The sequence below is a fragment of the Octopus sinensis genome, linkage group LG4 (assembly GCF_006345805.1).
Source record: "Octopus sinensis linkage group LG4, ASM634580v1, whole genome shotgun sequence".
NCBI lineage: Eukaryota > Metazoa > Mollusca > Cephalopoda > Octopoda > Octopodidae > Octopus > Octopus sinensis.
In genome coordinates, this window is record NC_043000.1 from 131213622 (window position 1) to 131285710 (window position 72089).

The following is a 72089-nucleotide window of genomic DNA, read 5'->3' on the forward strand; positions in this document are numbered from 1 at the left end:
AAATCAAAAGAGGAAAGCGCTACTCATATAGTAAGTGAATGTAGCATGCTGGCACAGAAAGACTGTAAGAAAAGACATGACAACCTTGGGTAAGTAATCCACTGGGAGTTAGGTAGATAGTTAGGATTTGAACATGCCAATTTATGGTAGGAATATGAACCTGGTAAAGTACTAGAAAGTAAGAAATACAAGATGTTATGGGACTTTAACATTCAGACTGACAGAGTAATAGAAGTCAGAAGGCCTGATTTAGTAGTAGTAGATAAAGAGAATAGAAAGTGCCGAATAATTGACTTTACAGTAGCAAATGATTAAAAAATCAATATGAGAGGTATAGAAAAAATAGCAAAGTATCAGGACCTAGCCATTGAATTACAGAGACTAAGGAAAGTGCGGGTAAAATGTATTCCAGTAGGTGCATTGGGAACTATCCCTAAAGATCTGAACAGATGTGTAGAGGAAATAGGTATAAAACCCAGTTTAGTTCAGCTCCAGAAAACAGTGTTATTAGGGATAGCTAGGATACTTAGGAGGGTTCTTGGCATCTAAGTTTACTTGTTGCCCGATGTTAGGATTTTTTTCTTTTCCAACAGTCTAATCTGTTGTGTTTATATGAAAATGGTAATAATTATATTAATAGGCAACTCGACGTGAAGAAAATTTTAACTGGACCCCACCTGCAAGGTCATGAGCTGTTTATCTTGATATGAGATCACCATATCGCGGACATATGGTTGTTATGCATATGCCTGGTATACCCTTATCAGACGGGTAGTTATGATGTGTATATTGGACTTCGTATATTTGTACCCCAGTGTCACTTTGATGGTATGCGCTGCTCACTCACCAGTGTACATTGTTTTGTCTTTGTATAAAAAATGGGTTACAACATTTATTCTGCTCAATATCACAGGGGTGGGAAAGCATCATAGCCATATAGTGAGAAGAATTCTTTGGGAGTTTGGATAATTCATCTCTGGAAACATGGGTGTTTCGTTCAACATCCTTAAACAAACCTTATTCAGGGAACTTTTGAATGGGTATATTGGGCTTCGTATATTTTACCGCAGTGTCCCTTCTATGGCATGCACTGCTCTCTCGCTCAATAATAATAATAATCCTTTCTACTATAGGTACAAGGCCTGAAATTTTGGGGAGGGATATAGTCGATTAGAGCAACTCCAGTACGCAACTGTTACTTAGCTTATCGACCCCGAAAGGATGAAATGTAAAGTCAACCTCGGTGGAATTTGAACTCAGAACTTAGCGACGGGCAAAATCCAGCTAAACATTTTATCCGGCACGCTAACGATTCAGCCAGCTAACCGCTTAAATAATAATAATAATAATAATAATAATAATAATAATAATAATAATAATAATAATAATAATAATAATAATAATAATCATAATAACTAGCTGGACCCGTGAAAAATTCAAGGAAAACATAAAAAATGTAAGCATCTGTAAACAGTGTACTGGTGCCATGAGAAATGTTTGTATATTATGACCGTCTGTCTTTACGTTCTGAGTTCAAATTCTGCAGAGATCGGCTTTGCCTTCCGTCCTTTCGGATCGATACATTAAGTATCAATTGTGTACTGGGGTAGATCTAATCAACTGGCCCCCTCACCACAAAAAATTCAGACCTAGAAAAGGATATTATGACAGTTATAGAATATAGAAAGTAATGTAACACCAATGACTATATAATCCAACCAAAATATCTCAGTTACACAAACGTAAACGGAATTACTATTTAACCTTAAAATACATCGTACATATTCAAAGAACCTTAATGTACAAATTGATATGCAAAAGAACGAAATAATATATGGATTTATGAATGAAAATTTGGTAATTGCGTTTATTTCCACCACATGACACTTATTATTGCAAACATGTTTTGACTAACCTAAACTACACACACATACACACACACACAAATACATTCATATATGTGTGTGCGTGTGTGTGTGGAATTGTAGCTGTAATTCAAAGGGGCCAGCCTTGTCATATTCTGTGTCAAGCTGAATCTCCCTGAGAACTACGTTAATGTTATGCATGTCTATGGAGTACTCAGCTATTTGTGAGTCAATTTTATTCTCGTGTGGTAATGAAAAGTGAAATTGACATTCAATATTTGCTGTGTGTATGTATCTATTTGAACTTTTCTTTGGATTTATGTATCTACTGTCTCTCTCACTTCCTCTCTTTCTCTTTCACTTCCTTTGTATCCCTCTTCTCTCCCGCTTTTGATTTAATAATGTGAATATGTATCTATGTATCTACTTCTCTTGCGATGTGATAAACATTTAAAAACACAAAACGAACGCAGTCACCACTCACTGTCTCTTTTACTCTCTCTCTCTCTCTCTCTCTCTCTCTTTCTCTCTCACTTTCTCTCTCTCTCTCTCACTCTCTTTCTTTCTCTCTTATGTCCTCTCTGAAACATCACCACTCACTGTCTCATTCACTCTCTATCTCTTTATCTCTCACTCTCTCACTTTCTCTCTCATTCTCCCTTTCCCTCTCATTCTCTCTCTTATTTCCTCCCTATCTTCCTCTCTCTCTCTCTTTCTCTGCCACTTCTTTGGAGTAAGTGTAACGCACACAGCAGGTACGTACAAAAACAAAAAGTTAGCGTATTAATATTATTGATGATTATATTAATAATTGTTTCAAATTTTGGCACAAAGTCAGCAAATTCAAGGAAGTCTGTAAATCGACCTACATCGACCCCAATGTTCAACTGGTACTTATTTAATCGACACCAAAAGGATAAAAGGTAAAGTCGATCTCGGCGGAATAATAATAATAATAATAATAATAATAATAATAATGATGATGATAATAATGATAATAATAATAATAATAATAATAATAATAATAATAATAATAATAATAATAATATCTGCTCAATACCACAGATTTGCTTGTCAGTTGTTTGACCTTAACCAGTTGAGCATGTCCCTTAGTGGCTGACGATATGTGCATCTCTGATCACGAGCAGAAGTAGTGGGGGATCATCACAGCCATGTGTTGAGAGGGATTCTTTGGGGTTTGAATAATTCACCTCTGGAAACATGGGTGGTTCTTTCAACATCCTTAAACAACCCTTATTCAGGGACCTTTTGAGCGGGATGGGCTACTCAACCTGAAGAAAATTCTAACTGGGCCCCACCTGCAAGGTCATGTGCTGTTTATCTTGATATGAGATCACCATGTCGCGCACATATGGTTGTGATGCATGTGCCTGGTGTACCCTTATCAGACGGGTAGTCATGATGGGTATATTGGGCTTCGTATATTTTACCCTAGTGTCACTTTGATGGCATACACTGCTCTCTCACTCAATAATAATAATAATAATGGGAACTGCTCATATCCTACGCAAAATACTTTCCGTGTAATCTCAAGTTTTAAAACAAACATAATTTTCTTATGGTTTCTTAAACATAGCAATGGCCCAGTGGTTAGGGCAGCGGACTTGCGGTCGGAGGATCGTGGTTTCGATTCCCAGACCGGGCGTTGTGTGTGTTTATTGAGCGAAAACACCTAAAAGCTCCACGAGGCTCCGGCAGGGGATGGTGGTGATCCCTGCTGTACTCTTTCACCACTCTAAAGGCGGTGCTCCAGCATGGCCGCAGTCAAATGACTGAAACAAGTACAAAAAAAAAAAAAAAATTCTCTAGAACAACACTATGTACAAAACCAAATATATGGCACAATAGGCATAACACCAACATGAACTTCCAACTTGTTGTCTCTTGAGGTCTCTGAGTGAGACTTGGAGCCAACTTGTACAAATGTAAAGCAAAAGTCAAACATAAAAGAAGAAGAAGAAGAAGAAGAAGAGGTATTATCTGCTACGGGTGCATGAGATGAGGGGAGGAGCTTGCAATAGGGAATGCATAAAAGCTGAGGAGGTAATGAGGTAAAAGTAAACTTCAGGATATGTGGATAATATGCAGCTTAGGCCAATCAAAAACTGCCCCTCTCCCACAGATCCGGTAGTAGTAATAGTAGTAGTAGTAGTAGTAGTAGTAGTAAATGTTATTGTTCATGTAACCTATTGTTGTTGAAAGGAATTTATCCTGTGACGTGAAGAGCAACAATAGCTGGAAGTCATGTCAGTTGAACTATAAATGTGTGCACATATTTTCGTTTCTTCTATTATTTAGTTCGAATGCATAGGCGTAGCCAGGATTTCAACCGGATAGAGGTGGGGTTGCCATGACGAAAATGAACCCATCTGTAGCTGTCTAACGAGCGAAACACACACGTACAAACACATACACGCACACACACACATTTAAAAGTGTGGACCTTATTCTATCGGTCTTTTTACAGAACCCCTAAATTACCTTGTGGGACACAAAACTTAGGCAATCCCTAGATAAACACTCCATATCTGTAATACTGTACTGTAGGCATGTAGATGATGTCAATATTTTAGTAAGGACAATTCCACGACGTCGTGCCGAAAAAGACAAGAGAAATACAACAGAGAGCGTCCAACACATAGCTAACTCCATCCACCAGAGTATCGATAGACTACCCTACTAGGCACCCAAACAATAGACTCCCTGTCCTCGATACTGAAATTTGGTAAGAGACTACAAACAACAACTGTTCCACTCCTATTATACGAAACCCATAGTTTTCAACTATGTTATTCACAAGAACTCAGCTTTGTCACACAGTGTATAGATTAGCATAATAATTACGAGTTTAGTGAGGATAATGAATAAAGGTTCTCTGCTATACGAACCCAATGAAATAAAGAGACATGCACAGGACTTCATGCACCGCATTCAGTTCTCTAACTACAACTAGAAAGATAGGGTTAGAGTGCACAGGGAGCTAGGAAGAAGTTAGATAATATCATATATAAGGACGCCAGTGGAACTAGATACTGGGGCAAGTTATAGAATAGAATGTAGAGAATTTGTGACAAAGCAAACGGAATAAACACGTGGTACAAGACAGGTAAATTTCAAGAGGTGATGTTTGTAGAGGCTACACCGAATGGTGAGCCATCCTGCAGGTTTAGGAAGGCTCTGAAGAACACTAAACCCAACATCTAGATCGTAAAGAAACCTGGGAGGTCCATCAGATCACAATTATGTAAGACACATTCCCTTCAATAAAGCCACATATGCAGGTAGGAACTGCGTTGTATGTACCTTTAACCCCAGTGTTAACAGTAAGACTTGGAATGTGGTTTACAGCATAAAGTGCATTGAGGGGGATTGCAAGAACCGGAATACAGCATGCTTTTAGGAGACTTCATGAAGTTTAGAGAAGAAACTAAATAGACACTGGCGGGAGTATTATGATGGGATACAGACGTATACATTCTATCAGCACGTCAACGATCAACACGACGGTGTAGCAGGAATATTCAGCAATCACCCGATACCATGAATCGCTAGAATATTGCCCACGTGATCAACAAAATCTGACCAGTCACGACTTTGCGTCGAATAGGCTCTATAGTGATGTCAGGGTTACCATCTTACAGTGGTAATGTCGATTAAATGACACACTATGATTTAATGAGCATGAGAGAAAGAGGGGTCACCATTTTGTACGTAACAACAAGAAAATAGATATTCGCGAGACGTTTGTAATAAGTCATAACATATTTACTACTGGAGGTAATGCGTTAACATATGAGGTTAACTGAAGGAAAGCTTATAACATTACATGAATATGTTCTGTTTGCAGTCACATGTCTCCAAGTAAGTGAGGTGAATGTGCGCGAGCTGGTGTGTAAATGTGGTGGCTTGACCCAATACATATCGAAGAATCAACAGGCATTGAAAGGTGCGAATTAAGAAATTCCTTCCTTTATATAAGAGATGAACCAAAAGTCCCCGACTTCCATGTAAACCGGAAGCTTCCAGAATGCTCGAGAATTTTCTAGAAGCTCGAGGGAGATTACTCTCGTTAAATCCCTTTTCCGTTTTGCTTCCTAACGTGTCCGCTAGAGTTTACTACAGCTCTAACAATGATTTTTTTTTTGTCTTTTGGCGCGCTTCGTTCTGAGACTTTCGAGCAGTATAAAGTTAGTACGTCATAAATACTAAACAGAGAGCTTTGGCATAGAGCAGAGAAAGCATTGACAGACACTGTTAGGAGTTAACCGACAAGAACAGCGGACAGCAGCTGACAGCACAAAGGCAATGGACAGTTACTAGCCTTGAATAACTGCATTCCAGCTAGAACATCTTCAAATGGTATAAATGCTAATGAGTCAATCTGTCCACAGAACGGACGAAAGTCCTCACTCTCGTTGTGGTGGTTGGTGAGGACAAGGTCCTGTATTTTTCTCCAGATACTCAGAGTCAGGTGGTAGAAACAACTTTGTGTGAGTGTTTCTGGTCCAAAAACATTGTTGATAGCTTGGATGATTGCCTACTCGAAGTCAACAATTATGATGGTTGTTGGGTTTAGGAAGAGTTCAATCTCGTGGCAACGATCCATGTATCTTGTGTTTTAATCTAAGGACAAGCAAAAACAATAGAAACTGCAGTATTACTAATTGGGACGCGTATTACATAAAGCTGTAGAAAGCCTAGTGGAGCCATCCATCAGCCATGTATCAGCAGAAGCAAATAACCGCAGTGATTCATTAGAACCAAACGCAATGATGCAGTTGTCGGTGTCTGGTCCATTATCGAAGAACAAAAATGGTTTGGGTTCGGGAGCTGTAGTAGTTGTCCATTCTCCAGTAAGTTTCAGATCCTTGAGTCTTTCTGGTACTTGTGGATAGAGTTTTCATCTTTGGTTACGCTAAGTTCTCCTTATGATGTCCTCATTCGGAAGTAACGCCTTTCCTTCGGTTGATAAGTCATCCAGGTTATTGCTGTAAATCTGGTTGGGTTTATCTTCTGTTTCTGCTGTTTTTCTCTTCATGTTGTTGACGCATTTTGTGGCTGAAGTAGCTGCAGAACCAGGAGCGTGGTTGTGGTCATTAGCTGATACAGGATCAGTCCCCTTCCTTCTCGAGCCAAGTCTGACTCATAAGGGCCGGTTTCCCGGTTTCCTTGGCGTATAGGTCCCCCACCTGGATGGGACACCGGTCCGTCGCAGGTAAGCTGCAAGATGCAGGAGGAAAGAGTGAGAGAAAGTTGTGGCGAAAGAGTCAGCAGAAGTTCGCCATTACCTTCTGCCGGAGCCGCACGGAGCTTAGGTGCTTCGCTCATAAACACACATATCACTCGGTCTGAGATTCGAACCTGCGATCCCTCGACCGCGAGTCCGCTGCTCTAACCACTAGGCCATGTGCCTTCACAACAGGATCAGTTATATCAAGGTTGGTGGTTATGGTGCCTTTACAAAAAGATGTTCACTTAACACATCTCCATCTGATTGTAGTTGATCTTCCAATCTGTTTTGTGTACATGCGTCTTTGGAAGCAAATCTCTTTTCCTTTATTACTCGCTATGACTTCCATGATGGGGTTATGGTAGAGACACTGAGATAAATAGTACCCAGAGTTACTGATTTCGTATTTATTTTGTTAAGGAGTCATTGGGACAGCTTAATGTACGTTCCAAAGTTCATCAAGTTGTCCCAGTATACGTTCCAAAGTTCTGGATGAAATCTTGCTTATTGTGCTATTTTTACCGTGCCATTTTTACCTGTGCCATTTTTACCGTGCTATTTTTACCTAAATTCAGATATATACATATGTATGTATGTATGTATGTATGTATGTATGTATGTATGTATGTATGTATGTATTATGTCAGGTCACTTTCTAGTGCAACAGGTAACATGTAACCCAGTACAACCTATTTCTTTATTACCCACAAGGGGCTGAACATAGAGGGGACAAACATGGACAGACATAGGTATTAAGTCGATTATATCGACCCCAGTGCTTAACTGGTACTTAATTTATCGACCTCGAAAGGATGAAAGGCAAAGTCGACCTCGGCGGAATTTGAACTCACAACGTAACGGCAGACGAAATACCGCTAAGCATTTCGCCCGACGTGCTAACGATTCTGCTAGCTCGCCGCCTTTATCGGGTTGTAACCCAGTACAACCTGTTGCATGGTCGGGCCGTCGGCGACTAAACCGGCAACCCCACCAAGCTTGCTTGGTGAAGATGGTGGTTATTGGACACCCTGCGGGATGAAAAACAAAACCCGTCAAAGGGCGTAGGAACTCTTGAGAGGCAACGGCCATCCGATAAATGTGTATTTTTTCTTTCTCTTACGGCTTAAGGCTGTATCATGCACGGGGACATAGAAATAATCGGACTGAATACCCGATCGCGCGGTTAAACCGTTGGGAGTGAAGGACTCCTAGCCTTTGTTAGGGCATCCTTCTAGGAGAAGGTAACTCAGGTAACTGGGATAACTCCGACATAAAACCTGCGGCTCAGTGGTTACCGATGATGTTGACTTGTTCTTCTTTTCGGATTATGGCTGCTGTTGCTTAGTGAGTGGGATTGACTCAGTGCACAGCCTTTCTTCACTTTAAAAAAATCTTCTTGCACAGGCATTGCACGATAACAACATTGTTCATGATTGTTGATGGTGCTGTGAGTCTCAACTGAATGGCTGGCTGTAGCCTTAAAAAGCAAATAAAAGTCACATTCGATCACAGCACCAATAACAGTTAAGCTTCGTGCAATGGCCATACTCGATAACGAGGGGGCAGCCATCATGTATTATGTATGTATGCGTGTATGTATGTACATGGAGATACACGCATACATTCACACACATCTTTCTTTTTTTACCTTTTTACTTTTTTCAGTCATTAGACTGCAATCATGCTGGAGCATCGCCTTGAAATTTTTAATCGAATGAATCGACCCCAGCACTTATTTGTGAAGCCTGGTACTTATTCCATCGGCCACTTTTACCGAACCGCCAAGTTACGGGGACGTAAATACCCCAACACCCGTTATCAAGTGGTGATGGTGGGGGGACAAATACAAACACACACATAGATATATATACATATATACAAGAGGGGATTATTTCAGTTTCCGTCTGTCAAATTCACTCACAAAGCTTTGGTCAGCCTGAAGATATAGTAGAAGACACTTGCCCAAGGTACCACGCAGTGGGACTGAACCTGAAACCATATGCTTGGGAAGTAAGATTCTCACCACAGCCACTCTTGCGCCTACTTATATACTACTAGCAGTTAAGCCCGGTTTCACCCGGTCTTTTTGGAGGATATGGCTGTTATCGTTTTTGGTTATATAACAGTGTTTCTCAACCTTTTCATTTCGGTTCCCCTGTTTCAAATGGAGCCTTCCTGACACCCCCACCTTGTCAGAAAACAGCTTCAGGAGTGAAGAATGAATTTGTACGTAGTCTGTTTCTGAGAGCTATTCTATTGGACTTCTGTCTTATCATTAAAACATTGATTTATGAACAAAGAAAGAAATTATACATTAATCCCTATTTTTGTAAGCAGTTGTATCTATAGAAATTTTATTTGCAGAGAGCAATTGAAAGAAGATATATAAAATGAACGTGTGTGTGTGTATGTGTGTGGGGATGGGGATGCGCGTGCGCGTGTGTGTGTGAGAGAGAAAGAGAGTGAGAAAGAGAGAGAGTGAGTGAGTGAAGGTGTGTGTCGTGATGATTGACGTATTTGTACGTAGTCTGTTTCTGAGAGCTATTGTAGTGGACCTCTGTCTAATCATTAATACATTCATTTAATTATGAACATGGAAAGAAATTATACATCAATCCCTATTTTTGTAAGCAGTTGTATCCGTAAAAATTTTATTTGCAGAGAGCAGAAATTGAAAGAAGATATATGAAATGGACGTGTGTGTGTGTGTGTGTGTGTGTGTATGTGTGTGTGTGTGTGTGTGTGTGTGTGTATGTTTATGATAGTTGATTTATGGAAAAGGTTATGTTAAATTTTTGAAATGCAAGTATGTGAATGAAAATTAAGTTCAGACCTCTACATGGTACCTAGATCTGGTAGAAATAGCGGCCAAATCTCCCTCAAAGCACCCTACTGTCTTAATCCGACAATTCTGCCTATGATATAGTTTGAATGAGAAACTGTAACTAAAGATTAAGATTATTAACCCCACAAAGATGTGAAAAAAGAGAGACAGCATAGCGAAAGTTTTGCCTGACTGTCATCCTGTACTCCCCTTGTTGCTAGCGAAATGGTATATGCTGGCAGTATGAGCAACTGGTTGTTTTAATGGCGAAACAAACAAGAGAATTCCATTACAAAAAGCTTTAATCGATTTTCTCGATAATTCCGGGGGCTATGAAAAAATACACACCGCATTCCAATCTATACACCCGTCTCCACAGGTGTGCCATTTTTCAGGCGAATCCACTCAGCCGTTTGGCTGTGAACCTCAAGACAAGAAAGAATACAACAATCGCCCACGTCTAATTTATATTCTAGACTAGCAGCTAAGCCCGGTTTCACCCGGTCTGTTTGGATGATGTGGCTGTGATCGTTTTCGGTTAGGCATAATCTATAACAGCGTTTGTCAACCTTATCATTTCAGGTCCCCTATTTAGATTGGGGCCTCCAGCTATATGAAAATTTCCTGACCCCACCCCGTCAGAAAACAGCTCCTAAGCAACTGGTTGTTTTAATGGCAAAAGAAAGAGGGAAATTCCATTAGAAAAGTTTTAATCGATTTTCTCGGTAAGTATGGGGGGGGGTAGGGAAAAAATACAAACTGCATTCCAATCTATGCACCTGTCTCCACATGTGTGCCATTTTTCATGCAAATCCACCCGGCCGTTTGGCTGTGAACCTCAAGACAAGAAAGACTACAACGATCGCCCATGTCCAATTTATATTATAGACTAGCAGTATCGCCCGGCGTTGCTCGGTTTTGTAAGGGAAATAACTATATAAGCATTTTTAGAGATGTAACGTATAATAGCCATCTCAATAAGGCTAACCACAAAGGGAGGGGGGTTGTAGCTTTTTACGTTCTGAGATTTAATAATAAATTTTTAGAGAGTTACTTCCCTTATATATGCCAAAAATGCATTAAAAATGGAAAAAATTATGGTAAATTTTTTTAAAATCGTAGACTCATCGTAGACGCGCGCTAATATCCAGAAGGGCTCGATATGAATCACGACTATAAGATACTCGGTTTTGGTTAAACTGCACCGCAAAATGTGGGAGTAGTTAGGAATCTAAATCGTAGGAGACAGACAGCACACAACCTTACTTTTATATATAAAGATTACATAAACGCAACTCTGTGCAAAGTAACATTTGCTTTTCTGTCCATTTTATTTAAATTCTGCCACCAGGAAATTGATAAATTTACACACACACACACACACACACACACAAATTGTATTGCTGCTAGGGATATAGTTCAAATTTCTCTTATAAAATGACATAACACGATGAGTATGCCTATTTGTGTGCACACTCAAAAGAGTATACATATGTATATGTCTTTGTCTATGTTTGTGGAGAAGGGTGTATAAATACAAATGTTACGTGTGTTTTAGCGCGGATGGGAATGTTTGAATAGTATGATAGGAGGTTTATCATTAAATCTTTCCTGAAATGAGTTTCCGTTTTATTTTCACAGGTGTTATTTTGCACACGGAATCTTTGTATTCAATCCTTTGAGATTTTGAAACTTCAGTTTTAATAAATGTAATGAATGTAGTAATCCTATTGTGTGATGTCACATATCCATACGTACAAACACGCACAAGATTAAACATACACCCAAATGATTTATACATTGCATTTGTGTATATAGTTGTATAATTGTGCACGTATGTGTTTGTAGCTGCAGGTATATTTGCAAGTATGTACTTAGTTATCAGAATAACAGTTACAGTCCATTATCCTGGCTACACTGTGTGTGTATGTGTGTATTTGTGTATCATCATCATCATCATTATAATGTATATGTGTGTGTGTGTGTACCATAGTAAGCACATAAATGTGAAATAAGGTGGAGAAAATAGTACTCAAATACCGGAGGTAGAGTAATATGCTTTATTAGTAAAGCTGCAAAGACATCACAAAAACTAGACAAAATCTGTCCGATGAATGGGAATGTGAAACTCTGAGTAACAGTTTCTGTGATGTCTTTGCAGCTTTATTAATAAAGTGTGTGTGTGTGTGTGTGTGTGTGTGTGTGGTCAATCCAAACATGAACAAGCAAGAAAAAGCAACAACGCAAGTGTTATTGGCCACTCAGGAAAAGAAAGAGGATTTCACATTTCGAGCACAGCTCTTCATCAGAAATATAGAAAAAGTCCAAAAAGGGAAGACGGAGAAAGAAAATCGCCAACGATACACACAATACAAATCAGTTAGAGGTTATGTTTGCCTCATGAAGGACTGGTGCCATCCAAGGAAATACTAGTTCAATATCTAATATTTCGTGGGGAATTGATTTCATTAAAATAATAGGTTTGCATATAAACAGTAGTTTATATTCATACAAAGGAAAAAGTAGAAAATGCAGACTTTGAAGTTAGTAAGAGTTTACTATCAGCAACAAATCGATCATTATGCCTTACAGCTGTTTCAATTATATACAGTGAAATTTATCAAATATTAAATTCATATTTCTGAGCATAACCTTTTCAGAGGGAAAAAATATACCCTTAGATAATAAACTCTTATCAACTTCAAAATCTCAATTTTCCTTTTTCCTATATGTATGTATATATGTATATATATATATTGTTATATATATATATATATATATATATATATATATATATATATATATATATATATATATATATATACATACATACATACATATATATATATATAATATATATATATATATATATATATATATATATATATATATATATATTGTTTTATGTATATATATTGCTTCTCTCCTTTTGTTTTTTTCTGTGTCCCCTTTCTGTAGAAGAGCGTAGGCCCGAAACGTAAAAGACTTTTTCTATTCCTGAGCGTTATACTAATACATCTGTTTGTTTTGTACAGCACCTGTCTTCGTCTTTTGTTTTTTTCATAAACTCTCCCTATATATATGTGTGTGTGTGTGTGGTGTGTGTGTGTGTGTGTGTGTGTGTGTGTATGTATGTATGGATGTATGTATGTATGTATAATTACATACATAATTATAACAAGGGATCGGCTTTATGCCTCACCACGCACTGCAAGAAATGGACGCTAAAGCCCCTACTACCACCTTAAAATCTCCAAGAATAACACACTATATTGTAGGTGAGCAAAATAAAAAATAATCAACAAGGCTGGTTAACTGCGTACAAGATCATGTCTCAAGCTTAAAATAAAAATATTTTACTTACTGCTCTCATCAGCGACAGTATTCCAAAGCATAAGTTTACAAGTATCTCAAAATATGCATGCGATCGGCGACATCGCATGACCAATATCCATCCAGACTCGTAAAAATATACTGCCAAGTAGAATTCACACCTTTCTTTTATATACCCACATGTAGTGTGTTAAGATCTGAGAGCAGTAAGTAAAATATTTTAATTTTAAGCTTGAAACCCGATCTTGCACGCAGCTAACCAACCTTGTTGATTTATTATTTTATTGTGTGTGTGTGTGTGTGTGTGTGTATGTGTGTGTGTGTGTGTGTGTGTGTGTGTGTGTGTGTGTGTGTGTGTGTGTGACAGAGAGAGAAAATGAAAACGGAGAAATTGAGATATAGACATCAATTTATGATAACATATTTAATTCCAAACAAAAACAAACTCTTAGCACCTATAGCTGTTTCCATGCCCAATTAATTCAATTTGAGAAACTAAAATAGATTCAATTAAATTGTGTGAAAAGTCTGGCTGCATACACGTTAGCATATATATGTCAGGTGCATACAATTGACAACATAGTTAATTAAGATTTATTCAGTCAGTTCTATTCAACACAGGTTTACACGTGGAATTAGCAGAATCATTATTAACTTTAGTTTTGGCCGATAAAGTTGAACTGAAAAACCCTACAACGAGGCATGAATTGCACAAAGCCGTCTTGCAGTCTTGGGAAGAGCTATCTGAGCGGAAAATTCGTGTATGTATTCAACATCAAACTCGTGTTCGGCGTCAAATAGTTGATTGTCGTGGTGGTAACAGATTCGTGTAATAAATTTTGGGTTTATTTTTGTTTCATAATATATATTTTTTCGGATGCAGTCAGACTTTTCACACAGAGGATAGTTTCCTATTGAATATAGCTAATTGGACAGTTCGCCAGGGGAAGAATTTGATAGAAAGGTGCTACATTCCAATATGTTAGCAGATACTTGGTAGCCTCATATATGTGTGTTTTTGCATCCAATGTATTTAAAAAGCCCTTACTTAAGTATATGTATAAGTAAATTTGCTTATCCATCAAAGCGAAGCAAACATCTATGGTTTTTTACTTATAAACTGGATAATACTGGGGAACTTGGATGCTGACATCCCTTTAAGAGGATTTTATATCTATGATTTAATTAAATTTAAACTACAGAAGTAGATTAATATAAGACTCCACCAGTAAAATGGAGAAACTTGAGGGTGACATTTCTATGAAGGACATTTCAATTCCACCTAAAAAGGAGTACATTATGGATCTAATACATAAAACAGCTGAATTTATCCATAGACTCAGATGAGAAGCATTTTACTTTGACAAGAAAAACCCATAGATAACAAAACCAAAGAGACTCATTTATTCTTTTTTACTTGTTTCAGTCATTTGACTGCGGCCATGCTGGAGCACAGCCTTTAGTCAAGGCAATCGACCTCAGGACTTATTCTTTGGAAGCCTAGTACTTATTCTATCGGTCTCTTTTGCCGACCCGCTAAGTTACGGGGACGTAAACACACTGCCATCGGTTGTCAAGCGATGTTGGGGGACAAACACACACACACACACACACACACACACACACACACACATATATATATATATATACACATATATATAAGACGGGCTTCTTTCAGTTTCCGTCTACCAAATCCACTCACAAGGCTTTGGTCGGCCCGGAGCTATAGTAGAAGACACTTGCCCAAAGTGCCACGCAATGGGATTGAACCCGGAACCATGTGGTTGGTAAGTAAGCTACTTACCACACAGCTACTCCTGCGCCTAATAGACTGGTCAACTATTAGAAATTGTTAGGACTAAAAGATACCCACCATCAAATAGTCATCTTGCATGTTTTGAGGACGAATTGTGGAAAGTTATTAAAAATGTTGAATTAAGAAATATCCCCACAAAGGAAATGAGCACACGAGGAAGCTTAAATCTATGGTATCGGACCTTAAAAGTAAAAATGGGATAACCGTACATTCGGACAAGACTAGTAATTTGTATAAACTGGAAATAAATTACTATCATGAACTATTAAAAAAGGAAATTACTAAAAGTTATAAAATAACCCAAAAAATTGTATTACGAACTACCAACTTAATATCCAGAAAGATAATGAAGAATTACAAATCGGATGACAGAACCGAACTTTTCGTTCCTAAAAGACCTAGATTTATTTAAAGGACCACAAATACAATTTTTATGGCAACCCTAAAGTAAGATCGATTTGCCCAGGGAAATTTGACTTGGGTAGACTAAGTAAGGCTATTTTAGATACGTATATACCGGTCGTTAAAAAAAATTTGGTCTGGTACCAACGAAGTAATAAATTGGTATAATGGTATTAAATACAAATTGATATTGATAGTTATTACTCTTCTATTAACCAAGTAGTTTTAAACATTATTGATGAACATTAATTTTAGAATATCATTGGCAATATCATATAACACTGGAAGCAGAAACAGCTGTTAGATGGGATGCAGTCTATTTGTATTGAATTAAAAAATAATGATTGATGTAAGTCAATTGTTGTTGAGCAATATTTCTCCATTTTCTATTTACTTTATATATATACATTTCTGATATATGGACATATTGAACATATAATAATATACGATTATAGAAAAAAGAAACAAATGCTGTACTCATAGATTTACAGAAATTTATTCTTTCGTGAGTGTGTGTGTGTGTGTGTGTGTGTGTGTGTGTGTGTGTGTGTGTGTGCGTGCGTGATCGCATGTATGTGTGTGGTCATAATCTCCGTCCTTTTCTTTATTATCGATTGGAGCCAACTCGCTGCTGTCTGTGAGCTGCTGTTCTGGAACAACCTCTGGGTTCAACAATGTTTGTTGATCGCTGATCTTTGTGTATCTGAAACGAAGTCAAATATTTACTTGTTAAAACAATTGGATTTCAATGAATAACTGTTCATAATTAAACAGTGTAACACTTTCCGTCTCTCACATCGTCCCTGTCCGTTTATCTGTCTATCTGTTTGTCTGTCCGTCTGTCCCTCTCTCCCCCTCCTACACATATATATGTATATATATATATATGTGCGTTTATGTGTGCGTGTATGTATGTATGCATATGTGTGTGTGTCCATATATATATGTATACATACAGTCATCTCGACATGTTAGACTGTTGAACTCTGCACAGTTTCTCTCTCTCCGTTTTTTTCATTTTCTCGCCATTTTTTTTTTTTATCTTAATCCTTTCTGTCGAAGAGCGTAGGCTTGAAACGTAAAAGCTTTTACGTTTCAAGCCTACGCTCTTCGACAGAAAGGATTAAGATAAAAAAAAAAAATGGCTAGAAAATGAAAAAAACGGAGAGAGAGAAACTGTGCAGAGTTCAACAGTCTAACATGTCGAGATGACTGTATGTATACATATATATATGGACACACACACATATGCATACATACATACACGCACACATAAACGCACATATATATATATATAATATATATATATATATATATATATATATATATATATATATATCAAAGTTGTAAGGAATTTGACTGAGGAGAGAAGGCCACAAATAGCCCGTCCTTGTTTTGTCCTGTCCGTCTTCGTATCGTCTATCTGTCCGGATGTATTATCGTCGTCTGTTACGTTCTTGTTCCATTTTTTGTGTATGTATAGATATATTGATACCGATACAATGTACATTGGTTTAAATGTCTCTTGTTGTAGTTTTAGTAAGGTTAGAGTTTAATCCTGCCTTTAAATAATGTGGTTATTTAGCTTTGATTTTATATTACACTCCGGAAGAGTTAATAGAGTTGTCACTGTTTGAAAGTGTTTGAAAGTTGCGGTTTCTTTGATTTGTTTGTTCCCAAACAACACTTATTTTAGTGCTGTTGACACCACCAGATTGGATGGTACTGCCCAGATGTCGAAACCATAATGATATCCGACCCCAGGACTTATTCTTTGTAAACCTAGTACTAAGCTACGGGGACACAAACACACCAGCATCGGTTGTTGGGGGACAAACACAGACACACAAACATATACACACATGTACATATATATATACGATGGGCTTCTTTCAGTCTCCGTCTACCAAATCCACTTAAAGGATTTGGTCAGCCCGAGGCTATAGTAGAAGACACTTGCCCAAGCTGCCACGCAGTGGGACTGAACCCGGAACCATGTGGTTGGTAAGCAAGCTTCTTACCACACAGCCACTCCTACGCCTAGTAATAATATATGTACAGTAATAATATATTAAAATTACAATAACCTAAGACAGTTATAACTGCTTCTCCTAAAAAAGTATCAAAACTTCTGGAATGTATCTTGTACATATGTATGTATGCATGCATGTATGTATGTATGTATGTATGTATGTATGTATGTATGTATGTATGTATGTATGTATGTATGTATGTATGTATGCATGCATGTATGTATGCATGCATGTATGTATGTATGCATGCATGTATGTATGTATGTATGTATGTATGTATGTATGTATGTATGTATGTATGCATGCATGCATGCATGCATGTATGTATGTATGTATGTATGTATGTATGTATGTATGTATGTATGTATGCATGCATGTATGTATGTATGTATGTATGTATGTATGTATGTATGTATGTATGAATGTATGTATGTATGCATGCATGTATGTATGTATGCCTGTATGTATGTATGTATGTATGTATGTATGTATGCATGCATGTATGTATGTATGTATGTATGTATGTATGTATGTATGTATGAATGTATGTATGTATGCATGCATGTATGTATGTATGAATGTATGTATGTATGTATGTATGTATGTATGTATGTATGTATGTATGTATGTATGTATGTATGCGTATCACGCGCGCGTGCTCTCCTTTCGGCATTGCATTTGATTGGCAAGTGACTTAATCTGAGCCCATTGAAGCTGTGAGTTAAAATAGAATCAATAACATTTGTAGAAAGAGCCATCTAAAAACACAAAAAATTGTTTTATTCTCCTCGCATATATTTCGGGGACACCCCGTGAAGTAAATTAAAAATAAACATAACGACTTTTGTGCTTTTAGTTGTTTAAAATGGCTCTTCCACGATGTAATTTCTTCATATTTACTCTTTACTCTTTACTCTTTTACTTGTTTCAGTCATTTGACTGCGGCCATGCTGGAGCACCGCCTTTAGTCGATCAAATCGACCCCGGGACTTATTCTTTGTAAGCCCAGTACTTATTCTATCGGTCTCTTTTGCCGAACCCCTATGTAACGGGGACATAAACACACCAGCATCGGTTGTCAAGCAATGCTAAGGGGACAAACACAGACACACAAACATACACACACACACATATATATATATATACATATATACGACAGGCTTCTTTCAGTTTCCGTCTACCAAATCCACTCACAAGGCTTTGGTCGGCCAGAGGCTATAGCAGAAGACACTTGCCCAAGATGCCACGCAGTGGGACTGAACCTGGAACCATGTGGTTGGTTAGCAAGCTACTTACCACACAGCCACTCTTGCGCCTATTCTTGATTTTAATCACAGTTTATTTACCCAGTCGTCTTTGAAGCCCCACCTTTTCTTGCCCTGGATTATAACCATCCACTTCAATGGGATGCTTTGTTCTTCGCTTTTGAGAGTGGTAACGCTGTATCGTCACGAATATGAGAAGTTCACAATCTTGACGGTTTTTCCCGTGATGTGTGAAGTGAGAAGTCTTAGCATTACATTATTGTTGGCTAGCTCGTGTTACGTAATTTTTGGGCCAGTTCATTCACTTCTTTCTTAATAACTCGGATCTTTTCCTTTTGAAAGCCAGACGGAGCAAATAATTTCAACTCAATACAGAGAATACGATTGGTTAAAATTCGCAGATTTAAACTACGTTTAAACTTATAAAATACATTTTTGTCAAAAAAACTAGTTGAAATTATTGTTTTCTTTTGACTCATTCTACCAGTATACGAAGTTTCAAATTATTTAGTTAACTAGAAAAATCTGAAAAATCTGGCTTTCAAAAAGAAAAGATCCAATAAGTCTAATAGAGTGAATTATCTGACGAATTATTTCTACATCTTGTCATGATGTCCTTTGTCATCATCATCATCATCATCATCATCATCGTTTAACGTCCGTTTTCCATGCTAGCATGGGTTGGACTGTTCGACCGGGGTCTGGGAAGCCAGGAGACTGCACCAGGCTCCAGTCTGATCTAGCAGTGTTTCTACAGCTGGATGTCCTTCAGTGGAATTTGAACTCAGAACGTAACGGCAGACGAAATACCTATTTCTTTACTACCCACAAGGGGCTAAACACAGAGAGGACAAACAAGGACAGACAAACGGATTAAGTCGATTATATCGACCCCAGTGCGTAACTGGTACTTATTTAATCGACCCCGAAAGGATGAAAGGCAAAGTCGACCTCGGCAGAATTTGAACTCAGAACGTTGCGGCAGACGAAATACCTATTTCTATTTCTTTATTACCCACAAGGGGCTAAACACAGAGAGGACAAACAAGGAAAGACAAACGGATTAAGTCGATTATATCGACCCCAGTGCGTAACTGGTACTTATTTAATCGACCCCGAAAGGATGCAAGGCAAAATCGACCTCGGCGGAATTTGAACTCAGAACGTAGCGGCAGACGAAATACCGCTAAGCATTTCACCCGTTGTGCTAATCTTTCTGCCCGCTCACAGACTTATTTTCAATGTTAAATGTTATGTACAATATATTAATGATAATCTTCTACTCTGAGTACTGCAACACGGATAATGTTTCATAGTAGGGGCTTTACGGATTTTCATTATTTTATAGCTTTTTTTATTTCTTCTTTTCCTACTTTTGCTTGAGAATCCACTTTCTGATATTATTTCTAAGTTGTTTGGGAATTTAATGTTAAGATCTTGTTCGAAATAATCATTGCATTATTGAAATACCTCAGCTGTATTTATGTTACCGCTTTTATTCATGATTGCACTGAACGCCTTTTTTCTGTCCTTTCCTTCCGTTTCACAGACAAACTTAAAAAGGTTAGACTATTATTTATGTTCTAGAAGTTCTGTTTTGTCTTATACGCTTTAGTTCTTTTGCATTTTTACCGCTTTGTCCAGTTCTTTGTATCGCTCGGCTTTGACAATGTCGTTCTCAGTTGTTCAACATATACGTTCTATACAGCTCTTAGCCTTTGTTCCCAACATGTCTCTATTTCTGGTGGTAGACTCGTCAATTGTTTTCGAGTTTTCAAGCTGACATGTCTTCTGTTATTTTGTTAGTTATTATTACTTGGAAAGAAGTTTATATACAAACTTTCTTGTCTATATATACTTCGCCTATATACACACACGAAGCACATGATATATATACATGCATACATACATACGTGCATGCATCTATGTATGTATGTATGTATGTATCTATCTATCTATCTATCTATCTATCTATCTATCTATCTATCTATCTATCTATCTATCTATCTATCTATCTATCTATCTATTTATCTATCTATCTATCTACACACTCATATATATAGAGAGAAAGAGAGAAAAATAGGAAGAGAGAGAGAGAGAATGAGAGAAACTTTACTCTAGCCTGTTATCGTGACTGAATTTTTTTCAATAACAGAGAAATGGAAATCATATAAAATCCAACAGAATTACCTATCAGACAAGCAAAGGACAGACTATAAAAATCCTATTATTTCAGTAATCTCTATTTGAACATACAAGGAGAAACAACGCCCTCTAGACGTTTTTTTTTTCCTTCTACGTTTATGTTCAAAATCTGTGTGTATGTGTTGGCGCAAGAGTAGCTGTGTGGTAAGGATGTTGCTTTTCAGCTACATGGTTTCGGGTTCAGTTCCACTGTGTGGCACCTTAGGCAGAGATGTCTTTTACTATAGCCCCGGTCTGACTAAAGCCTTGTGAGTGGATTTGTTTCACGGAAAGTGAAAAAAGCCCGTCGAGTGTATATATTTTCTTTTATTGCAGTCATTTGACTGCGGCCATGCTGGAGTACCACATTTAGTCAAACAAATCTACCCGATGACTTATTCTTTGTAAGCCTAGTACTTATTCTAACAGTCTATTTTGCCAAACAGTTAAGTTACGGGGACGTAAACACACCAGCATCGGTTGTCAAGGGATGTTGGGGGACAAACAGACACACAAATACATACATACATACATACATACATACATACATACATACATACATACATATATATATACATATATACATATATATATATATATATTATATATATATATAATATATATATATATATATATATATATATATATATATATATATATATATATATATATATGGGCTTCTTTCAGTTTCTGTCTACCAAATCCATTTTCAAGGCTTTGGTCGGCCCGAGGATATAGTAGAATACACTTGTCTAAGGTGCCACACTGTGGAACTGTCGCCGAAACCATGTGGTTGGGAAGCAAGCTTCTTGCCACATAGCCACTTCTGTGCCTATATTCTTTTATTCTTTTATTTGTTTCAGTCATTTGACTGCGACCATGCAGGAGCACCACCTTTAGTCGAACAAATCGACCTTAGGACTTATTCTTCGTAAGCCAAGTACTTATTCTATCGTTCTTCTTTGCCGAAACGGTTAAATTACAGGGACGTAAACACACCAACATCGACTGTCAAGTGATGGTGGACACACACACATATATGTATACGACGGGCTTCTTTCATGTTTCCATCTACCATATCTACTCACAAGGCTTTGGTCAGCCCAAGGCTATAGTAAAAGACACTTGCCTAATGTGCCATGCAGTGGGACTGAACTCGGAGCCATGTGATTGGGAAGCAACCACTCCTATCTAGGATATTTTTATAAGATAGATGGAGCTTATATCGTGATCGTTGCCAGAGCAGCTAACTGGCTTCCGTGCCGGTGGCATGTAAAAAGCACCATTCAAGCGTGATTGTTACCAGTATCGCCTTACTGGCACTTGTGCTGGTGACACGTGAAAAAACATTCGAGCGAGGTCGTTGCCAGTGCCGCTGGACGGGCTCCTGTGCAGGTGGCACGTAAAAAACACCATTTGAGCGTGGCCGTTGCCAGTACCGCCTGACTGGCCCTCGTGTTGGTGGCATGTAAAAGCATCCACTATACTCTCGTAGTGGTTGACGTTAGGTAGGGCATTCAGCTGTAGAAACTCTGCAAATCAAGATTGGAGCCTGGAGCAGCCATCTGGTTCGCTAGTCCTCAGTCAAATCATCCAACCCATGCTAGTATGGAAAGCAGATGTTAAACGATGATGATGATAATGATGATGATATATATAGGGTGTGACAGGTAAATTATGACCATTTAAATATCTTTATCATTATTGGTATAACTTGAGAAAAGCAAACACTGCAAATTTTATGTTTATGCCAATTTATTGTGAGGTGTGTAGCATTTATTTCAGTTCAATTTGACTGCCATTTGCTTTCTTTACCAGTTCAATCCATTTCCGAAATGATGCGCATGCCTTAACTATTTCTTCCTTTTTCATTTTACTGAATGTTCGCTTGATCGAAACCTTTAGTGAAGACACACTGTTGTGAGAATTTGCATTAGACATTGCTTCAACTGTGCCGCTTAGGCAAAAATTACAGAAATTCAAATCCGGAGAGCGAGAAAGTCAGATATATTTTGGGGCAAGCATGGGCAATTCCTTCTTCAAAAATTCTTGCACTCTTTTCGAAGAATGGGCGGCCACGGAGTCCTGTACGAACATGACTCGACTTGTATCATAATGATTCCTAATCCAAGGCAACAAAGCTTATTTTAAGATTTTGAGACACTCTGTTGTGTTGATTTTAAGACCCACTTCAATAAAATTGGGAGACATCAATTTTCCATCACTTTCAACAGCTCCAAAGACCATATCATTTTGCATACATGCACACAAACTTCAAAGGTACCACTTGCCGCTTCAAACTAACAAGGTCACTGGCTCTGACAATGTTAGTGTCTGTAACGCAGCTAGGATGTTGTTGTTGTTGTTGTTGTTGTTAAGCAACAAGACGGGTAAGGGTGATTAGGTGATGATCTAGGGCTTAAGGGCGGAAGACCCCAGACCTTGGGAAAAAACATTTGGTCGTCTTGTTGTAGTCGAGGGCTCTTCGTTGACGCCCGACACCACTGGGAGGTGGCCCTCGAAGTCGCTGGAAATGGAGATCTCCAGGTCCAAATTCTTGAACGGCCAGCTAGGGTGGGGAAGGTGCAATCCACCCCGGACAGCGCTTTTTTGGTGCGGAACTTTTAGGTCCACTGTATAAGCATGTATAGACTTGAGATTCCACAGGGAGATTCAAGGGCATCCACGGGCAGCGCACTATCTACCTACGTCACTGGTTAGGGTAGGTCAATAACCTCATATCGTAAAGGCATTGCTATTGTTTGGTTTGACGATCAAAGCTCCAAGCTATACATGGATAACAGGGTAAGTATTGAATGCCATATGCAATCTTCAATATTTAAACTGATTGGTTGAACCGAATAAATAAACTATCGAACACAGATAGATTGAGCAATCTCCCCTAAGGAAAGACAATAGATGTTGGTTGATCTTTTTCATCATTGATCGATGGTATTGCAAATAATAACTTAACCACCATCGCTGCGCTTTGGCTGATTCCAGATGCTAATGAAGAGTAACCGCACATATCTTCCTTATGGTCCCTCTCTTTGTAGGTGTTTACTCCTATGGAGAGCTTTTTTTTTTAAACGCTCAATAAATTATAGTACAAAGCATCGGGGGTTTCTTATGTCAGTGAGCATGGTGTATACTGGTCGAATCTCACATTCTTGTCGTTCAGATTGAACTCGGAACCATGTGATTGGGAAGCAAGCTTCTTATTTCTTTATTGCCCACAAGGGGCTAAACACAGAGGGGACAAACAAGGACAGACAAAGGGATTAGGTCGATTACATCGACTCCAGTGCATAACTGGTACTTAATTTATCGGCCCCAAAAGGTTGAAAGGCAAAGTCGACCTCGGCAGAATTTGAACTCAGAACGTAATGGCAGCCGAAATACTGCTAAGCATTTCGCCCGGCGTGCTAACGTTTCTGCCAGCTTCTTACCACACAGCCATGCCAGCGCTGACAATAAAATCTATCCTTCACTTTTTTATTGCCCACTAGATATATGTCTAGCACGAAATTTATAGTTATAATGAGCAAAATAATGAAGTTCAATGATATACCGTGATTTAAAGTTCACGGGTATAAAGAAAAAGAGAAAATGAGTAATGCTGACATCCACACCTAAGTCCAAATAAAAGCCATAAAAAATGAAAGGGCGACATTACGTCGAATCTAAGCACAACAAGTATTTTAGTGTGTTATCGTTTGCATTTAATGTGTCAGGCATTTCTTTCTGTGGGTGTGAAAGCTCGATACATTTAGAAGCAAAACCATTACAATTGTCAATACGTACGCAGGATTCACGGTATTTCGGATTTGCTTAATAAGGAAAACACAATGAAGCATTATTCCTCGCAAGCATTTTATAGTTAGCTAGGGTGTATAAGTTCTATAAATAGGTGTTGTTACAATGATGGCATGAAATACGTGACACGAATTAGTGTAAATCTGATTACAGGCAACATGTAACGCTTTTATTGTTCCTATATAGCGTGGTAAGTTGGTAGAAATGTTAGAACAACTTGCCAGTTTTTAGCTACTGCCTTTTGTACTCAGAATTCAAATCTTGTCGAGGTCATCTTTGATTTTTATTTTTCTGATGTCGATTTAATTGATTATTGTGTCTTCCCGTATTACTACTAAACATTTTGGGTGTGGTGACACAAAGAACAGTAGAAGAGACGAGGTACAAACAGGTGTGTTAATATGAAATTGTGCACACGGGAAATAGCAATAAAATAAGTTCGAAAAAATGTCCTGAATAGAAGGGACAGCCACCTGGGGCCAATTAAGGAATCTCCTAATTCAAAGACCACCTTGAATACTAAAGGAAAGGATCTTCTCTCAGCCATCATTCTCTGGCCTAGAGTACGTCCAATTTTAGGGAAAAGATAATTCTGTAAAGTCATTGGATATTCCAAGGTAAGGAAGCATCTTTCACAGGTGAGAGGGTAGTCTTACAAGAGTTGCGGTGCTGAGTGAATGTTGCACAATTTTCGGGGAAGGTTAACTTTTTTCCAGGCATTGTACGTCCTAATTTTTTTGTCACTTCAGTTATTATCCTAACTATAATGAATATATGTGTGAGACTATGTGTTTGTTTGGTCATCTAAATGTATCTTTTTGTAGTGGTGGTTTATGTCACACTCCAACCTCAAAACATGTCAGTATAATTTCATCTCCCACATCAACCTAAGCGACATATCTGTTCCAACGAAATAAATGAGAGCCTTTGATGTTTCTCCACATAAAACTAAAGATTTACCACCAGTGGGTTTTTTACGTATTGGATTTTCCGTAGGTATTCACTTGTACATAAATATAACAATACAGAGCTGTATTGTGAAGCATTTGTTTAACTCTGTCTGTCTGTATGTATCTCTCTTCTATTTTTTAATAATCATATATCTTCCACAGAGGATGGAGCCAGTTTCCAACAAAGATACAAGGCCCCCATCTTTGGGATGTAGTTAACACAAACAAATTCACATGTGGAGGCACATGGCCTAGTGGTTAGAGCAGCAGACTCGCGGTCGAGGAATCACGGGTTCGAATCTCAGACCAGGCGATGTGTGTGTTTATGAGTGAAACACCTAAGCTCCACGTGGCTCCGGCAGAAAGTAATGGCGAACTTCTGCTGACTCTTTAGCCACAACTTTCTCTCACTCTTTCCTCCTGCATCTTGAAGCTCACCTGAGATGGACCGGAGTCCCGTCCAGGTGAGGAACCTACATGTCAAGGAAACCGGGAAACCGGACCTATGAGCCAGGCGTGGCTCGAGAAGGAACAAACAAAATGTGTGCATATATATGTCTGTATGTACATTACTTGTGAAACAGCGATTTAAAACAAGTCATGTCCCTTCTAATGTCATGCTAATAAGGAAAACTTTACGCAGTCATTTGACATCACAACGTACTCTCTCTCTCTCTCCTCTCTCTCTCTCTCTCTCTCTCTTTACTCTTTTACTTGTTTCAGTCATTTGACTGTGGCCATGCTGGAGCACCGCCTTTAGTCAAGCAGATCGAAGGACTTATTCTTTGTAAGCCTAGTACTTATTCTGTCGGTCTCTTTTGCCGAACCGCTAAGTTACGGGCATGTAAACACACCAGCATCGGTTGTCAAGCGATGTTGGGTAGACACACACAAACACACACACATACACATATATATACATATATACGATGGGCTTCTTTCAGTTTCCGTCTACCAAATCCACTCACAAGGCTTTGGTCAGCCCGAGGCTATTAGTAGAAGACACTTGCCCAAGGTGCCACGCAGTGGGACTGAACCCAGAACCCTGTGGTTCGTAAGCAAGCTACTTAATACACAGCCACTCCTACGCCTATTCTGAAAAACAGAAAGGACATAATTGAATAATGTAATCCTAGACACACAAGTCCTCTGGTACGATACAAAGCACTCAAATAGAGAATAAATGCACCAGTATCAATATTTTATGTTGCTGAGTCAGATGTGTAGAGTTCTTCAGTTCAAGCTTTTCTAAGGTAGAAAATATAAGCGTAATCTTTATATATAAAAGTGAAGTTGCGTGTCTGTCTCCTACGATTTAGATTCCTAACTACTCCCACATTTTGCGGTGCAGTTTAACCAAAACCGGGTATCTGATAGTCGTGATTCATATCGAGCCCTTCTGGGTATTAGCGCGCGTCTACGATGAGTCTACGATTTTAAAAATAATTTACCATTATTTTTTTCCATTTTAATGCATTTTTTCGCTATTATATATTTACCATCATTTTTTCCCATTTTTAATGCATTTTTTTGCTATTTTTTGGCTATAACTCTCTAAAAATGCTTACAAACCCGAGCAACGCCGGGCGATACTGCTAGTATTCACTAAAATGTGAAGTAATAAGTAGAATATTAAATGAACTGATTTTGTCTTTGATAACAGCAAAAGAGTTGGATGATTAACAAGCGACCTTTGAATTGTAAGAAAACGTGTATCTAATATATAATTTGCATTTTTTAACTATTGTAAATCTGAGACTTTTGTGCATAGGTAAGAAAAGAAAAAAATGTTATGTATTTGGGTGTTTTGCATATTATAGTATTTATATTGATTCATAGTATTTTTCTCGTTAACTCTTAGACCACTGACGTAAGTATCAACAATGGTCTTCGATATTTTTATGACTCCGAAAAGGAACTCACCAAGAGTTGATTGGAATTTGCTGTTTGACCTAGAAACACCCTACCCACTTAGCCAGTAAATAGACTGCCTGATGACTTCTTAATCGCCCACGTCCGAACAAAAGAAATTACACTTGAAGCGCCTGCTTTGTCAATGATGTCTTTTCCTCTTTCACATCACTCTAATGTCCTATATCACTTTGGCGAGCTGGCAGAAACGTTAGCACGCCGGGCGAAATGCGTAGCCGTATTTCGTCTGCCGCTACGTTCTGAGTTCAAATTCTGCCGAGGTCGACTTTGCCTTTCATCCTTTCGGGGTCGATAAATTAAGTACCAGTTACGCACTGGGATCGATGTAATCGACTTAATCCGTTTGTCTGTCCTTGTTTGTCCCCTCTGTGTTTAGCCCCTTGTGGGTAGTAAAGAAATATATATCACTTTCCATGCATCACCCACTCTGCCATTTTATACTTACAGACTCCATAACCAAAGGTAGAGTCATCTCCACACCGCGTACAAAGCCATGTTTTGCTTCATTGAGTTCAACCATGAGATCAGCCTTTTCTTTTTTCCATTCTTCATTGTTGCTAATTAACTGATAAAACAAAGACAGAAAATCTAAGATTAGCATGAAATTTCTTCAGATAAACAAGAAGAAGGAATTCGACTAATCATATATGGTTTCAAAAGGCGGTGAGCTGGTAGAAACGTTAGCACGCCGGGCGAAATTCGTCTGTCGTTACGTTCCAAGTTCAAATTCTGCCGAGGTCGACTTTGCCTTTCATCCTTTTGGGGTCGATAAATTAAGTACCAGTTACGCACTGGGGTCGATGTAGTCGACTTAATCCCTTTGTCTGTCCTTGTTTGTCCCCTCTGTGTTTAGCCCCTTGTGGGTAGTAAAGAAATATATATGGTTTCAAGTTTCACTCTTGGTAATAGCGATTTTATCCTTAATTCTTTTTATAAATTCAAAGTTATGCTTCAGAACAAAATCGACAAATAAATTATGAAATTATATGTCATAAAATAAAAAAAGATTATTGGTAATCTGAATATAAATGCTGAAAAATGCTATAAATTACCAAACCTTTTAACCCTAATTTGATAAGATAATCCTCGATCATAACCATGCTTTGCAACAGGGATCTTCAAAGCTATTCAGTCAACTCAGGGGATTGTTTGTCCCCTAACCATTAAGGGATAATTTGAATGTTTAAGTCGAAAGCAGACATTCATATAAGAAATGAAAATAATACAATCAAATACAATTCACTAATATATAATTATATATAATTAGTTTTTTATTGCCTAATCCATATTGTTTACTAAAACATAATGATATCATTATAATTTATCATTAGTTGCAATCATCAAATGGTGAAACCGTGTATGTTTCTATATGAATAAACTGAGATTTTCTTCCCTCAGATTCTCCAATTCTTTTTGGTGGAGTTTTGGAATAGTCATCCCTTGAAGTCCTATACTGCATGGGAAATGGAAAGGGTACAGAAATGGGAGGAAGAATGTAAAAAAATTGAAATTTTGGGAAAAAGATTGTATCAAGTAGTTATGACAAGACTTGATGGCAATTTATATACATATTTATTATTACAATTGTACAGGGCTTCTTGAAAAACAGATGATATCAAATTATAAGAATGTCATATTTATAGAAGCTGAAATCTTATGGGTTAAACTGATTGCTGCCAAAACAAATGGCATTGATTTTTCTTCATCTCCGGATTCGTAATTAGCTGTGAAAATAGCTATTAGGGGAATCGTGCTGGTTTGAGTATTTATCTGTGAAAATAGCTTGGAAAGAGAATTTGTCAAGGAAAGTCAGAACTGTCTCTGATATATTGCACCAAAATTGGCTTCTTATAGAGCCACCACTACAGGAATTTTCTGGGATTATCACTTGAACACACAACCCTCATTGGTTGAAAATGGGGTTTGTACATAATAGACACATGAATCTCATGCAATCAAACATGTAAAATGAAAATGAAATCAACTGCCATAAGGCTTTTTCCAGAATCATAATTTCCATTGTTGTCCTGTAACATTTTAAACTATCTTGGCCCTGCCTCAAGGTATCACATAGTTCAGTGCTAAGTTTCTTAGATATAAGAAAGTGTCTAATAAGCAATGAACAGTATGTGCATGGAAGAATATCATTTTCTCCCTCCAGCTAACTACTACTGGTACACCATAAGGAGTTACTGCTGTAATATCCTAGAGGAATATAATTGCTTCAAATAGTCCTCCAGACATTGCAAAATTGTCACCTTTTTCATATTACCTTTCAGATACATAGCAAACAAAAATCTACTAAGGACTATAATATACCAACTACTAAAAGTTGACTTATCAAGTTCACTGAAAAACTATCCACAAGGCAAGGCTTTCTCTCTATCATCAGCTATCTCGTCAATATCTTGCATTGGTTTTTCACTTAGTGGCATATATTCTAGATCAGATTGAGAGACTTTCTTCCGTAATGTAAAATAGACATACAGTCACTTAGAAAAGAAATGAAGGAAAGGAGGGTGCAAATTGCTGAATATTTTTTTTATTTATCATTTAGGCTGTTGTAAGGATACAGGAGTTGGTGGAATGTGTACTTGAACGTTTGCCTGTTATCAGCATGATTTATAGGTTTGTAAAGTGTGTGAGGATTTTCACCGGAGCAGTTTACCAGGACTGTCAGTTACAGCAAAGATTTTCACAAAAACATGCAAAGTTTTCATTTTTCTCAGCCATTGCATAACATAGTTCATAATAGTTTCAGCCACTTCAGTTACTTGTATTATGGCCTTCTCATCGATGGTATACTATTGGTTTTGCTATATTAAGATACTATATGATACGTGCCCAATATAAGGTACCTTACATTAGGTACCTTATTGATACCTTACATTAGGTCAATCAATAAAATCAAAGCATGTCCTCTCAATTTTTGCAATTATTACTAAGATATGTGACAAAATAAAACAAGATCTTGGCGAATGAAAACAAAAGTGAGAAATCATGCTGTGTGGGATGGTGGTAAGTAAAGAAAGGAATTGCAGCCAAGGGAAAGAGAAAAGAAGACTGAGAGTGGAGTAGTGTGAGAGAGTTAGCTGTCTTGGTAAGGGTGTGGGTGTGAGTGTGAGGAAACTAAGACCAGAAGTATTCAGGTAAAAGTAAAGAGGGATTAACCTGTTCTTCAAGGGCTGCAATCTTCAGTTCATTTTCTTTGATGATGTCATACAATTCAAATTTCTCTTGATCGGCTGACTTTGATAACAATTCTTGATTCAGTTCATCCTGAAAATAGAATAAATACTAAAGTTTCTCTCGGTCAACTGAATGATTTATACTTGACATGATGTAATTCTTTGTTTCTTTTTATGGTTTCAGTCATTGACCAGTGGCCAAGCTGGGGCACAACCACTTAGTCATATCAAGTCCAGTCTTTATTTCAGTTTCATCATCATCATCATCATCATCATCATCATCATCATTATCATCATTTAACGTCCGCTTTCCATGCTAGCATGGGTTGGACGATTTGACTGAGGGCTGGCGAACCAGATGGCTGCACCAGGCTCCAATCTTGATTCTTGATCTGGCAGAGTTTCTGCAGCTGGATGCCCTTCCTAACGCCAACCACTCCGAGAGTGTGGTGGGTGCTTTTACGTGCCACCGGCACGGAGGCCAGTTAGGCGGTACTGGCAACAACCTCGCTCGAAGGCAGCTAAATTTTATATTTTTTGCAAAAAGGGGTATAACTTGCTGCATCAATTTTACACACACACATATACTTGAATACACTTACACACATACATATATAAACAATTATGGGCTTTTGCATAGTTTTCCTCTTTTGAATTTCACTCTTAAGACATTTTCCTAAAGTGGCTCACAGTAGTATTGAACCTAGAACCATGTGATTGTGAAGGAGACTTCTTAACTACATTCTTGGAGACGAAAAGCAGGATGGTGCACAAAACCTTTTACCTACCCGGAGTTTATCACATTCTTCAGCTAACTGTTTATTTCTCAACTTCAATGAACTGCTCTGCCGCAGTTTTTCGTTGCCTGCAATTGAAAGAACATTAATTTCTGTAAAGATTTCACCATGACCACCACCACTTTCAGTTATTAATACCATCAGCATTGCCACAATTACTACTGCTACTATCACCAAAAATACAAATTATTGCAGAACTTCCTAAGAACATCAAAAAACTCTCATTTCTTCAACTTTTGAAATCAGTAATATCACTCAATGATATTGATTTCTGATTCCTTATTGCAGAAATGATATTTTGATGATATTTATTTGAGCTAAAGATATTATCACCTCAGCCTAAGTAATTTCTATGAGTAATGAAGAAAATTTCTTATTGATGCTATCTGCATGAAAAATAACAGTCAAGTTTGAGTAATGCTTAATGTAGGGAAGAAGAGGGTATAATTGATAATACTTATGTAGCAAGGAGACAAAAACATTACCTTAATGAGTAATGTTATTTTAATCTGATTTTGGCAAGTATGGGTAACTCAGTACAAAGTTCATCATCATCATCATCATCATCATCATTGTATATAATCCATTCTCCATGTTAGCATGGGTTAGACTGTTTAACAAGACTCAGTGAGCTGCAGGGCTGTGCCTAGCTCCAGTGTCAGCTTTGGTGCATTTTCTTTGGCTTCGAAGCCCTTCCTAACACCAACCACCTTACAGTGTAAACTAGGTGTTTTTTTTTTATGTACCATCTGCACTAGTGAAGCTGCTATGTAATTTGTAAGACATAAAAGGAATGGGAAATACCACCCCATGATGAAGCGGGTCTGATTATCTGGGAGGGGTTGGTGGCTTTGTTCTAAATGCTGAGTGATTGAAGTATGATAGAGCGATAAGCACAGGTGTCTTGCTCTGTACTTAAAATGGTCCTAAACTTAACCTTATAAATACCATTTCCTTGTTATGTCTGATAAGCGAAGTTGTTAAATGTTGATTTAACTTTTTCTGAATATTCAAAGGATGTTACAAACTAAGCTTCACTGAGGAAGATTGATTAGACCAAAACATTTCTAGAGTTGTTACTATAACTACCAAAAATTAGATACACTACTCCTGACTTTAAAATATTTTAACTGAAATTTTAGTGTCCTCTCCCTTGGCTCCTGTGAGAATAATTTTCATTAACACTTGTGAAGTTTCTTCTCTTTCATCATCATCATCATCATCGTTTAATGTCTGCTTTCCATGCTAGCATGGGTTGGACGATTTGACTGAGGTCTGGCGAACCAGATGGCTGCATCATGCTCCAATCTGATTTGGCAGAGTTTCTACAACTGGATGCCCTTCTTAACGCCAACCACTCTGAGAGTGTAGTGGCTGCTTTTATGTGCCACCGGCACGAGGGCCAGTCAGGCGGTACTGGCAATGGCCACACTCAAATGGTGCATTTTACGTGCTACCTGCACAGGAGTCAGTCCAGTGGCACTGGCAACGACCTCGCTTGAAGGTTTTTTTCACGTGCCACCAGCACAAGTGCTAGTAAGGCAATGCAGGTAATGGTCACGCTTGAATGGTGTTTTTAATGTGCCATCGGCACGGAGGCCAGCTTGTTGCTCTGGCAACGATCTCACTCATATGGTACTCTTAGAGCTCCACTAGCACGGATGCCAGTCATCGGATTTGATTTTGATTTCAATTTCACTTGCCTCAACAGGTCTTCGCAAGCAGAATTTAGTGTTCAATGAAGGAAAGGCAAGCATTATTGGACTGGTTACGCCCCTCTTTATAGTTATAATCCAAATCCATTTAAAATTAATTCTGGCTCACTATATATGATAGTGTCCACTGAAATGTATATTTTCATGCAAATCATTCGACCAAAGGCAGTGCTCCAGCATGGCTGCAGTTAAAATGACTGAAACAAGTAAATGAATAAAAGAATAGCTTATTTTGTGCATAGATAGCTTAATTGTTGTAGCATGTCAGCCAGAAATAGGAATGTTTTCTGTCTATGATGGAGAAAATACAAATGGTGTCCAAGGGTTATTCTGTTCTATTGATGCAGAATCTTAATCTGAAAATTAAATGCCTATAACATGATATCCCTAAAAGAACTCTCTTGGCAGCAACAAAGCAACCAATATGGATGTCAAGAGATGATAATGAGGATAAATGAGGCTGACTTTAATATTATTTCATAGCTATACATCAATATTCCCACTCCATCTGTAAAGCAATCAAAGCACAGCAAATTGCTTAAGTTTGTCCTCAAATGTCTGATCCTTTAAAATTCTATTCATTTTAGTGAGTGTTTTTTCCCTTTGCATATTTTCTACAAGAATTTTGAAGCTGCCAATTAACTTGCTAACCTATTTGTCTTCTAAAAATCAGTGGTTCTCAACTAGGTCCATATGAACCCCTGGAAGTCCACGTAAGATTTTGTGGGGTCCGAGCAAGCAAAATATTATATAGGAGACTGCAGTAGTATAATAAGGGTCCATGAAAAAGTACTTATTACAAGAAACAGTAAAATTTCTTTCTGTTTTACATAGTTCAACCTACATAAGTTAATGTGTAAAAAGCAAAATAAAAATTTTGAAAGAAATATCTATAAAAAGTAGGTTTTAAGCATGGAATGGCTATGGGAGTCCGCCAGAGTAATGTTGTAATGAAAAGGATCAGCTGTGTGGTAAGTAGCTTGCTTACCAACCACATGGTTCCGGGTTCAGTCCCACTGCATGGACCCTTGGGCAAGTGTCTTCTACTATAGCCTCAGGCTGACCAAAGCCTTGTGACTGGATTTGGTAGACAGAAACTGAAAGAAGCCTGTTGTATATATGTATATATATATATGTATGTGTGTGTGTATGTTTGTGTGTGTGTATGTTTGTGTGTCTGTGTTTAACATCCCTTGACAACCGATGCTGGTGTGTTTACATCCCTGTAACTTAACGGTTCGGCAAAAGAGAATGATGGAATAAGTACTAGGCTTACAAAGAATAAGTCCTGGAGTAGACTTGCTCGACCAAAGGCAGTACTCCGGCATGGCCACAGTCAAATGACTGAAACAAGTAAACGACTAAAAGAGTTGAGAACCAATTTTGAATGCTTTTGCTTTGCTCTGGGCAACTGTGACTTTATTTATTAATTGCTGTCATTTCAAAATGACATGTAAAGGTCGCCAGGTGGCCTCTTTCTCTCTCTCTTTCTTCTTCTTCTTCTCCTCCCCCCTCCTTTCTCTCTCTGTTCCTATATGTACATAATAAAATTAGGAAAAGAGTTTTCTTGGTGTGAAAGCACTTCAAAAATGTATTTTAACTTTGTTGTTTGTTTTTCTTTTTTTTTTGCCTTTTTTTGAATGTCAGGTATGTGTGTGAAAATGTAGTGTAAAACAGAAGAGGTTTGGGAACTTTCCAATACCAAGTCAGTGGGAAATGACAAAGAAAAAAAAAATAGAGGGAGGAAGAAACAAGACATAAACATGATTTTTAGATAATGTGTCATAAGAGAAAAATCTGTTACTAAACTACATAATACAATAATATTCATGCAGAAAAAAATAATGGAAACAGTGCTACTTCTATATTGTTACTTCCACTTAGTAAGGAGTAATGTAGCTAGCTGGTCTATAGTGACTGTCATAAAGGCGGCGAGCTGGCAGAAACGTTAGCACTCCAGGCGAAATGTGCAGCAGTATTTCATCTGTTGTTATGTTCTGGGTTCAAATTCCGCCAAGGTCGACTTTGCCTTTCATCCTTTCAGGGTCGATAAATTAAGTACCAGTTATGCACTGGAGTCGATGTAATCGACTTAACCCTTTCATTATTGTATTTATTTTGAGATGCTCTGTGTTTCTTCCAATTATTTACGTGCGGGTGGCACGTAAAAAGCACCCACTACACTCACGGAGTGGTTGGCGTTAGGAAGGGCATCCAGCTGTAGAAACTCTGCCAGATCTGACTGGGCCTGATGAAGCCTTCTGGCTTCACAGACCCCAGTTGAACCGTCCAACCCATGCTAGCATGAAAAACGGATGCTAAACGATGATGATGATGATGATGATGATAACAAAGAATTTAGTAAAATAACATCGTTACCATTACACTAGTGTTAGGAACATAAATTGTGACTAAGATTTGGTGGAAGATTTGAATTCAAAACTTATGAAAACAAGACATTTATACTAAAGAGCCAGAGCCAGTTTCAGCCGGGTTGGTAACGAAAGGTTTAATCCGTTTGTCTGTCCTTGTTTGTCCCCTCTGTGTTTAGCCCCTTGTGGGTAGTAAAGAAATATATAGTGACTGCCATGAAAATTCTTACTGATTGACTGCTAAAAAATCGAAGTAATCTAAATGACCTAAGACATATATATTATGTTGTAGTGTAATTAATCACAGGAGTGAGCTGGAGATAACCTTGATGATAATAAGTAGGCCTGCCAATATTATTCTTACCTTGACAACAGGTAAGTATTTAACAGAGATTGTGGAGTTGAATTAATCATGGAAAAATTTATGTTGGTTACCGCTACCAACTTACAAAAAGGATTGTTAATTGTTTTACTCCTGTGAACTCTGTTTCCTCTTTTTATATTACTTCACAGCCAACTGAACTGGATCACATTGACTGTATTTATTGTGGCTTAGCCACGGATCAGCCATGATAAGACAGACCAGTATATCAAAGGCATTCTCACTATAACCATCCATTATTTAATGTGTCTTTCTCTTTACTTTTTCGTATTCAGGTTACCCTGTCAAATGTGGTGTCTATTTATTCACAATGTTTTGAATTAATCATGCACTATTTCATAGCTTTGCAAATTCAATGATGTGATTGTTTATTATTAAAATGACATTGTAGGGTTAATGTGAGAGGACTGATCTGGCCAGTTTGTATATAAAGCAAGTAAAATATTAGGACCTGATATGGCCAGTTTAAATACTAAAGGGTTAGATGTCAGGATGTGATAAGAGGAAGATTTGACTGTTATTTCTAACAAATTGTGTGATCCCAATGAGGCTCTCCTCAGATGCATGCATTAGTTGTTGTTTCTCTTCATCCCCATAACCATTCTATCTTTATTTCAACATATTTAAGATTATATTATCTAATGCATCTCTTTTGTTTTCAGTACAAGAGAGATTTGGCTGTTGTTTCTAGTAAGTCAGGCAACCACATACACACTTTCATTGGCTCATGCTGTTGTCGGTAGTGGTGGTGGTGGTGGTTGTCAAGGAAATAAAAGCAAGTCAGTTAAAAACAATAAGAATCTACGTACAAAGCTTTGATGCTGTAATTTGGTTTTCTATCTTATTCTGAAGACATTCTATGACTTTCTCTTGTTTAACACAAACATCTTCCAAACCATAAATTTTCTTGCTTTTCTCCTGTAATCGTTGAATGAGGTTTTGCTGATTTTTATGAGCTTCAGAAAGTCTAAGATAATATTTTTCTTGGTCATTTTTCTGCAATAAATAAATACAAAAAATATGTAAATCAAAACTTTTTAAAATTATTTTGTCTCCATTTTCTAATTGTTTCAACATTCACATGATAGGCGTAGGAGTGGCTGTGTGGTAAGTAGCTTGCTTACGAAACACGTGGTTCCTGGTTCAGTCCCACTGCGTGGCACTTTGGGGAAGTGTCTTCTACTATAGCCTCGGGCTAACCAAAGCCTTGTGAGTGGATTTGGTAGACGGAAACTGAAAGAAGCCTGTTGAATATATGTATATATATATATATATATGTATGTATGTGTGTGTGTGTGTGTGGTGTGTGTGTGTGTGTGTGTGTATACGTTTGTGTTTTTGTGTTTGTCCCCCTAACATCGCTTGACAACTGATGGTGGTGTGTTTACATCCCCGTAACTTATCGGTTCGGCAAAAGAGACCGATAGAATAAATACTAGGCTTACAAAGAATAAGCCCTGGGATCGATTTGCTTGCCTAAAGGCAGTGCTCCAGCATGGCCACAGTCAAATGACTGAAACAAGGAAAAGAGTAAAGAGTAAAAGAGTCTGATCTCGACACATCTTTCTGTGACACCTGCTTTCTTTAATGTGTGTCTCAGAGTGAACTGCACTATCATTAAGGTATGTACACAAAGCTTGAGCCAAAAAGGAAAATCTCTTTGTTGTCATGTAACTTTATAAAATAGCAGCTAAATCTCTATCCATCCATATCCACCCATGCAAAACAATGAAGATACATTGTTAATGTATTCTACAGAATTTGGGAACAGAGCTGTTTCTGTTGAATAGAAAAATATTTTTGAAACACTTTTTCAAGCTGAATCCGGATATGCTATTCATTTTCCCCAATCACATCAGGATATTTGTATACACACTTCCTTGATTTATCATAAAAACATAGTTTTCATTCATTTTATGTCCTGATCTGACTTTGGAGCAGAGGGCCATAATGTGAAAAAACCTTCATTATCACCCTTCCCTTGCATAAAGTATAATAAAATTATGAATCACCTTGGGCAAGTGTCTTCTACTATAGCCTCAAGTCGACCAAAGCCTTGTGAGTGGATGTGGTAGATGGAAACTGAAAGAAGCCCGTCATATATATATATGTATATGTTTGTGTGTCTGTGTTTGTCCCCATCATCATCACCTGACAACAAATGTTGGTGTGTTTACATCCCCGTAACTTATCGGTTCGGCAAAAGAGACCGATAGAATAAATACTAGGCTTACAAAGAATAAGCCCTGGGATCGATTTGCTTGCCTAAAGGCAGTGCTCCAGCATGGCCACAGTCAAATGACTGAAACAAGGAAAAGAGTAAAGAGTAAAAGAGTCTGATCTCGACACATCTTTCTGTGACACCTGCTTTCTTTAATGTGTGTCTCAGAGTGAACTGCACTATCATTAAGGTATGTACACAAAGCTTGAGCCAAAAAGGAAAATCTCTTTGTTGTCATGTAACTTTATAAAATAGCAGCTAAATCTCTATCCATCCATATCCACCCATGCAAAACAATGAAGATACATTGTTAATGTATTCTACAGAATTTGGGAACAGAGCTGTTTCTGTTGAATAGAAAAATATTTTTGAAACACTTTTTCAAGCTGAATCCGGATATGCTATTCATTTTCCCCAATCACATCAGGATATTTGTATACACACTTCCTTGATTTATCATAAAAACATAGTTTTCATTCATTTTATGTCCTGATCTGACTTTGGAGCAGAGGGCCATAATGTGAAAAAACCTTCATTATCACCCTTCCCTTGCATAAAGTATAATAAAATTATGAATCACCTTGGGCAAGTGTCTTCTACTATAGCCTCAAGTCGACCAAAGCCTTGTGAGTGGATGTGGTAGATGGAAACTGAAAGAAGCCCGTCATATATATATATGTATATGTTTGTGTGTCTGTGTTTGTCCCCATCATCATCACCTGACAACAAATGTTGGTGTGTTTACATCCCCGTAACTTAGCAGTTCAGCAAAAGAGACCGATAGAATAAGTACTAGGCTTACAAAGAATAAGGGATCTTTACCTTTTGACCGGCAGATTTAGAAAATAATTTTTTGTAACTAAACACTTTCAAACTTCGTATACTGGTAGAATGTGCCATATAAAACATCTTTTACTCTTAGCATTTTTGAGAAAAGTTTATATTTACGAAGTTATTTCATGTTAAAATTGTTGTATTTTGGTAATTTCGACCAATCAATGACGTGTATTCAGCTGAATAAAATTACCGAAATACAACAACTTTAACATGAAATAACTTCGTAAATATAAACTTATCTCAAAAATGCTAAGAGAAAAAGATGTCTTATATGGCACATTCTACCAGTATACGAAGTTTTAAAGTGTTTAGTTACAAAAAATTATTTTCTAAATCTGCCAGTCAAAAGGTAAAGATCCAGAATAAGTCCTGGGGTTGAATCATTCCACTAAAGGCAGTGCTACAGCATGACCACAGTCAAAATGACTGAAACATGTAAAAGAATAAAAGAATAGCTGATTTTGTGCATAGATAGCTTAACTGTAGTAGCATGTCAGCCAGAAATAGGAATGTTTTCTGTCTATGATGGAAGAAATACAAAAGGCATCCAAGGGTTATTCAATTCTGTTGATGCAGAATCTTAAACACAACAAAATCTGCAAATTATATGCCTATAACATGATATCCCTAAAAGAACTCTCTTGGCAGCAACAAAGCAACCAATTACAAGGAAATCATTGAAAAAATATTCTGTTCTTTTCATTCGCTGGGATGCTAAATGAGTATTGAGATACATTTGTTTGTTCAGTCACTTGAATCAATTCCCTCAGAATGTGGAAGATATCACTGATGAACAGGGAGAAATATTCCACCAAGTTATGAAGGTAACATTGATACATTGAAACTCTGACATCTGGCAGCTGACTTGGCAGGCACCCATAAAATTATTAACCATCTTACAAACAATAACTCTGAGCACCTTTTCAAACTCCACCTGTCTAACACCCGTGGACATGTTTACAAAGTCAGAAAACAGCACAGCTCCCATGACTTTGGGAAACATTTTTTCACACTAAGTACGGAACAAACTGAAGTATGGAACAAACTGCCGGCATCAGTTGTTAGTTGTTGGAGCACTGCATCGTTCAAAACTTCCATGCTTCCTGAGATTCGCCAACACTACACCTGATTTTGTCCCCTCCATACACATGCAAGCATGTATCTGACTCATACACTTTTCACTTTCCAGACATTTGTACGTTACTGCATATGCTTTATACACATTTTTGACAAGTTGTGGTGCACCTGAGCACTGTATACAATAATTTTATTATTATTATATTATTTAATAGAGGAGGGATAGCAAAAGAGATAGGATGTGAATACGATGGTTGATTACTGTTGGAGTATAAAAAGGGATGCCCAAAGCTAAAACATTCCAGGATGCCTAAGAAACAGAGCTTTCTTCCTTCATACTGGTATTTTACATTTTCAGGAGTTATCATGTTATTGAATACAATTGGCAGACTTTTTGTTTTTAAAACCTTGTATCAATGGAATAGAGTGATCCTAGGCCACCTTTTGTATTTTCTCCATCATAGGCCAAAAATATCACCACTTTAGCCAAAATCTTGCTATAATTAAATTATCATCATCATCGTTTAACGTCCGCTTTCCATGCTAGCATGGGTTGGACAATTTGACTGAGGTCTGGCAAACCAGACTCCAATCTGATCTAGCAGAGTTTCTACAGCTGGGTGCCCTTCCTAACGCCAACCACTCCAAGAGTGTAGTGGGTGCTTTTACGTGCCATGAGCATGAGGGCCAGTTAGGTGGTACTGGCAACGGCTACGCTCAAATGGTGCTTTTTATGTGCACCTGCACAGGTAAACTATCTGTGCACAAAATCAGCTACATTCATAATTTTAGTTTTTTTTTATGCAAGGGGGAAGCATGACAACAAAGCATTTTTCACACTTTAGCCCTTTGCTCCAAAGTCAGATCAAACTAAATTTAATAGTGAAAAACCAAGGTTGTGTGGTTACAAAGATTTTGATGTAATTGGTAATAACAAATAGCATATCTGGATTTGGTGCAAAAAAGTGCCTCAGAAACACTTGTCTATTCAACAGACACCTTTCTGTTCACAAATTCTGTAGACCTGTGTAATCATCATCATCATCATCATCATCATCACTGTTTTAACATTCACTTTTCCATTCCTGCATGGGTTGGACAGAGTTTATTGAGGTAGATTTTTTCACAGCCAATAAAGAAAGAATTATTGTTGTTATTATCATCATCATTATTTTTATTATTAATTACCTTTATTATTTCATTCTGCAACTGTACTATTTTCTGTTTGTAGTTGTTCAACTCATTTGTCTGACTAATCATCTTCAACTTCAATGCAGCTTTAAAGTGAAAAACAAAAAGAAAAGAAAGAAACAACAGTTTATTCTCACTATTCACTACTTTATGTACATGGGAGTGAGACATGGTGTCTGAGGGTAAGCAAAATGGCAATTTTGAGAAGGACCAAGAGAGCAATGATGAGAGCAATGTGTGGTACGAAACTATTGGATGAAATGAGGGCTGAGGACTTGATGGGGATGCTGGGGTTTGAGGAATCGGTGGAACAGCAGGCGAGGGTGATTAGAGTGCAGTGGTATGGTCTCATGTTGAAGAGGGATGAGGATCATGTTTTGAGGAGAGTGCTTGAGTTTAAAGTGAATGAACCTCAAAGGCGAGGTCAACCAAAGAAAACGTGGAGGGGACAGGTGGAAGAGGAGATTGGGAGGGTTGACTCGAGGAGGGAGGATGCCCAAAACCAGGTGAGATGATGAGATGGTGTGAGAGTGGTTGCTGTAAGAGTGAGGTAGATCCAGCCACTCCCGTTAACGGAGACGAACCCGGATTTAAAATACTGGAATTCATTCATATATACAGGAAAGCATTTAATGGCCACATTTAAATACGTACCTTGAATATGTGTACATTTTCTATAAATATACAGGTTGTATTTTACGCCCACCTGCTCATTCTCTTACCTCTCTTATTGGTTTCATATGTTAGACTGCTACCTCTCACCTTCTACATTCAGAGCTTTTATATCAATTATATCAACCTCAACAATAGTTTGTTAGGAAATTACCTTCTTAAAGAGTGTTACAGCTGTAAGAAATTTACACCAATTTACACTAAAAATATGCAATAATGAACACACATACATACATACAAGCTTCAACATGCTTTCCATTTCCTAAATTTATCTCATAAAAGTATTTGTCCAATAAGAAGCTATAGTTAAAAAAACAAAGCACTCATTCAAAGTGAGATTGAACCTAGAAGCATGTGTGTCTGAATCAAACCAGATGGATATCAGACTGAGTAAAAAGTAAGCAACATTCATCACAATATATTTCAACAATGTGGATATTTTATTCATCAAAGAAAGTACCATTACAATCAACACATTTTTGCCAACGAGTTACAAGTTTATTTATTCCGGTAACGTAAAAATCTGGAGTTCTGGAGCTGATGAACTCTTTGAACAGACTAACAGCATCGATTTGAATTTAGAACTTGTCTTGCAGGAAACCATCAAGGTGCTTGAAAAAGTAGTGGTTGGTAGGAGAAAGGTGTGGGGAATAAGCTGGGTGAGAAAGAACTTCATAGCCAAGTTCCCTCAACTTCTGGAGTGCCATTAGTGAAACGTGTGGTCAAGCATTGTCATGAAGAATGATTGGCCCTCTTCTGTTGACCAGTCTGGGATGGAGAAGTAACAGTTTTTCATTCATTTTGGCAATTTCATGGCAATGTTTCTGCAGTAATGGTTTTTCAGGGTTTTAAGTAGTTATAGTGGATGAGTCCAGCAGTATACTGCCAAACAGTCACCATAACCTTCTTTTTGAAGAGCTCAGGGTTAGGAAAGGTTTTCAGTGCTTCATCTGGTCCAAACACTGCGAAGAATGTTTTTTATTATTGTACAGAATCCTCTTTTCATCACAAGTTACAATGCGGTCAAGAAATGGATCGGTCTGGTTATGGAGAAGAAACAACAAGCAAATTTCATATCTGTACATTTTCTGATTTTCATTCAAATAGTGTGGTACCCAGTTATCAAGCTTTTTTGATTTTCTGATAGCATGCAAATGGTTGCAGGTAGTTTTCTGGCTAACTTGAAGTACTTTTGCCAGTTCTCAAGTGGTTTTGCATGGATCTTTCTCAATGACGATCCTTAATTGACTGTCATCAATGACAGATGGTCATCCACTATGCGCACAACCTTCAAGATTCAGGACTCCACTGTGAAATCATTTAAATCGTTTTCAAGCTGACTACTCACTGGTCATTTCCTCACGGAATGTTTTGTTGATATCATGAGCATTTTCAGCTGCTTTACATCCTTTTATGAAGTTGAATAGCAAAATTGAATCAAATGTCGCACTTTGACAGTTCCATTTCAGATGATTGTAATAACAGTGAAAAAAATATCAATGTTAATTTCTTGATGCATTTGAGCAAGTTTATGTCTGTATTACCAGACAATTGCAAAAAATGTCCCCAAAATTTTAAGGTTCATTAAATAAGTACCAGTTACACACTGGGATCGATATAATCGACTTATTCTCCTGTCGGTCCTTGTTTGTCCCCTCTATGTTTAGCCCCCTGTGGGCAATAAAGAAATATATATATTTTTTATTTTTACGGGTTTCAACCAAAGGCTGAGGCCATGCTGGTGCAGTGCCTTTACTGCATCCAGGGATTTTTCCAGCATTGCTTCTGGTGAAGTAGCAACTTGGACATTGCTGCTCTTCTTTGTGCCTCCTGTCGTGATGTGAGTTCATCCGGTATTGCAGATAAAAACTAGACGTTTTTTGAAGACTTCCACATCTACACCTTGCAGATCCCTGATATTGCATATCATCCTTCTCCATCTCTCATTTTTATATAACTACATGCATACATTTACAAGCACAGGCAGGGGGGTGTGGCTAGGTAGTTTGGGATTCAGTTCCACTGCATGGCAAGTGTCTTCTACTATAGCTCCAGGCTGACTAAAGCCTTGAGAATAGATTCGGAAGAAGGAAAACTGAAAGAAGCCTAAGGTGTGTGTGTGTGTATTTGCATGCGTGTTTGTGTGTACTCTTGTCTAGTCTAGACATTATGTGATGGTTGCAAATGAGCATTACTCTTTTTTTCTTTTTATTTGTTTCAATCATTTGACAGCAGCCATGCTGGAGCTACATCTTTAGTCAAACAAATCGATCCCAGGACTTATTCTTTGTAAGCCTCGTACTTATTCTATCAGTTGCTTTTGCCAAACCGCTAAGTTACGGGGACATAAACACACCAATATTTGGGATGACAAACACAGGCACACAAACATATACATATATACATATATATATTCGATGGTCTTCTTTCAGTTTCCATCTCCCAAATTCACTCACAAGGCTTTGGTCGGCCTGAGGCTATAGTAGAGGTGCCACATAGTGGGACTGAACCCAGACCATGTGGTTGGGAAGCAAGCTTCTTAACACACAGCCACACATCATCATAAAGTGAGGTTGTTTGTTTTCAGTCTTCAATGAAAATATACCTGGTCGTGGGGGAATATTACCATGCATGAAAACTGGTGAGGGTTGGTGACAGGAAGGCACCCAGCTGTAGATTTCCTGCCTCAGTAAATTTCATGTGACTCATGCCAGCATGGAAAAGTGGACATTGAATGATGAAAACAATAATGACAACAACAGCAATGATGATGATGATATACACGGATGTATACATGGATGTACACAGATAATACACATAGGTGGCGAGCTGGCAGAAGCGTTAGCACACAGGGCAAAATGAATTGTAAATGAATTGTAGTGGTATTTCGTCTGCCGCTACATTCTGAGTTCAAATTTTGCCGAGGTCAACTTTGCCTTTCATCCATTTGGGGTCAATTAAATAAGTACCAGTTAGGCAGTGTGGTCGATATAATCGACTTAATCCATTTGTCTGTCCTTGTTTGTCCTCTCTGTGTTTAGCCCCTTGTGGGTAGTAAAGAAATAGATATACACGGATGTATGTGACTGTCTACTTTTCCTGACATAACGCGATGGTTTAAGTGAGTGTCACCATTATACCAACAGTATCATTCATTTCCAGTCTTCTGTGAAAACATGTTCAGCCAAGGGGAAACATTACTATGCTTGGAAACAACTGAGGGTTGGCAACAAGAAGGGCATCTGATTGCAGAAATCTAAATGAATTATAGAAATCTAAAAGGTGGTGGTGGTGGTGGTGGTGGTGTGTGTGTGTGTGTGTGTGTGGTGGGAGGGTGGAGGCGGCGGTGGCGGCGGCGGTGGTGGTGGTGGTGGTGGTGGCAGCGGTGGTGGTGGTGGTGGTGATATACATTCCTACAATACTTGTGAACACTCTTCATGCTTGAATGGGTCCTAAATGGCCAATAAATGATAGTATTATTGGTTTATTTTCTATATAATTAGTGTTATGAAGAGTTGGCAAAGGTAGAGCTTAATCATGTTTACAAAGGAAGTTCAAGTCTATCTTTATTCACATACAAGTAAAACTGGCATTTAGTGTCTGAGAAATAGAAATTCCCCTCAAAAGTTTCTTTTCAACCAGTCTCTATTGTTATATTTCTATAAAACCTAAATGACACCAAAAGCTATTGAAATAAATGTCTCGGATTTTTCATAGGTGATTGGATACCCTCTAAGGTGTTTGGCTCCATACAGGCCAGAGAGGACAAATTAGTTTAGTTGTATCTCTGCCCCTACATAAGGCATTTGTTGTTGAGCCTCAAGTCAGCTTAACTGAGCTATCCTATGATGAAAGACATTCAAGCTGTGACCATTTCCTCTTTTTAGTGAATGTTTAGCATTATATTATCAAGTGTGTTCTTTTCTATTCTAAGATTGTAGACAGGCTGTGATTTGAGAGAAGTCCGGTTGGGATTTCCTGCAAGTTGGTACTGTTTTTTATGACTGGCAATTTCAGGTATGTAGTGTAAGCATGATGAAATAAATAATTAGGAAACATATCTAACTCATATTTCGCTTTTGAATTTGGTTTGCAAGATTCTTTATATGAGTTCGTGTGTTGAAGCATATTCTGTTGTGTCTGGTGAGAGTCATTTTCTTTTTGTGCCTTATTATTTAACGCACTCACCGGTAAAATTTCCACTTTTTTCTTATTTTTATTTTCCTAAAATTTTCGTTGCGTCTTGCAACCTTTTCAATAGTCTTGACTATTTTACCGGTGAGTGTGTTTTATTATAAGGCACAAAAAGAAAATGACTTGCCCCAGACACAACACAATAAATGCATCTTTTACAACTAAAGTATTTGCAATTACTTATTTCTTATTTTTATTTTCCTAAAATTTTCATTGCATGTTGCAACCTTTTCAATAGTTTTGACTCTCTAAACTATAGTTTCAAAACTATTGAAAAGGTTGCAACACACAACGAAAATTTTAGGAAAATAAAAATAAGAAATAAGTGGAAATTTTACCGGTGAGCGTGTTAAATAATAAGGCACAAAAAGAAAATGACTCTCCCCAGACACAACAGAATATCTATCTCACATATTCATTTTTGATAAGAGTTTCTCACGGTTCTTTTCCATAGTTCAGACTATGAGAAGCTAGTAGACTTATCTTTAAAGAAGATTATAATACATATGACTAACTGCTGGGCTTTTGTAATAATGCTACAAGATTGCAGCATGATATTACAAGGTGTGGATATATCCAAGGTGGCCATATATTTTCAAAAGATTAATTCAAATTTGGGAAGAAAAAGTGCATCTTAAATGCCATCAATTTGATGGCATATAAGACACATAAGATGCTTTTTCTCCACAAAGAATGTCTTAAACATCACCTCACATCCTGTACGTGAAGTTGGGTCTATATTCTTTAAAGCACTAAAAACTTCATCATAAATATACACAGTTGAAATTGGGGTGCATCTAATATGTCTATATGTCATTTATGTCATCAAATAGAGTACTTAGTAAAATTATTTATCATAAATATATAATATTTTCTATGGGTTCTTCATGGTTATGTATTATAAAAATAAAAGAAAGAAAGAAACTGCCCATGTAATACATAACTTAAAAGCAGCACTGCATATGTGCCAACACACACGAGCTTGAGACATGCACTTATCATGAGGAATTGTGAAAGGAGCTTCATGAGACCACTGCAGAGACGCTTCCAAAAAAATAAAAAATTTCAGTAACCATTGGAAAACTGATTATAGCAGTGACTCAATCAATTTCTAGCGATATTTGAAGAAGGATTTTTTGTATTCCGAAATATTATTGTATCAGATTATGGATAATTAAATTATAACAGTTATTATAGGCCACATGGCATTGTTGTGCCATTCAAAACACATTATATTTCGCAAACAATACACAATGCTTCAAGCAAACTACAATACTATCCAAAATTAATTTTGTCTTTTTATTAGAGATGTTCCTAAGATGGTTTTGCTAAAGAGGTATAGCATGCAACTATAATTTGGTTTGCAATGACATTACAACATTGCTGTTCATTGTGGGAGACTGTAATAAAATATTTTAACAAGGTGCAAGTGTGGTTGTGTGATAACAAGTTTGCTTCCCAACCACATGGTTCTGGGTCTAGTCCCACTGTGTGGTACCTTAGGCAAATGTCTTTCACTATAGCCTCAAGCCGACCAAAGCCTTGTGAGTGGATTTGGCAGATGGAAACTGAAGGAAGTCCATTGTGCTGTGTGTGTGTGGTGGCAGTGTTGGTGGGGGGGTCTTTGTGTCTGTGTTCCCCACCACCACTTGACAACAGATATTAGTGTGCATTTACATTCCCTTAGATTAGCAGCTCAGCAAAGGGTGCCAATAGAATAAGTACCAAGTTTTTTTTAAATAATAAGTACTGGGGTTGATCTAAAAGACTAAAAATTCTTCAAGGCAGTGCCCCAGCATGGCCACAGACTAATGACTGAAACAAGTAAAAGATAAAAGATAAAATGCTATGAGCTATTGCAAACAGGAGACATTTTTCACCATTTCCAATCTCTAATTATGTCCAGTTATTTAATTTAAGGGTTGTCAAATCAAAGTATCTCTAGTTCAACCTTGATTTTCCTTTGTATTTTGATTAAAAGAAAGAAACTTGTTTTAATGTAGGACTAAGAAATTCAGAGATATCCTGGGACACTTTAAATTATACAGTTCTTACAAATCATTATTCATTTTTTTGGAAATAAACATCCTATATACAACTGATTGTAATTTGTTATAGACCATAATATTTGTCATGTGTTAACACTCTATACTAAGTTAAGGTGGCAAGCTGGCAAAAGCATTAGCACACCAGGCAAAAATACTTAGCAGCATTTTGTCCATCTGAGTTCAAATTCTGCCAAGGTCAACTTTGCCTTTCGTCCTTTCATGGTCAATAAAATAAGTACCAGTCGAGCATTGGGGTCAATGTAATAAAATTAATCCCTCCCCCGAAACTTGAGCTAAAATTTGAAACCAGTATACTATACTAATTTCAGTTTTTGCTTACTCATAGCTAAAGTTTTACTGTTTAACTTTTTTCATACTAAGAATTGTTTTAGCAAGTCATTCATTTCAATATTTTCTGACTCATCAGCATTCTTGAGAATAGAAATATATTGTGTAAAGGTGTTTCTAGAAGTTCAAATCTTTGCCCTCAGTTATTTTTATTCAGTCCAGAATAATCTCAATGCTTTCTTCAAAACATATGTTGGAAGTATAAATGATTTTAATAACATCTGCATTCGACTCCAATTCTTAATTTATCCATGTTTATACAAAAACATTTCACATAACCCTGGAATTTTAGGCTGTAATATCCTTGGCACTTATGTGAATGTTTGCTACCCTGGTAACTATTTATTTATTTTTTCCATGTTATTTGTATACATTGAAAAAATATACATACATATATATATATATATATACATATATATATATATATATTATATATATATGTATGTATGTATGTATGTATGTATGTATGTATGTATGTATGTATGTATGTATATTTTATCATCATCATCATCATTACTTAACGTTTGTTGTCCATGCTGGCATGGGTTGAACAGTTTGACAGGGCTGGCACACTGGAAGGTTGCACCAGACTCCAGTCTGATTTGGCATGGGTTTCTATGGCTGGATGCCCTTCCTAATATGAACCACTCCAAGAGTGTAATGGGTGCTTTTACATGCCACTGGCACAGGTGCTATTTATGTGACACCAGGATGCTGTTACATGACACCAGCATGGTTGCCATTTGCACAACACCAGTATCTACTACGACTGTGATTCTGCTCAGCTTGATGGGTCTTCTTCTCAATGATGAGTAAGGCAGTATATAATTATAGAATTAAAGATAATGCTATTGCTTCTTTGGAGTAATCATTATTTTTTACATTGTCAAGATATATATATATATATACATTTTTTTCTCTCCTTGTTTTTTCTGTGTCCCCTTCTGTAGAAGAGCGTAGGCTTGAAACGTAAAAGACTTTTTCTATTCCTGAGCGTTATACTAATACATCTGTTTGTTTTGTACACTACCTGTCTTTGTCTTTTGTTTTTTTCGTAAACTCTCCCTATATATAGATAGATAGATAGATATATAGATAGAGAGAGAGAGAGAGAGAGAGAGATATGTATATATATGCATATATATATATATACATCTGTATGTGTATGTGTGTGTGTGCATGTACGTATGCATGTATATGTTCTGTGTAACTGTATTTGCTTGCGTTTATGATTTCTGTGTATGTGCATGTAGGAGTTAGTTTGTATACATGAACAGTTATATGAATATACAATTAATTTATAAATAAAACTTAATTCCCAGCTTCGGCTCAGATTTTTTTCTCTCTTCAAAATATTCATCTTAATGCCATGTTTACAACAACCTGACTTTTCTCATTATTATCTCATAGACATCAAGGGGGCGATCTGGTAGAGTCGTTAGCACACCAGACAAAATACTTAGTGACATTTTACCTGTTACTACATTCTGAGTTCAAATTCTGCCGAGGTCGATTTTGCCTTTCATCCTTTCAGAATTAGTAAATTAAGTACCAATTGCATACTGGGGTTGATCTAATCGACTGGCCCCCACCTCCCCACAAATTTCAGGCCTTGTGCCTATAATAGAACAGATTATCCCATAGACACCAGAACAGGCAATGACTTGATTGGTAGAGTATTGCACTAGACTGAAATGCCTTGCAATGTCTAGTTTTGAGCATTTACATTGTGAGTTCATATTTCACTCACGCTGACATTGATTCTCAATCTTTTAACCCTTTCATTACCAACCCGGCTGAAACCGGCTCTGGCTCTGTATTACAAATGTCTTGTTTTCATAAGTTTTGAATTAAAATTTTCCACCAAACCTTAGTCACAACTTATGTTCCTAACACTAGCTTAATGATAACTAAGTTATTTTACTAAATTCTTTGTTATATTTAAAGTAATTAAAAGAAACACTGAGCATCTCAAAATAAATACAGTAAAAAAAGGGTTAAGTAAACTCAGTAATCTATATCTTCACACCAACCAAAGTTCTTCATATTTATGGAAGAAATTACTGTGACATCTCACTTTTCTTCTCTCTCCCTTCCTCACTTCCTCCAATCCTCTTTCTCTATCTCTGTCTGTCTGTGCTCCCTGCACCTCTCTCTCTCTCTACCCCACCACTCTCTCTCTTTCTCTCTCCCACCTCTCTCTCTCTCTCAAGCATAAAGAAGAATAAGGAAAACTTAGTTGATTCCTAACCATAATTTTCCATCATCTCAGCTTTGGTGATTCCATCAATGTTACTGTACTCAATATGAAAGTCTGTCAGATTTTCATGCCGTGCAACAATATTCTGCAGTTGTATGTTGGCTGCTTGCAGCTGTGCCACTTGGCTGTTGAGTGCCAGAATGTCCTCTCCCATCCTGCGCACTGCCTGTCTATAGCGTTTCAATTCATCATGAGGCTGAAGTTCGTCTGATAACCTCACAGGATTTTCTCTATGGCTACAATAGAACAAAACAAACATTATAATGAATATACATACATACATACGTACATACATACATACACACACTTACATACACACACACACACACACACACACACACACACACACACACACACACACACACACATATATATATATGCATACTAAACCATCAAAATACACAGATGGATGTACACAGATTACATACATATGCAACATATATATGCAAGACGTAAATATACACACAAATACACATATACATGTGTATACGCAATCTTGCTCACATATATGTCTGCATATGTATGTGTATTTTGATATGTATATATATATATATATATATATATATATATATATATATATATATATATATATATATATATAGATATATATATATATATATATATAGATAGATAGATAGATAGATAGATAGATAGATAGATAGATAGATAGATAGATAGATAGATAGATAGATAGATAGATAGATAGATAGATAGATATAGATATAGATATAGGTATAGATATATTAGAGAAATGAGGTACTCAGAAATCTGGATGGTTTTATATTTACAGATATTTATTAATATGTCACATGTTTTTATAAATCATTTATTAACGCTTGCATCTACACTAGTAGACTCTCCAGATGTGGAATCCATTCAAATCTGGAGAGTCTACTAGAGTAGATGCAAGCCTTAATATATGATTTATAAAAAACATGTGACATATTAATAAAAATCTGTAAATATTGTAAATATAAAACCATCCAGATTTCTGAGTACCTTATTTTTTCTAATATATAATACCTGTGCATCACCTCCAAACCTTCTAATATATATATATATGTGTGTGTGTGTGCGTGTGTGTGTAGTATGTTGAATAGTTTGTTGTTGATTTACTCTAGGATGTCCAACAAGTCGTAAATCCCTTTGGGGTATTATAATAAAATGAATAATAACATACAATGGATAACTGTCAGCTCATTACAGCTGTTTCTTATGTGACTTTTTAGTAGAAGAATGACAACATTACTCCAAAAAAAAAAAACCGTAACCATCAGATGAAAAGTAATTTTACAGACAAAAGAATATCTCAAGAATACAGCAAGGACATGGCTGAAGTCTGTTGTGGCCAACTATGAAATGTGATGTGAATGTGTGTGTGTGTGTGTGTGTGTGTCATCATCTAGGCAGTGGCATTCTTTTGCAGTCTTCCATAAAAATATAAACAGCAGAAATGGGGTTTCTCTGATGTGTCTTTGAAGTAATGCTACTCAGTAGAGTGTGTAGCTCAGAGATCATAATGGTGCTCCAAGCAGAACCACTACTTCTCCAAAATGTGAGATCACAGCTCCAATACTATGGACATGTGGTAAAAATGGTTTTGGTTATATTACTTTTATGTGCATCAAAAGTAGATACTGAAGCTCAATTGAACATATTCTTTGAATATTTCTCAATAGAGAAACAAGCATTTATTTACCAGTTAATAGTTAAAGCAGTTATTCTAAAATATCACTTTTTCTATACATTCATCAATCATTAGACATACCTGTTATTAAACCATGGTGACCAGAATTCTCTGCTATTGAATGGTGAGTCAGGTTTGTGTTGTTCAACACCTGTGGTATCTGAAGGTCCCTCAGTAGTCATTCTTCAAACTTTATCTGACTGTTGAATATAATGTTTCAAGGAAATGCTGTTTAAAAACTGCCAAGTAGATGTAATAGCCATATAGAAGTTTACATGACAAATGTATATCTGTATACAATTCTAAAAAACAAAAATGTAAAAAAATAAGGTAATATGTAAAGATTTTGTTAGTTGAGATATATCTTTATCAGGTGTGGAATAGGTCTAACATAAAATCTGGTTTAATAGTATGCTTTTAGTCTCTGATGTCTCCTGTGGAGTTCATTCTGTTGCAAACATTTAGACCAAACACACAGTTCACTCCTTCCCTAAACTGCTGATATCAATTTCACTAATCTTGATGGAGGTTTATGAACAGCATTGACTCAGGCACCTCATCACTTGCTCTCTTTTACTCATTTACTATTCAGCTGCTGTGGATAAGCAAGCTGAATAAAAATCTGTTATGTGCTACACAAACAGTATCAGATTTTATCCAGTTGGGTGGCTATTTGCGACATCAGTGACTGTTTATTCACTATTTTACCATGTATCAGTTACAATAGATTTCATCTAAGAATGCAGTTGGCTGTGAGTACATGTTATTGACAAAGCTTAACAAGGCAGAAATGCATCAAATGTACTCACTAGCCACAGCAGGAATGATTTTTGTTTGCACCCTTTATGCGTTGTGTATTTTTAAATACAACATGGCCGTAAGAGATATTTTTTCCAGATGAATACTGCAGTAAATTTGCTATACACGATGTCTTTACATTAAGTATGATATACAGATGGCTATTTTAATCTATTACCACTTCTGTGAATAAGAATAGCCAGAGCAAAGTTCAGAGAGGTCCTACCTCTGCTGGTAACAAAGGGTCTCTTGCTAAGAGTGAAAGGTAGACTGTATGACACATGTGTGCAAACAGCCATACTACATGTCAGTGAAACATGGGCTGTAACTGCTGAGGACATGCATAAGCTTGCAAGAAATGAAGCTAATATGCTCCGCTGGATGTGTAATGTCAGTGTACATACACAACAGAGTGAAAGCACCCTGAGAGAAAAGTTGGAATTAAGAAGCATCAGATGTGGTGTGCAAGAGAGACAACTGCGTTGGTATGGTCATGTGTTATATATAGATGAGGACAGCTGTGTAAAAAAGTGTCACACCCTAACAGTGGAGGGAATCTGTGGAAGATGTAGACCCAGGTAGACCAGGGATGAGCTGGTGAAACATGACCCTTGAATGTTGGGCCTCACAGAGGCAATGACAAGTAACCAAGACCTTTGAAGATACACTGTGCTTGAGACTCAAGTGAGACTGTAGCTATAGCCTCTGTGACACAAGAGTGTCGCATAACTTGCCCATTTAAGAGTACCCTTCAATCATTGGGCAATGAGAAGACCTGTTGAGTCAAGTGAGATCATTATCATGGATGATGCCAGTACCGCCTGACTTGCACCCATGCTGGTGGCACATAGGAAGCACCATTTGAGTGCGGTTGATGCTAGTTCCACTGGACTGGCTCCCATGCCAGTGGCACGTTAAAAGCACCATTCGAGAGTGGTCATTGCCAGTGCCACTTAACTGGCTCTCGTGCTGGTGATACATAAAAAAATCCACCCACTACACTCTCAGAGTAGTTGATGTTAGGAAGGGCATCCAGCTGTAGAAACCTTACCAGATCAGACTGGAGCCTGGTGCAGCCTCCTGGCTTGCCAGTCGTCAGTCAAACCATCCAACCCATGCTAGCATGGAAAGTGGACGTTAAACAATGATGATGATGATGATGATGATGATGATGATGATGATGATGATACATTCATGTATGTATATGACTATTATCATTGTTTTACATCTGCTTTCTATACTGGCATAAATTAGATGAGTTGTGCTTGTCTGACTCAGTTCTAATTCAAAGTGACTGATGAATGATTGAGAGACCACATTTGGTTTATTTATTTTAGCAGAGTTTCTATGCTGTATGTCCTTTCTAACACCAGCCACTTTACAAAGTGTACCAGGTGCATTTTATTGTGGCAATAACACTAGAGAGGTCCTCATATGCTTAACAAGCCAACACTAAAAAATCCTATAAACCCCATACTCTCTCTGCTTGTTCACCAGTTATGTTACTTAAAATACTGGATGCATTTTATTGTGGCACTAGTGATAGAGAATTTACCATGTACCCCACAAGACAAAAAGTTCACATTTGCTCAGTGTTGTCTCTGCTCATCCAGATCAACACGACCAATTGATTGGGCAAAACAGAAGGTGAACTCGGGTTAGAGAGCATTATGCATAACAATGGGATTGTACAGAATCTCATCTGTAAGGTATGTGTACATAATGAGTTGAAACAATCATAGTGGTTCTGAATAAAGAATCATATGAGTTCCATTCTCTGTCTCTCATTTTTTTATGTATAAACATAGAAACACATATCTACATATGTATACACATATATGTATATACTTAAATGTATGTACATATATATGTATACACATATATATACATACTTATGTATGCACACACACACACATGTTTATACACATTTATATACATATATATAAATACGCATATATACATATATATATATATATATATATATATATATATATATACAGACTGCCATGTTGATTCATTAGCTCCTGCATGCATTTTTTTTCTCTCCTTGTTTCTCCCCGTGTTTCTTTTCTGTGTATCTTTCTGTTGAAGAGCGTAGGCTCGAAACGTAAAAAACTTGTTTTATTTCTATTCCTGAGCACCATACAAATACAATTGTTTGTTTGTACTCCACCTGCCTTCGTCTTTTGTTTATTTTCGTAAAGCTTCCTGTTATATATATATACACATATGTGTATATATATATATCCATAAACATATATGTGTGTGTGTGTGTGTGTGTGTGTGTGTGTGTGTGTGTGTGTGTGAGTGTGTGTATTTATATAAATATTATATAAATAGAGTTAGATAAATCCAGTTTATTCTATAAACCGGACTTTTATAATATAACTTTTATATTATATAATATATTATATAATATAACTTTTATATTATATAATATATTATAAAATATAACTTTTATATTATATAATATATTATATAATATAACTTTTATATTATATACTGCTCTATAACTTACAGTCCGCTTCTTTTTCAGATTTATGCTTTACTGATGATATATATATATATATCTCGGTGTGAAAGTATAGAAGCTCTTGTGTTAAAGCAAAGGCTCAGATGGAGTGGTCATCTGGTCAGAATGAAGGATTCAAAGATGCCTAAACAACTCTTTTATGGAGAGTTAGCTAAAGGAGAATGACCTCCACATAAACCAAAAAAGAGGTATAAGGACTTGCTGAAGGCTTCCTTGAGAGATGCTTGCATCTCTCCTGACCCATGGGAAGGCATAGCTATTGATCGTAGCAGGTGGAGAAGGATTGTGCATGAGGGGACAGCCACGTTTGAGAAATCTCGAGTTGCACATGAGAAAGTAAGGAGGGATGTCAGGAAGGGCATCGCTGTTACACTTCTAGAAGGGAAGGGTCTTCCTTTGATTCTGACATGCAATGTCTGTGCAAGATCCTGCCACAGTAAAGCTGGACTCATGAGTTATCTTCATAAAACGAGACAGATGAGTGACAACCTGGCCACTGGTGGTGGTGGTGGTGTAACACACCATACTAATCATATCTGTCGGGCATGTGGAAGAGAGTGTAATTCAGCAGGAGGACTTAAACGACATGCAAGGGTACATGAAGCCCAGTTACAACTACAGCCGGCTATTACCAGTAAAGGCTTTAGTTGCCAATTTTGTACAAGACATTGTATATCTTTAGCTGGGCTAAAAAGTCACATTCGATCACAGCACCAGTAACAGTTAAGCTTCATGCAATGGCCATACTCGATAACAAGGGGGCAGCCATAATGTATGTATGTATGTATGTATGTATATGCATGTTTGTATGTATGTATATGTATGTATGTATATACATGTATATGTATGTACATATGTATATGTATCTACATATATATATATATATCATCATCATCGTTTAACGTCCGTTTTCCATGCTAATATGTATATGTTATACCACACGTTCAGACACCTTCTACTCTACTCCTCCGACTGCTACTCAACTCTGTTTTCAACTACTCTACTCTGTTCTAGTCTACATTGACGTCTAGACATCTCCTTCTATATCTATGTATTGGGCAAGTCTACGTCATTGTCTGGGGGCATCCACACAGCAGTATATATATATATCATCATCATCATCATTTAATATATGATGATGATGATGATATATATATATTGTTGCATTTGGGGATGGTCATGTTGCCAGTTTAGCCAATAAAAACACACACACTATATATTTGTTGTTCATTAGTTTCAGCTTTATGTTATACTAGCACTATGACCCGGCAATGCCGGGTCATAGTGCTAATGCATGCATATACAGCTGCGTGCATGCACACATACACGTGAGTACAGTCCAAATCTCTGACCAATCACATACAGCTAGCTGGTATTCAATTGGCATATCAAATTTCGGGCATTTTCAATGAGTTTTGGATAGAAAATTCACTTCTATTGATTTTTTAATGGCTTTGCACGGTGACTGGGGAAATGTAAAGATATGCACGACCACCCTTGGACAGTTTTGAATGACCATAGAAAGTGCGAGCCTTCTAAGTAAAAAATTGTGGATTTGTATACAGGACACACACACAGACATTTTGCCGTTTATATATGTAGAGAATATTCGTATTTCAGCCAGAGTCATTTCATCACACTTCTGTGACCTCCTCAGTGGTCCTTGCTTTCTTCTTTCTTTTTTGTGTGTTTTCCTTACTAATGGTCAGCCATTTTGTATTCCTATTGTGTCTTTGTTTGTGCATGCATATACCCCTGTGTGTGTGTATGTATGTTTATGTAAGTATATATACACATATGTGTATATATATGTATATATTTGTGTTTCTATATATGAATATATATATATGTATGAACATGTATATATATATATATGTGTGTGTGTGTATGTATGCATATATGTGTATACATATATACACATACATTTAAGTATATACATATATGTGTATACATATGTATATACGTGTTTCTATGTTTATACATAACAGAGTAAAACACTGCTTATGCATGTATACGTATAAGCATGTGTGAATACAGATGTGTATATCTATACACATTCATTCATTTACACACACACACACACACATATATGTACATATATATATATGTAAATACACACACACATCATTTAGTAGAACAATCATTTTCCTTTTTTATATTTCTTAACTTATTCAAAATACAAATACAAATTAGTGGTTCTTGGAAATTATAGAAAAAATGGTTACAGGTAATATAATGTACAATTAAAACACTTACCTGTGAAATGGATTTAATACTCTTTGGTTTGTTTCTTTTCTATACACTATTTCTATCACTTAATGGTGACGTGTGCATATATATCAACATAACAGAGAGTAAAACACTGCTTATGTATGTATATATGTATAGACATGTGTGATTATAGGTATGTATATCTATACCCATTCATTCATTTACATACACACACATCCATCTACAATGGACATTAAATGTTGATGATGATGATATACTGTACTTATACATACATATGTATATATGTATGTATGCATGTATCTATCTATCTATCTATCTATCTATCTATTTATCTATACACATGAAAGCCAGGACCACAAACGGCTTTTAATTGATGCATTCCATTAAGTTTATATCTTGCCAGTAAGATCTGATTAAGATTACCTGTGGCAGGTTGTAACATGTCTAGATTTATATACATAAGTAGCCTGTGTATGTTATATTGTTGACAGATACTATTTGGAAATTCCTGAGAATTGTCCTACATGAAATTTTTATGTGCGAGGGGTGAAGAAATATGAGTGAACTGGCAGAATCATTAGAGCATTCAATATAATTCCTTGCAGTATTTGTTATAGCCATTTATGTTTTGAGTCCAAATTGGATCAATGCCAACATCGTCTTTGACTATCCATCTAGAACTGGGTTGGGGGTTGATAAAAATAATGCACCAACTAAGTAATGAGATTAGTTAAATTCACTGATACTTCAAGCAAGAGACTGTCTCTGAGATTCTCATGTGAATTTTCATAGTGCTATTTGTGTGTTAAGGGGAGATAAGGATATAAACCTCAAACAGCTGCAGTATTTCTGTGAGGAGTAGCAATTCATTTATACATATATATTCTTTAATCTTAATTGTTTTACGTGCAGGTGGCACATAAAATGCACCAATCCGACCGTGGCCGATGCCAGCCTCGCCTGGCTCCAGTGCAGGTGGCACGTAAAAAGCACCCACTTCACTCACGGAGTGGTTGGCATTAGGAAGGGCATCCAGCTGTAGAAACATTGCCAGATAAGACCGGAGCTTGGTGCAGCCTTCTGTCTTCCCCGATCCCCGGTCGAACCGTCCAACCCATGCTAGCATGGAGAACGGACGTTAAACGATGATGATGATGATGATGATTTGACTGTGGCCATGTTGGAGTACTACCTTAAAGGGTTTTAGTCAAACAAATCAACCCCAGAACCTATTCTTTGTAAGCCTAGTACTTATTCTATTGGTCTCTTTTGCCAAACTGCTAAGTTATAAGGACATAAGCAAACCAGCATCAGTTGTCAAGTGACAGTGAGGAGGCAAACACAGACACATAAATATATACATATGTATGTGGCACGTAAAAAACACCATTTGAGTGTGGCTGTTGCCAGTGCCACCAGACTGGTCCTCGTGCCAGTGGCACATAATAGCACCCACTACATTCTCAGAGTGGTTGGCATTAGGAAGGGCATCCAGGTGTAGAAACTGCCAGATCAGACTGGAGCCTGGTGCAGCCATCTGGTTCGCCAGTCCTCAGTCAAATCATCCAACCCATGCTAGAATGGATGGTGGACGATAAATGATGATGATGATATATATATATATATATATATATATTTGATGGGCTTCTTTCAGTTTCCATTTACCAAATCCACTCACAAGGCTTTGGTCAAATCGAGGTTTTTAGTAAAAAATACTTGCCCAAGGGGCCATGCAATGGGACTGAACCCAGAACCATGTGGTTGGGAAGCAAACTTCTTACCACACAGCCACACCTGTGCCTACGCCATGCTTAAGAAGACCCATCAAGCCAAGTAAGATCATAGTTGTGGCCAATGCCAGTGTTGCATAACTGCTTAGTAAAAAGCATCCTTCAAACATTGGGCAATATGCTGTGCTTGAAGAGACCTGTCAAGCTGAGTGAAATCATAGTCATGGCCAGTGCCAGTGCCATCTGACTGGTACCCATGCTGGTGGCATGTAAAAAGCACAGTTTGAGCACTGGGCCTCACAGAGGCAGCGACAGGCGACCAAGACCTTTGACAATATACTGTGCCAGTGAAGAGCTGTCAAACCAAGTGAGATCATAGTTGTGGTGATGCTAGTATCTCATCAATGGCAGCCATGCCAATGGCACATTAATAGTACCCACTGCACTCTTGGAGTGGATGGTATTAGGAAAGGCATCCAGCTCTAGAAAATGTGTCAAATCAGATTGGAATCTGGTTCAGCTCCCCAGCTTACCAGTTTTCAGTCAAACTGTCTAACCCATGCCAGTATGGAAAGCAGATGTTAAATGATGATGATGATATATATATCATCATCATCATCATGATCGTTTAACGTCCGTTTTCCGCGCTAGCACGGGTTGGACGGTTCGACTGGGGTCTGGGAAGCCAGGGCTGCACCAGGCTCCAGTCTGATCTGGCAGTGTTTCTACAGCTGGATCCCTTCCTAACACCAACCACTCCGCGAGTGTAGTGGGTGCTTTTTACGTGCCACCTGCACAGGTGCCAGGGGGGGTCTGGCATCGGCCACGATCGGTTGACACACACATACACACACACAGACACATACACATACACACATTCATATGGATACAGATAGATAGATAGAAAGATAGATAGATAGATAGATAGATAGATAGATAGTATCGAATGCCTCTGTAGAAAGAAGAGTACTCTATATGGACAATAGAGCTGAATGTTATTAGGTTGTTCCGAAAATAATGACCGCTCTAAGTGTTGTGTTTTGAAACGCAATTTTATCATGGGGCTACAATAGAAGACATAGATGCTATGTAATGTGGCTGAACCCAGACCGCCTGGTTGGGAAGCAAACTTCTTAACCACACAACCACCCCTGATATCATCATTGCAATTTTAATAATCAACATGTAAACATTCATCATCATCATTATCGTCTTCATCATTTAACGTCTGCTTTCCATGCTGGCATGGGTTGGACGGTTTGACTGAGCCAGAGGCTGCACCAGGCTCAATCTGGTCTGGCAAAGTTTCTACAGCTGGATGCCCTTCCTAACGCCAACCACTCTAAGAGTGTAGTGGGTGCTTTTTATGGGCCACCAGCATGGGAACCAGTCAGGCAGTTCTGGCAATGACCACCTTCATGCTCAAAAGGTGTTTTTATGTGCTACCTGCATGGGAGCCAGTCCGGTGGCACTGGCAACGACCATGCTCAAATGTTGTTTTTCACGTGCCACCAGCACATGTGCCGGTAAGGCGATGCTGGCAACGATCACGCTGAAATGGTGCCTTTCACGTGTCACCGGCACGGGATCCAATCCGTGGCCCGGGCAGCGGTCACATTCAGATGCACTTTTAACATTCCACCAACAGTAGAAGTGCAAGAGAGCGATGTATATGTATTTGTGCATGTCACCTTTGTCGTCAACATCAATAGTTTTAATTGACATTGCATTCTTCTTAATCCTTCAGCTTAAAACCTAACAAGTCAATCACTTGTTTACAGCATAATTGTGGATTATAAGACATTATCTGAAGATCTGTGGAAGATTAAAACTATAAGCTGTAATTTAATTTGAAGAACGTTCTGCTATTAAAATATTCTGCCCAGGGAAATTGAGTAATTAAAAAAGGGTGACCTCTTTTCATTTCCAAATACATTCAACAGTTAAAAATTTGTACTTATTAGAATATGTCCATACATCCTAACATTTCTTTTGCTACTGTTCTGATGCACACATGCATGCGTACATACATACATACATACATACATACATACATACATACATGCATACATACATGCATACATACATACATACATACATACATACATGCATGCATACATACATGCATACATACATACATACATACATACATACATACATACATACATACATACATACATACATACATACGTACGTACATGCATGCATGCATACATACATACATACATACATACATACATACATACATACATACATACATACATACATACATACATACATACATGCATACATACAAACATTCATACATACATACATACATACATACATATGTTTGTACATATTACATACATAGATATATAGATAAATACATACATGCATGCATACACCCATCTGTCCATACATACATATATATGTACATACTTACATATATACACATATACAAATGCACACACGTACATATGTATGTACACACAAACACACACACACATTTAGTATCATAGAGGCTCATTAATAACATGGCACTTTGTTTTATTTGCATATTATATTTCAGTAGATTTATTGCTGAACTTTCTAGTGTTTTAGTGAGATTACATTCCTACAAATGCACATACATATATTGCATGCATGTACACACACCACACACACACACACACGCTCTAACTCTCTCTATTTCTATCTCTCTCTCTCTTTCTCTCTCTCTCTCTCTCTCTCGCACACAAACACTCTCTCACATATACATACACATGTGTTTTGTTATACAAACAGGAAAAAGTATCCAATGTGTATATAGTAGATGGTTCACAGTGGGACTGAACCCGAAACCATGTAGCTGAAAAGCAACATCCTTACCACACAGCTACTCTTGCGCCAACACATACACACAGATTTTGAACATAAACGTAGAAAGAAAAAAAACGTCTAGAGGGCGTTGTTTCTCCTAGTATGTTCAAATAGAGATTACTGAAATAATAGGATTTTTATAGTCTGTCCTTTGCTTGTCTGATAGGTAATTCTGTTGGATTTTATATGATTTCCATTTCTTTGTTATTGAAAAAAATTTGGTCACGATAACAGGCTAGAGCAAAGTTTCTCTCATTCTCTCTCTCTCTCTCTCTCTCTCTCTCTCTCTCTCTCTCTCTCTCTCTCTCTCTCTCTCTCTCTCTCTCTCATGTTCCTTTCCTATTTCTTCAATCCCTCTGCTCCCTACCTCTCTCTGTTCCTCCCATGTGACCGGTGCTCAGCCAAGCATGATCTTTCTTTCTTGGTTTGACCCACGCTCACACAACACCTTATTTTCCTGTTTCCTGACTTTCACCTATGTTTATTGTCACAAGGCTTCCACTTCCCATGCCAGCTTAACTTGTCCTTTCAGTGGAAAGACACCTTTTGTTATTCTTGTTGTTTGTATTTGTAATCTTGTAATATTTTCTCTGTTTTCTTGTTTTTTTTGTCCATGTTGTCACACATATTCGCCCACGTTCTTCCAAAAATTTAATTCCCTTAGCTTAGATTTTTGGGGCCTACCAATTTTTAACAGTCTCAAGTGTAGCAGGCCAAAACTGTTGTGATAACTGGAAGCCTGACTGATGAATAGAAAGCCACGAATGTTCCCTCCTAGTTTTCCTGTCCGTCTTTGTATCGTTCATCTGTCTGTATGTTTTCATTGATGTTCGTTATGTTCTTGTTCCATTTTTTGGATATATATATGGATATATATATTTGGATATATAGGTGGTGAAGAACGACCTTCGCTCTTTAGGTCTCACCGAGGAAATGACCAGAGACCGAGACCTTTGGAAGTATGCTGTGCGTGAGAAGACCCGGCTGGACAAGTGAGGCCATAACCCATGGCTCCTACCTGGAACGTAGTCAGTGCACCTATGCATATCTTCCTTCTTGGGACACATAACTCTACTTGTGAAGACCTGTTGAGGCAAGTGAAAATGGACAAAATCAAAAGCAAACTCGATGAACATTAATGGAATTTGTAGTTTTGTGATACCAGTGCCGGTGGCACATACGAAAACCATCCGAACGTGGCCGTAGCCAGTACCACAGTGACTGGCCTCCGTGCCGGTGGCACGTAAAAAACACCATCCAAGCGTGGCCGTTCGCCAGCCTCGTCTGGCACCTGTGTCGGTGGCACATAAAATCACCCACTACACTCTCGGAGTGGTTGGCGTTAGGAAGGGCATCCAGCTGTAGAAACACTGCCAGATCTGACTGGCCTGGTGCAGCCTTCGAGCTTCCCAGACCCCAGTTGAACCGTCCAACCCATGCTAGCATGGAAAGCGGACGTTAAACGATGATGATGATATATATATTTATATATTGATTGATTGATTGTTAATAAAACATATACCAGAAAAAGAAGCACACTCTAAAGAATAGAGCAGTAAGTATTAAAACAAGAAGTTAAATTCTGGTCATAGAGTGACCAATGGTTTTTTATCCATGAAAGCTACAGACTTGTGGACAACCCATAAGACTCTATACAAAGACAAAATTTAACTTTCTACCTTGCAGGCATGAGGAAATGCTAGGATAACAAAGCTTGACAGTTAACCTATAAAGACGATAATGAGGAGAAGTTATCTCCCCTGGACCAGAGGATAAAAAACCTTTACAATTTCCTAATAGCATAACCAACAAACAGGGAGATCCAATTTTCCAGTAGGTAGTGCTTGAAATGGACACATTTTGAGAAAATTTCTGTACAACTATTTAACATATTTAGCATAGTCCTTAAGAATTTTGGGTCTATCCACAATGCAGATTTTGTAACGACAACTCCCAATAATACATTTTTTCACGCTGAGAGTTGCTGAAGCATGGAACAAACTGCCGGCATCAGTTGTTAGTTGTCGGAGCACTGCATCCTTCAAAACTTCCATGCTTCCTGAGATTCGCCAACACTACAACTTGATTTTCTCCCCTCCATACACACAGAGGCATGTATCTGACTCATACATTGTTCGCTTTCCAGACATTTCTACATTACTGCATGTACTTTATATGCACTTTCTGACAAGTTGTGGTGCACCTGAGCACTGTATACAATAATTTCATTATTATATTACATGGGCCTCGAGGTTCAATGATCTTCCACTTGATATCATATGGTGTCCTTTGATCTTTGAGGTGTCACATATAGCTGGCTAGGGAAGTGACAAAACGTCTTCCTAGAACTCTGAAGGATGACTGGTGGTTGTGGAAGTGTTGCTTGAAAGATGTCCTGGCTAATCTGATATATTTACAAGCTTGGGAGGTGGCTATATTCACACTCCTGGTATATCTCATGTAGGCTCTGGGCCTGGGGATGCTGTTAGTAACTGTGTTGCTGACATTGTCATTATGGTACAATGATCTGGCAGTGTTGGTACAGCTGCTGTCATTGTGGTTGTTATCCTGTGGTTATTGTTTCTGGTCACATGGCTGGTGTTGATGCTGACATTAGTGTATGTGTGGTTGGTGGTAACATATGGTGCGGGGCTGGTCACTCCATCGGTGTCGATGATAATCATTTGGTCATTGTCTGTGGTGGTAGTACTGGAGCCACTGGTTACCTCCTCTGTGCCATTGGTCCCGGACTGACCATCATCTCTAGCTGTGGCGATTGTACTGATGGTAACATATGATGCAGGGCCAGTCACTCTATCAGCGTCAATGACAATGGTTTGTTCATCATCTGTGTTGATGGTACTGGGGTCGTTGGTTATGGGGTCCTCTGTGTCGCTGGTCCCAGACTGGATATCATCTTTGGCTGTGGAAACTGTACTGGCATTAGAGCTGGTTAATCTGCTACTGTCATCACCTCTGGTGCTATCATTACTGTTAGATGGTACATTGCTGGTAATGTGGATAGCAGGTCTAGGTATCACTGTAGCTACATAGATGATTCCTTTGGCCTCGCATTGGCCTCCTACTGGAGAGTTATTGTATACCCTGCAAGAGCAACATGCCTCCTCCCTGGTTTTGTGGGTGTTTGTTAAAATACTTTTTATGCTAGGTGCACAACTAAAGGAGATTCTTAGGTTGTGCCTGTTAAATAAATGCCTGTATCTATGCATCTATGCGAAATGCTTATCTATTAATCTAAGGAAAATCCTTTCTACACATCTCAACGTTGAGTGAGAAGGATGGGGCAAACCAAATGATGTATATATATATATTTATATATATATATATATATATATATAAATTTAAATTTAAAATAATAAGGGTGAAAAATTGAATATTAATTTGATTAATGTCAATTTAAAACCAGTGGTCTAGCATATTGAAAAATCTGAAGTTTCAGAAAAAACAATATTACATACATATAAGAAGGTTGACCTGTAAGTGGACATCCATTATGCTTGAAGAAGATCCGCTATGGTCTTATATATATATATATATATATATATATATATGCTGCTTCACAACCAGTGTCAGATTGTTTATGTTCCCATAACTCTGTAGTTCAGCAAATGTAGCTAATAGAATTAGTACCAGGCTTAAAAAATAAATCCTGATGTTAATCTGTCTGACTGAACCCTTCAAAGCAATGCCCCAGGATACCCAAAGTTTAATGACTGAAAACAAGTAAGACAAGACAAAAAAAACTTGCAAAATTATATCCAGTAAATATTTGTAGGCATTCATTAATTCTAATACAGTTTATTAACCAAGAAATTAAGATACAAAAATAACCGAAGACAACTTTACAACCATTTTCCAGGAGATTACGTTTTTATAAAGAGAAAATAGCTATCTAGTGATATATATGAATATATATACAAGGCAGGTAGTGAAAAGTTCCTGGCCTTAAGGGTGTCATGAAATGCCTGGCTGGAGGTCCAACCTTCTGAGTTCTTTTACAGGGCTTAGAAAAACTGAAGGACCACTGCAATAAGTGTGTGAATCTGAGAGGGGAATATGTTGAATAAAATTATAATTAACTTATCCTCCTGTATTTTCTTTTACCCAAAACCAGGAACTTTTCAGCACCCGCTTGTGTGTGTGTGTATATGTATATATATATAATCATTTAACATCTGTTTTGCATGTTTATATATATATATGTATGTATATATATGTGTGTGTATATATATATATATATATATATAATATGTATGTTGTTTGCATCATAAGAGTTTAGGAACTTCAAAGACATGAAATAAATTGTTTTTAATGCTGAAACTTGAACTTCGAGTATAATAATTGCCTGTATATATAAAATCCCCCTTTTTTTTATTATCAAAACTGTCATGCAACTTCAATGCCATCATTTATAAACAATCACAACCTTTTTCCAATGGATTAACTTTTGAAAATAAGTGGGGGAAATGCTGACATTGTGTGTGTGTGTGTATATATATATATATATATATATATATATATATATATATATATATATACATACACATATATATATATAACAAAACTGTCTGACGAACAGGAACGTGAAACTCTGAGTAACAGCTTTTGTTATATTTCTACTGCTTTTAAATAAAGCATCCTATTCTACTTCTGGTATTTGAGTACTCTTTTTTCCACCTTGTTTCACACTTATGTGCTTACTCCGGTGTATATATATATATATATATATATATGTATATACATTATATCATCATATTATGAACAACATTTTCTTTATATTATCAGCAACAGTGACAGCAAAAGTTTTTCATATAAAATACAACAATGATGATGATAATGATGGGGTGCTGTATTTTTCGTTGTTTCTCTACAATGACAATTCACTGAAATGAAATTGAGGTTATTATCAAAGAAATGTAGTAACAATTATTAATATTCAAGAGGGACATGAAATATGGTTATAAGATGGGTTATGATCTCAAAGATGGATATCAGATGTAAAAGAGGATTAACAGTTAACAATCCATGTAACAAAAGTACATAAAGCACCACAACCATTGAATGGTAAAGATAACAAGGCTGATGAAGAGAAAAAAGTTACAGCGTGCACTAGAGTAGAGTCCTGTCTACTCAACAGTATTTCTGTTCACTTGCTAACCATGTTGTTGAGTGTAGTAGATGCAATTTATTATGGCACCAACACTGGAGAGGTTGCCTTATTCCCTGCAAGATGAATGAGTTAACTCTACAGAGCCACTGTTCATTAAAACAATCATGACCAAGAGGGAATAGAAGAGGCAGAATGGTCGAGATGATGAAACAGGAAAGAGTATAAACATGAGTTTGATGGGAGTAAAATGTTTTAAACGAAATGCCCCTTGGTCTTTAAAATTAAAATAAAATTTTCAAGTAGATTATATTAGAGCTGAATAATATATATAAAAGGTTACAATCCAAGCCGTATCCATGTGAAGCACATCTGCATGTTTACATTAATAAAATGTATGTATATAGATATTTTATTTTGAATGAAATATTCATAACATTTGGAATTTCTGGTGAATTCTATTTGCGGGATGGGTTACTCGACCAGAAGAAAATTCTACCTGGGCCCCACCTGCAAGGTCATGTGCTGTTTATCTTGATATGAGATCACCATGTAGCGCACATATGATTGTGATGCATGCGCCTGGTGTACCCTTATCAGACGGGTAGTCATGATGGGTATACTGGGTTTCGTATATTTTACCCCAGTGTCACTTTGATGGCATGCACTGCTCTCTCACTCAATGATAATAATAATAATAATAATAATAATAATAATAATAATAATAATAATAATAATAAAAATAATAATGATGATAATAATAGTAATAATAGTGAAGACGAAGAGCGTGATTTGATTGTAAGATATTTTATTAGTTGAACGATATTTCAACAGTACGTCTGTCTTAGCCGGGTGTCTAAGGAAAATCATAATGTAAATTACAGCTTTTGCATTTTATTCCTTCTCACAGTTGGCTTGTCAGCCCTGTTAGTTTCACTAGACCCCAGTGTTGAACCCAATCCTGGGCCAATGGATTTCGTACCATTCAAATATGAATCAGAAATTGAGACAACGTGTGGACACTGGTTGCTCTTGTTCATACTTTACTTTTAAATTTCTATAATTTTGAATTCTTATCACTTCTTATTTTGAACTTGACAAAGACAGAAGTACTGTTGAAATATCGTTCAACTAATAAAATATCTTACAATCGAATCGTGCTCTTCGTCTTGACTGTTTACCTTTGTGAAGAGTTATGTCAATCCTTTTTAAAAAAAAGAAATATATAATAATAATAATAATAATAACAATAATAATAATAATAATAATGATAATAATAATAATAATAATAATAATGGTTTCCAATTTTGCCACATGGACCACCATTTTGCGGGGGGAGTGGGCGAGTTAATTACATGGACCTCAGTGTTGTCACTGGTACTTAATTTATCAACCCCAAAAGGATGAAAAGCAAAGTTGACCTCACAGGAATTTCAGGAATTTGAACTCAGAACGCAGTGACGGCCGAAAAACTGCTAAGCATTTCGTCCAGCATGCTAACGATTCTGTCAGCGCGCCACCTTACAACAACAGCAACGACAACAACAATAACAATAACTATAATAATAATAATAATGCTGAAATATCATTCAACCAATTTCACATGATAGCTATGGTACTCTTCTATTTTTTATTTGTGTATAACTTCTGGAGGAGTTACCTCAGTCCATTATAATCATAATAACAATAATATAATAATAATAATAATGATAATAATAGTATAAATTGTTCAGTAAAGGCAAAACATGAATTTTATTTTTGTGTGAATTTTTAAAAATGTTTTTCACAACTCTTGTTAATTATGAAAATATTTTTTTACAAAAACAAAACTGAAGTAAACAAACAAACTCAAACTGATTATGCAGCACTGATGAGGTTCAGTGAGATAGAAACATGACTGTTGCTGACACTATTCCTGATAACAAACATCAGATTTTCCATTATTGTTTTAAAAAAATTACTTTTAAATTTCTTGAAATGTATCTCATCTTTTCTCAGTGACTTTTTTTTTTTGCTTTTCAGCTTGCTTTTTTTTGCTTTTCAGCTTTTTTTTCTTTCTCTAAGAAGGAAATTTTTATTTATTGGGAATACATCACTGAATGGCTAACACCTATGTGATTTATCAATATAAGAATGCTTATAAAAATATTACACTATGTTTGAGTAAGTAAAATTTAGAGTTATCTCCCCTTATCTTTTATTACATTATTTATCATTTACAACGTGATTCATGACAACAGTCATGTTCCCATCACTGAGGATGTAACGCCAACCACTCCAAGAGTGTAGTAGGTGCCTTTTATGTGCCACTCGCATTGGTGTCTTTTACATGTCACCATCACTAGCCATGACTACGATTTCCCTTGGCTTGATGTGTCTTCTCAAGCATAGCAAATCGCCAGAGGTTTCGATCACTTGTCGTCACCTCCGCTCACCTTGCTTAACTCATTAGCATTTAAACCGGTCACATCTAACCAAAATATTCTACCTGTTTTATGTTCAAATTCTCGAATTCTGGCCTTTTACATCTACCCTACAATGTAATTCTAAAAAAATACAATCATGTCATCGAAATCTCTAAGTTACAAGACACTGCATGATTAATTTAAAACAATGTGAAGTATTGAATGTGACAGATTTTCCTTCCTTGAGTTTGTTTCCTTGATATGCAAGATCTTCACATGAATCTATGTATCTTCTGGCAGTTGCTCACTAAGTTTTTCCACCAGAAACAAATTACCAGTTGCTGATATAGAAGTTAGCTTATTTCAGTTCAAGCTTAAATTGGTCCTTGAAACAGTAGCAAGAAAGTCTTTGAGTTTTTATTTATTGATTTATTTTCCTTGACATCATTTCCCATAAAATGCCAAACATGAAGTTATTTTTTTCACTTATTTCAGCCATTGAACTGTGACGATGCTAAAACATTGTCTTCAATGGACTTGAAGTTGATATTCTTTTTATACAGTGATGACAAGAAGACATTCATTATACAGTGATTTTAGTTGGTTGTAAATATTTATTCTGTGGATTCTAGTTAATATAATAATGCTTTTAATTTAGTATTGATGATAAAATATAAAGAGGGAGAAAGAGAGTAGGGGAGCTCAGTTGTTTTGAATTTCATTTTAAACTGATATCTGTTTGAAAAAAGAAGTAAATATAAGTCTACAGAAAATTATATATAAAATGTTGTAACAGCAATCAAAGTGTTAATTTTAAATAGAATACAATTTCAAATAACATCAAAAATTCTGACAAATATTACACATTAACAGGGTGGTATATTAATAATACAATTATGAATTGGGTAGGTTTACCATACATGAATGGCTAGGAGAAATTTATTATTCAGGAATGACCTGGATAATTGCTATAATACAGGGATGAGTTGGAGAGGTTCAATACTTGGTTGTGACTAGGTAAACTTCATTGTACAGTAACAGCATGGATAGGTTCATTACACATTAATAGTTCAATGAGATTCATTGTACTGTGAGGTTGATTAATTCTACTGTGATGACTGGGAGAGATTTATTGTAGAGTGATGACTAGGAGAGGTTCATTATATGGTGGTAACTATGACATAGTGCTAAGTGATGAAAATACGAGCTCTATTATACAGTGACAACATATTAGACTCATCTTATAGGGACAACTAGGATATATATTGTACAAAGATGACTTGGTCAGCTTCGTTACAAGGTAAAAGTTGACTAGATCATTGGATGGTGATGACTAGGACATATATTGTGCAGTGAGGACAAGGTCAGTTTCATTGTGCAGAAATAACAGGGTCAAGTTTTATAGTGCAAAGTAGGGCAGTGCAGGTTCATCATACAATGATGGCTGGGACGGTTCATATCACATAAATAGCTACATAGGGTTCTGATTACCTTGGGCGATTAACCAGATTTCTACACAGAAATATGTGTCAGATATATCATACAGGAGGATTAAGCCAGATTCATAATACACTGATGGTTAAAAATGGACTTATCATCCAGTGTTGGCTAAATCATGCAGACTGGCAGTTTAACTAAAAGTGATGCTTTATACATCAGTGATATTTCGTTGGTGGGAAGTCTAGATCCAGATTTTAGTAATCACAGTATTTGCTAAAATAATTTTGTATGTGTGTGAGCTCTGGTGGCAAGTTACTGGCCT

At 37.2% G+C, this 72089-nt stretch overlaps 1 protein-coding gene and 2 long non-coding RNA genes across 5 annotated transcripts in view; 1 reads left to right on the plus strand and 2 right to left on the minus strand.

Moving 5' to 3' along the window:
* Nucleotides 1-16002: 16002 nt before the first annotated feature.
* Nucleotides 16003-58382, minus strand: LOC115210185 (coiled-coil domain-containing protein 33-like). Of its 3 annotated transcripts, none has more exons than XM_029778640.2 (9): nt 58248-58382; nt 52742-52860; nt 50965-51209; nt 41449-41537; nt 36935-37121; nt 31648-31724; nt 30843-30950; nt 28117-28236; nt 16003-16194 (listed from the first exon to the last, which is right to left on the minus strand). In XM_029778640.2, exons 2-9 carry the CDS (start codon nt 52840-52842, stop codon nt 16099-16101), a joined length of 1023 nt encoding a protein of 340 aa, XP_029634500.1. In that variant the 5' UTR covers nt 52843-52860; nt 58248-58382; the 3' UTR covers nt 16003-16098. The 3 variants fall into 3 exon arrangements, with proteins under 3 accessions (XP_029634500.1, XP_029634499.1, XP_036358380.1); XM_029778639.2 differs by having other exon boundaries at nt 52742-52899; XM_036502487.1 differs by having other exon boundaries at nt 52742-52962.
* A 10404-nt stretch (nt 58383-68786) lies between these two features.
* The window catches only part of LOC118763128, a 4564-nt gene continuing 1261 nt past the window's right edge, over nt 68787-72089 (plus strand). Inside the window, exons 1-2 of the long non-coding RNA XR_004998884.1 lie at nt 68787-68937; nt 69403-69408. This is a non-coding gene — a long non-coding RNA (uncharacterized LOC118763128). The remainder of the gene's footprint in view (nt 68938-69402; nt 69409-72089) is intronic.
* LOC118763131 overlaps nt 69927-72089 on the minus strand; it is a 3210-nt gene continuing 1047 nt past the window's right edge. The window contains exons 1-2 of the long non-coding RNA XR_004998887.1: nt 70146-72089; nt 69927-70111 (exon numbers count right to left, since the gene is read on the minus strand). The exon at nt 70146-72089 is cut by the window's right edge and continues 1047 nt beyond it. This is a non-coding gene — a long non-coding RNA (uncharacterized LOC118763131). The remainder of the gene's footprint in view (nt 70112-70145) is intronic.

Coding starts and splice junctions, on each gene's coding strand:
- LOC115210185 (XM_029778640.2), bottom strand. CDS start 52,842: ATGACTACTGAGGGACCTTCAGATACCACAGGTGTTGAACAACACAAA. Junction 30,951..31,647: donor AAGAATGTGATAAACTCCGG/GTAGGTAAAAGG, acceptor TTCTATTTTCAG/GATGAACTGAATCAAGAATT. Junction 28,237..30,842: donor TTGCAGCCCTTGAAGAACAG/GTTAATCCCTCT, acceptor TTGTTTTATCAG/TTAATTAGCAACAATGAAGA.